Source organism: Coffea arabica, chromosome 7e, assembly GCF_036785885.1.
Source record: "Coffea arabica cultivar ET-39 chromosome 7e, Coffea Arabica ET-39 HiFi, whole genome shotgun sequence".
Taxonomy (NCBI): Eukaryota; Viridiplantae; Streptophyta; class Magnoliopsida; order Gentianales; family Rubiaceae; genus Coffea; species Coffea arabica.
The window spans coordinates 16318629-16375552 of record NC_092323.1 but is presented as its reverse complement, the minus strand read 5'-3'; the positions used below and the strand labels follow the sequence as shown (position 1 = coordinate 16375552).

The following is a 56924-nucleotide window of genomic DNA, read 5'->3' as shown; positions in this document are numbered from 1 at the left end:
CAGGGAAGGAACTGCTGGAGGTTGTTGGGATTTGACACCTCCGCTGATGCTGTCGAGTTGCTGGTCGGCATATATAATTTAGGGTTAATTTCACTTTGTACACTTCAATTGCCTCCAAGTCTTGGACAATGGTATCATGTGGTATACTGCTCTCCTTCATCTTTGGAAGATTGTTCTACATGACTTTTTATATTGATTTGTCGATTGATTTTTAATGAGACTTTTGTTTGCACGGCGTAGTACAAATTTTTCACCCAAGGGGAAAATCATAAATGAGATAATGTGGCCGGGGGAGGGGAGAAGTGCATTGGATAGTTCGGGGGGAGAAAGTATAAATAAGAGATCCCTCGGATTCAAACCCTCCACTTACACTAAAAAAATAACAATAATGAATGAGATGATGTGAAATCATTTTTGGAAGTAAAATCTGAAAATAACCAAGTTACTCTTATTTTCTTGTTATTTGTTTGCTTCTCAAAAATTCGAAAAATATTACCTATTGTCATTGCTTGTTGTCTCTAAAAACATGAAAGAAAGAAAGAAACACAAAAGATTTTCAGTTTTTTCTTGATATAACGTGGTTTGACGTCCTCATCATAAGTATGGTAAACAATTATTGATAGGGAACATTAAAATGATTTAGGACTTCACTAAATTCTTTTAAATCAAAAAGTGATCAATTAATTAAAGAGAACACCATAATCACTTTGGATTTTGTCGAGTTATTTCTGTTATCAAATAAGTGAAAGATATTTTAGACATTACCCAAAAAAAATATGATTATAATACCTACAGCTATATCATTTACTCATATCAAGAACACTATGTTAGATTTGATTCAAGGTTTATCCTCATAGCACAACCAACAATGATGCTAAGGAATCCCATCTTAGCTGCATTTGCTAACACTATATAATCTATCTACCTATCTCTCTATTATCTATCTATTATCTATTACCCTAATGATAGATTGCATTTTTGCCATTTAATTTATGATTGTTTACCCCTTGATTTCGGTCAAATATTGCATTAATTGATGAATTTTACTCATATTTGGTAATTGGTGTTGGTTGTAGAGATCCAGAACAATTGTAGTGATAGTTACAAAAGTGAAACATCCTTTAAGTTATGGTGAACTAAACAAAAAATTTTATTTTTCTATAAAATATCCAATTTCAAAGAGTACTTTTTTGTTTTTTTTTACTAGAAAATTTTATTAAGTGGAAAACATGGGTACACTATGTCACCCATAACCAACCACCCTTCTATGAAATGATGGGAAACCCAACTTATCCATTCGGACATCCCCCCTGACCGGTCGCGGGAGCTCAGCGAATCTGTGAAACAGCTGTCCTATCTCCGAGTTGGCACCAACATTTGCCAGGCGATCTACCGGCGAGTTCGCTTCCCTGAAATAGTGCGAGATCGTTTGTAAATGCTGTTTAAACACAAGCAACTCGTCCAGCTCCCTTTGCAACTCCCATGGACACGCACAAGCCCCTTGAACGATCCGAATCAGTATACGTGAATCTGCTTCCAAATGTAAATCCAAATACCCTCGGTCAATACAGTACTTGACCCCCAACAGGAGCGCTCGCAACTCAGCCTGCAGATTGGTCAGTGTACCAAAGTACTCTGAGTACCCAAATACAAAGTCCCCATGACAATCCCGCACCAGCCCACCCCCTCCACTCAAACCCGAGTTCTCTCGAGAACACCCATATGAATTCAACTTCCACCCACCCTGCGGTGACCCCCATTGCATAGGTTGAATGGTCAACCTCGCTTTCCGGCTAGCTACCTCGCCCAGGAACCCTTCCCACGAAGCTTTCGACCACCGCAATCCTGGGAACTGTGCTTGAAAGATCTCAATCAAACATTGGACGATCCGATTGATCAACTCCCTGATCCGCAGCCTCTGTCCTTCAAACACTCTCCTATTCCTTGCCGTCCACAATTCCCAGCAAATCACCGACGGGAGAATCCTATACAAGAACTTCAAAAACATATTATTCCCTCTCCTTAACCACCAAAACCACACCAGGTGACATATCGTGTGCACCCCCTCCATTTCCCCGGCACGAATCTCAAAGTGACGCCAAACTAATCTTGCCCCCTCCCCTAAGCAAAATACATGGTCCAGATCCTCCTCCTGCTGCTCCCGATAGCACCAACACTAAATAATCTTAGTATCTTGCAATCTTTAATCATATAAACTCTATAATCATAAAGTATATCATCAATGAGAAATACAAATAAGTTTCACCGAATCAAAATATTTCTCTTCAAAGTTAAGCTAGTTAAACTCGAACAATGGAATTTCAATATATTTAAATACTATTATAACTACAATAGCACTATAGATCATTTTACAATCCACTATTAGCGAAAAAAAAACTAGAAAACTCGTTAAATCTAACAAAAAATTCATAGAATAACTCAAAGGGGAACAATAAATTTTTCAAAAAGTAAAAAATTTTAACTAAAAAGACATAAAAGAGAACATTTAGGTTATCCAAATGTAATAAAAAAAAACTAAAATATTGATACTATTACAAAATAAAAATGCTCTGGGGACAAAGAATGCTTTATTACTTGTGCAATTGTGTTGGTTACTTATGACAAACTAAGTTCAGAAACATATATTTTTTTTTATCTCAATTACATTTATTCCTTCAAAACAAGTGATTTTCTAAAAACTTTAAGAAAAAATCTAAAAGCATCATATTCACGTTGAAAGCGTGCACGTGATCCATTACTAGTGAATAAGAGAACCCGGCAAAGCCAATTAAAATAGTGTCCACACTCAATGTTAGGTAGAATTTGATGTGGCAAACAATCAAAAGCAATCCATAGGCATGACTTATCGATAGCTCAAGGAATCCACAGAATCAAAGGAATCTGTAGAATTTGGGCTCAAGATGGGCACAAGCTGGAAACAAAACAAAAGAGTCAAAACAACTAGATGTTGCCTACAAGATCTATTTAAAACATTACACTGAAGGATTATTTATTTAAAAAACAACTTCTTGAAGCAAACTACTGGAAGTGAAATACAGAATGTCATGATACGCAGCAGAATGGAGATCAGATGCTGGTAGTAGTGTCGGTTTCAAAACTATAGAGCTTCTTTTTAGGTTTTTCGAAGATGCCATGTCCGTAAGGGCGACTGATCATCTCAACCAGAAGAGGGAATTGCAACAATGAGTAAAGAGCTATTGGAACAACAGAGAAAACTATGATTGGGTAGGAAATCCAAGCTACTTGTTTGATCAGCATCAGATAGAGAGCAGTACCAAATGATGCCATCATGGTGACTATCGAGACGAACAAGCATGTGATTCCAAATATTAGCTTTGTGGGCAAGGACTTGAGAAAATCTCCTTCAGCATAACGTGCAGTGAGAATCCCCAAGAACATTAGAATTGATGTTGAAGAAGTGAACATCGACAGTGCATTTGATGCCATAAAAATCAAAAATGCTTTCTGTTGAGTTTCTAGCATGACAGGGAGCCCTGTTTTATTATCATTGCCACCCGGAACTGTGAAAGCTGTTGTAAACATGACTGCAGCGATGAGAGTTCCCACAATCATACTTGAACCTGCCGTATTTTTCATCCATCTTTCTCCCTCCTTAGCCAACACCTTATGCTCTTCAGTAAAGAGTTCAGAAGGTGTTTTATTATAGGCATTACGTTCTTCCTTCATCCTTGGTTGCACAATACTCTCAACTTCCTGCAAACTAATTCACGTCAGGAACAATCTCTCACTAGGACAATACAAGTAAATAAAAAATCTTGCAGCTGTTATGTCTCTATTTCATGACACAGTGACATGAGTTGCAACACAGAGATAGTTTGGCTCTCTTTACGACACCTATAAATGCCGCTATTAGATGCCTGCCACAAGTACATTTGCAACATTGAAATTGTGCCGCATACATTTTTTGCAGCATCATAAAAGCCAAAATTCTTGTAGTTTCATGAGACATGAAAACAAAAACATATGCCTAAGAATTGACTTTGAATTAAATTGCTTACCTTAAACCATCGTATTTCCCTTTGCATTTGAAGAGCTGCTCCAGAAATCTTGTCAAGTCGAGACAATGGAGACAGCTTGGCTGCTAAATGTAGCAAATTGTTTCCGAAAAAATCATGCCTACGTGCTAGTATGCTCTTTCTTGTTCCCAGGGCATTTAAAAAGCTATAAATTTTATCTTGGCGAAGCACAATTGCATGTGAAAAAATTGTTCTGCCCTTTTCGTCTCTTTTATATAGGATTCCAGTCCTATATTTGAAAATTTTATCAACGAACTCAATGATTCCTTGCTCAATCGCATCGTATAAAATTTTCATGATATCCATCTCTTCAAGGTCTTTCATGCTCAATGTCTCGATTTCCTTAAATATGAGGGTCAGGAGTTCATTGGCATCTTTATGAATCACTTTCCTGTCATGACACAAACCGAGGCAACTTAATATGCTCCAACCGAGTCCATGCAAAACCTTCAGTACTGCAAGAAAACAGATACACATAGGATGAATTAAATTAATGAGATGGAAAAATGTGAGATCAAAGGGAATAAAACAGAAGTCTAGCAGTTTATTAGTTGCACAACAGCGTAAGGGCAACTAAAACATTGTTAAAACTCGACTAAAGAGCCTCTTCACAACTAAACAGACATGAAACTAGCATTATATGTCTTCAGAGATAGAAACTTGCATGCCTGCTTAGTGCATATGAAGGAAGTGCCAAATGAGTTAAACAGAAAAAAAAAAAAAAAAGAGTTAAAAAGGTGGCATTATCACTTGATACTGACACTGTAAAAGAACAGAACTAGACAGACAAACTTGTGGACAGACATATGATAGGAATAATGCCTATTGGAATGTGCAAAGAATGAAAAGCGCAGAGAAAGATGGTAAGGATAGGAGACAGTTAACAACTGTTTATAAAATTTACCAATTTCTTTCATTTTTTCTTCTTTCTCAAACCTTTTCTCAATTTCTTCTGTTTTCTTCTAAATCAAGGTGAAACTCATAAGAATCCTTAAGTTAAGAAGAGCTAAGAACTATAGCTTTGCCTACTTACCGAGGTAATTTTAGTGGCTGAGAACAATGGCTTTGCCTTAAAAAAGTGAAACCCATAAGAATCCTTAAGTTTAGCAGTCGTATTTATGCACACATGTGAACGAAAAATCCCTCGTTCTTATCCTTAAAAGGACATAATCTTTTATCTTTTTTTTTTTTAGTCTGTTTTCTTCTTTTATTTTAACAATCTTTTATTCTTACTGGAAAAGGCTCCAAAATGTTGGACTCAATCTTATTAAACTTGAACTTCCCTCTGGCTTCTCCCAAATCATAGATAGCCCAATTCAAACACACAAAGGGCTGTGAATGGGGCGGATTGGTCCCAGGTCCATCGGCCCAAAAATTTGGGATTAAGTACAGTTTGAAATTGACGGTGTATACACTATCAGAATATAATATAGAAAATTAATACTATTTTATGGATCTTGCTGTAGCGATGACAAGTTATTGGATCTTAAGAAAATAAAAAAAAACTAAAATATGATATTTATAAATAAAAAATAGCAATATAATAAAAAGTGCAATAGAGAGTAGGACAGAATATCCGTTGTGAAATATAACGCACTCCATTTTGTCATCTAGCTACAGCAAAAATTGAGAGAAAAAAGAAAAGCTAGGGAGAAGATTCCTAACCCAAAAATGTTTTGCAACAGAAGGAATTTTGGAAGACGAAATTTGATATTTGACATACCAAAGCTAGTAATCTGTAGGCCTCGATTTCCTGTCAAATTCGTTTCACCATCACTAGAATGATGAATCTCAATGCTGTGGTCTCCAATCATGCTTGCTTTTGTCGTCTGATCACCTTTAGCAGAATCTGTTAGACTCCTCCATGGAGAATGTCCCATTAAACCTGGGGCATAGCTACAGAGTATAAGTAGCATTCTCCAACACTAGTACACAATTACTATCTGCGGCAGGTTGGTATTCTTGTTATTGAAAAATTTTATACTGACATGAAAATAAAAATTCAAATTTCATACGGACATGATAATTAAAATTCATAGAAAGTAAGAAAAAAATGCACAATGGCTATTGTTCTTAGATTGTTTTCCTTATCACTGAATCAGAGAGCATAATATTGTTCTTCGTTATATACAAGTCAGTGATCATTATTAAAACATTTACCCTGAAATTTGATGTAAAAGTAAAGTAGAACTGGAAAAAGGACACTAACATGAATGGATCCATCTTTTCCAGAAAACAAGTTTGGTTCCACTAGGAAATGCAGATGGCTTGTGAGCCAGTAACTGGAGAGCATAGTAACCATTCTTATCTGGGGTAACACCAAGTTTTGGATATTGTTGAAGTAGCATTGAAGCAACATCTGTAGCAATCAAAAGGAGTTAGGTTAGGGGCACATATATTGAAGAAGGATCTGATGCAGATTGGTATATTGCCTCTTACATCCACAATCTTACCATACATTTCTGCTCTAATCAGGGAATTAATCAGCGTAGCTCCATCCTTACCCACCTCTGGACTAAATAACTCCTTTGGTGTCACAGAGTATAGATAATTAACCATATGCTTTTGACCATACAAAGCAGCCACGATGACAGGAATCTGCCCATCATCAAGTTTATTTTCCTTGCTAAGTAGACTACCATTTTTTTCCACGATTGCCCTTGCCAACTTTTTTTCACCACTGATTGCAGCAAAAGTAAGAGCTGTGCATCCATAGTCATTAATCATTTCCAAGTCTGCTTGTTCCATTCTCCTCAACAGTTCCTTTGCGATTTTCATTTGTCCAATTAGAATGGCAAATGGAAGTGGAGTTTCTCCATGTGATGTAATTATGGCCCTAACAGCGTCTGGATCTTGATCAAGCAGACTTTTTGTGCGATCAAAATCGCCTGTTGCAATTGCTATGTACAAGGGCCCATAGCGAACGTACTCTTTTGGTCCTGGAAACATTAGAATTTGTTTCGAATAATATCTCTAATATGGTCATCTATCATAATTAATGAGCTCGCAGAAGGCACAATTGAAATCTGAATGAGTATAAACTTTTCAAGAAGTCCAGAGAAACAGAAAAAGTAATATTGTCATTGGATATTAAGCAATGACTAAATGAATATTCCAGATGTGGAAGATATATTCTAATTACTCTTTTGGAAAATTAGGCCTCCCAACTCTGAAGTCTCCGCCATTGTTTGGCACAGCAGAGCTAGCACAGATGAATTGGAGTTTTATTTGAAGTAACGTACAGCAAAATTCCCTAGTGAAGAATTGCTTGCTAAATGAGCAAAAGAAAACTAATCAAATGGAATAAGTAAAAACATAAAGAAAACCTGCAATCGCTGAATGATAACTTTGCTCCTGATACCACGTGATTCAAAATACTGATCGAATGAACCATAGTGTCCTTCAAAATACTTATCGAATTGACTTCTAAAATTATATGTGAAACCGTAAACATTTCATAGCAACATGATCGAGAGTTACCTTCTTCTTCAACACGGCTGCTTTCATCTTCAGGATCACCTTCCGCCCATATTCTGTGGGGCTTCAGTCTTTCCACCAAATGCTTCCATGCAACTTCCGCAGAAGTGTGAGCTTCCTTAAGTTTAACATATGTGCCTGGTCCACACGAAAGTTGGATGGCATGTAAGGCCAATGCATTCTTCTTCTTCCATTCCTCATGTTCTTGGTTCTTTTCTTCTCCATATTCTCGTCTCTCATCGTTTATAGGATCTTTCTCCTCTCCAGAAACAACACCCCACAGGCCATGACCAACCAAATAATGTTCCAAGCATCTTTTCCATTCCTCATAGTTCTCCTCAGTGAGCTCCTCAGGAACAATTCCGATTGCTGCTCTCCCAATTCCATCATCTCCTGCTTAGATGCATAATCTTAATGGATGCCAATGTCCAAGATATAAAGGCGGATGCACAATTTCAATTAGACACTGTTACCGAAAGTTACAACCAACATAGATAACCAACAAGTTTATTCCTATTAGTCAAAAGGGTTAATTTCACTTTGTCCCCCCAAACTTTGGACGATTACCCACTTCAGTCTCTAAACTTCAAAATGAGACACTTAAGTCTCTAAACTTATAAATACCTTCCACTTAAGTCCCTAAACTTATAAAATGTGACACTTAAATCCCTAAACCCTTATAAAATGGGACACTTTGACCACCAACGGCATTCACGATTTGTTAATAATTTTCCTTAAGTGGGAGGTATTTATAAGTTTAGGGACTTAAATATCCCATTTTGAAGTTTAAGGACTGAAGTGGGTAATCGTCCAAAGTTTGAGGGAACAAAGTGGTATTAACCCTAGTCAAAAAGCAACTAGAATTGGTCCCTTTAGCTTAAACTGTGTCTCAAATTGGAGGACATTAGAGCACTTTTGGAGGCTGTGCTAGAAGGGCTCAAAAAGGGCATTTCCACAGAAAGAAAACACATAAAAAGTGATGTATACGAATTTGCTTTCGTAAGATGGTATGGTTATCTGTTGGAACAATAATCAGAAAACGCAAGACGCAGCTTTGAAAATGCAAAATTAGACCTACCCGAAAACCAAAAAAAATGCAAAATTAGGTCACTGTTCAGAAGCATACCAACCAAAGCTAGAGATCTTGAAACCAAGCGGTAAGATGAAATAACCAACCAGAACCAAATTTCCTTCTCAATTCGTCATGAAATAAATGAAGGCATTCGTCCTGAACTTCATTAACTGATTAAACAACCTCACAATCCCTTCAGATTTCTTCTTTATTTTGGCCATTTGGAATTATGGACTATGGAAAAGTCAAGAAATACTGCTAGACTAATATACTAAAGTCCCTGTTACTGTTTGCCACAATGGATTCCAAGAAAGAGCTGTGAGTTCGACTGATCGTCCTTTCAAGAATTAGCCTCAACTACTCATTTTGACTCTTCCGTGATTCTACATCTAATTAAGGAATGCATGGTGATATTTCACTGTAAATCAAACCGATGAGTGGCCATGCAGAGACATTGAAGGCCTCACAATGTATGGTGCAGGCCCCCAAAATGTAGTTACAGACCCACGTCCCACTCCTGGCGGTACGGTTTAGGCAAAGCTTCATATTCCTATAGTTACCAAAAGGTTCTGTTTGTTTGGCGGAAAAGTGAAGTAAAATGAGGTAAAGAAAAAGGAACTTTATCACTTGTTTGGTTAACAAAAGAGATTCCACGGACTCAACATTACAAGATTTTTTAAATGGGTGCCCATAATTTGTATTAAAAAAATTCTAATGGATGTCTCAGAATAACTATTAAAACACCTAAATTACAATTTAACGTAGTATATGAATACACACGCATCAAATCGTTCAGAAATAAATATTAGAGAACAGATCAGTTCTATTGTTAAGAGTGAAATTGGCCATTTTAACAATGGAAATTTTAAGTCATAAGTAGAAAAGTCACTCAATTCAGAAATATGACTTTGCACCTCTTTGGCTGCTTACAATTCCAATGGAAAGAAAAGAGGAAAAATAGGAAATAGGAAAAAAAAAAGAAAAAGAAAAACCAAATGGGGTAAATGGAAAACAGCATGACTTTTATGCTAATCATAAGTGAACAAAATATCACAACTGAGCACTTATGTAGAATAAAATGAGGGAACCAAAAAAACATGTATTTTTTTGGTCTAACCTGAAACTTTCGTCATCCTTTGACCGTGACTTTTTGTAATAGAGGAAGTGAAACAACAATGGTGCTCTAAGCATTAATTAGCAGTAGTATTTATAGAAGCATACAACAAGTGACTCTGATTAATGGGAATAGCTTTTATATGCACTTTATACAATTAGGGATTCTCATTAATGGGAATAGCATTTATATGCACTTTTGCACTTTTTCTTTCTTGTTATCTATCTTGTTTCTGATTAATGATATGATGTAACATAAGTTAAAGTGATTATTCGATACAACTGTGATATGCTATTCCCATGTGTTTCACGCAATCAATGCAAATTGATTGATTTTTAGCTAATAAAATTCGAACGAGCTAGTCTTACTTTTTCCATTGTTATGATAAGTATTAGTATAATTATTCACAGCTGATTTTTCTTCATTTTATTATTCATATTATTATTGTTATGATCATTATTAATATAATTATGACTACTATATTATATTAGTATTGATTTTATTTTTAACTTGGGTTTTAGTGAGACTCAATGGATACCCTCTTATTTTACCATGAAAAGGAGAAGAAGAAGAGTTAATTTCATGCATTTCCAATCTAATCTTTACATACATTGAGAACTTGTAAAGACTTATATATATTATGGTTCATGCAACCCCACTTCCGCAGACTACTATAATAAACCATTAGAAACCAGAAGACTACAGTTCACGAATATCAAAAGGCTGGTTTACAACTTATCACATATTGCTGATAACATGGAAGAAAAGTTTCACCCAAAAAAAAAAAAAGGGTTAGTGTTCAATTTTGTATTTATTAGGTAAATTGGTATTTATCCTAGACCATAGTCATTTCATCCACTCACATATTTACATTTTAGAAGCACTTATTATCTAATTCTCCTAAAAAACTAACCATTTTTCTTCTTTGCAGTATACAACTCTTCTTGAATTAAACGTAATCCGTTACATTTTAGATTACATAGTCAAAGATAAAAGTACTAATAAATCTTAATAAACTCCCTTGAGGTTTCTTACAATTTCACTTGGCTCCCCTCAAGTTTAAGAAATTGCACTTACCTCCCTTGGCATAATAAAATACCTATAATACCCTCCACTTGGTAGACAATTCTAAATTTAAGGCAATAGATTTACAAAATCCAAAAAAATTATCTTTTTATCCTCCACTTGGTAGACAATTCTAAATTTAAGGCAATAGATTTACAAAATCCAAAAAAATTATCTTTTTATCTCTTGTCTACTTTCGCTCCTTTCTTTTGTAGTTAATATACTGCTATACGCTTTTTTTTGTTATCTTCAGTTTTGTGGATATTAGCAAATTGAAATTATAAAATTAATAGAGAGAGTAGACTATATATCAAACTAAATAATGAAATTGATGATTGAAATAGGAAGAAGAACTAAAGGTGCGAAATTTGTCATATTTTGTTTGTTGTCATGAAAAACTTTTATAAAATGTCAACAATTACATAAGGATTTCTTTCATTGGATTGGAAATTTTTGGTTATGATTTTATTGTGGAGGTGGAATTTATTCTCAACTTTTGAAATATTAATATTTTTAAGACCATAAGAAGTTTGTAATGGTGGTTCTAGATCAGATTAGCTTGTATTGAAAAGATATTTAAGCATTCAGATAATAGGAGGTATGTGTCTGTATGAGGTTTTTTTTTTTTTTTGCTATATATGCAATTTGGAATCTTTTTGAATGGTTATTTGGATTTGAAACTTATACTTGGATGGTTGTTAAGGATTAAGCTTGTTGATTTGTACAAAATGTGGAAGAAAATGATTAACCATACTATATTTTGCTTTCTTAGTTTAAAGGGCAATTTAGGATTTTTGAAAGAAAATTTAACTTGTTGGACTTATATTGTTATATAAACAATAAAAGTAGGGGAGGTAAGTGTAATTTCTAAAAATTGAGGGAAGCTCTTTGTAATTATTAAAAACTTCAGGGGAAGTTTGTGAAATTGTCCGTTCCTTCAGAACAATTGATTTTCTAAAAATTTTAAGGCAAAAAAAAACATTAAAAGCATCACGTTCCCGTGCAAATAGACCTGACAATTATGCCCAAAACCCAACAACCCACCCAACTCATCCACTAATTTGAAAGGTTGGATTGGGTAAATTGGGTGTTGGGTCAATTTTGGGTTGGGTAATAAGAATCCACATATTTTTTGGGTGGTTTGGGTATTTGTGTTGAGCACCCAACACCCAACTTAAATTAAAAAAATAAATAAACAAATTTGATTTTTTGCTCAATGAAGGTCATTAGGAAGTTGTCAACCTGTAGAACTTAAATCTAGTTTCTTATTATTTGTTTGTTAGTTGCTAAATTTAGTATTTCGTAGCCAAGTAATTAATTAATTTCTACTCGTTTCCATGTTTTTACGAAGTACTACTGTCATTGCGGGGGAATTGATTCAAGATTTTTTGATCTACATGATAGAATACTGATTTGACCGTAGAATCCTGTATAACTCAATTCTTTTCAAAAAAAAAATGGGGAAAAAAAAAGAAACAAATTTTCAAAGTTTGAAAGCGGGTCCAATCTGCCATCGTTTTTATATGACATAATTCCAGAAACCTCTCATGAGGTGAAATTTCTAACCTTTTTAGAGTTTAAATAGTTAGTATGTGCGTATATTTGTGAAAATATATTAGGATGTATTTTAGTGTGTTTGTGTACGTAAAAATAGTGTGTTTGAAATGCATATTATTTACACTTTATTTACACACACTAATTTGCTTGCATCATCTATACATTTTTCAATCACATTTTTATCTCATATACATCACATCAAAAAAGTGTTACAATATTTTTTTCACAAAATTATTTCAAATAATTTACTATCCAAACAAACTAATTAATGTATTTCAAATGAGTTTAAGAAATGAGTGTGTGTTTGTATCGTGAGTGTTTTAGTGCGTGAAAATATGTCTATCTATGTAAAAATGTGTTTGAAATTTTTTTTTGTTGTATGTGAAAATGTATTTGAGAGAATTTATGTATTAAAATCTATTAAATTAATATATTGGATCATATTTGGGTCATGGGTTTGAGATGACCTAATATGACCCAATCTAAAATTAACCTAATTTTAAGTTGGACGGGTTGGATATAACCCATTTAAATGAAAATTCAATATTAACCCACCAACCTGCCCAATTGCCAAGTACACGTGCAAAACACGTAATCTATTACTAGTGAATAAGAGAACTCGGCAAAGACAATTAAAATATCAATACTAAATAATAGGCAGTATTTGATGTGGCAAACAATCAAAATCAATCCATAGGTATGATTTATTGATAGCTACAGGAATCCTTAGAATCGCGGGAATCTTGATAGAGTGCAGTTTAGTCGGTCTTCTCACGTGCTTTTCCTATTTATTTGGACTAAATACTGCACTAATCGGTGGATTTTACTGAGATTTTGTGTTCTATGCGAATTGCAGCATTTAGGGGCAAAAGGAGCCGGGAAATTAACTTTTGAAGCCTTCCTGTCAGTTAGACGTGGGCACGCCTAAGTATGATGTCCAAAGCCGGATTTGCGGGATTGTTGGCCACGTGCAAACTTCCAAATATTTGGAGATTCCTTCGCGGGTGACAATTCTGGAACAATGCTGACTTAGCCAATTTGCACGTGAAGAGTCATTTGGCAACAAGACTTCAATTGGATTTCAATTGATTTGGTTCCTTCTTTGACTAAACGTGCTGATCCACAAAAGCAGGAAGACTACTGGGTCTCTTTTGGAGACAGCCGCACGAGAACTCTATAAATACAATCCCTTCGCTGGCTTCAGGGGATCTCTCTCTTTCTCTCTCTCTCTCGGCAGAAACAAGTTTTAGTTTAGGCTTTTAGCATAGTTTTAGATTTTCTTTTCTTAGCTCTTTCGCATGGTTGTTCTCCATTAATGGAGGACTAACCTCTTAATTCTAGTCAAGGGGACAACTGAAGACTTGGTTCAACAATTACTGTGAGATCGAAATTATTTTAATCGCTTCCTCATTTATTGGTATTTATGTGTTTCCTGTTTTTAATTGTTTTAGTCCTTATGTATGATTGATTAGTGCGCAATAATTAATTATTCATATAGGCTATTTTGCTAAATAGAGGTAATTGAATCCGTAATTGTTCGTTATCTCTATCTTAGTAGCAACTGGCGTAATTGGATTTATGTCAGGGGAGCATACGATCTAGTTTAAACAAACCCTCGTAGCGTGTTTGTTAGTTAGGATTGGGCCTTTCTAATTATTAATGCAATCTAGAAATTAAATCCTACGGTCGTACCTAGGGTTGTTTTTGGGTTAGAGAAATAGTTAACGGTCGTACCTTAACTGTCGAGAAATTAAGGAAAGGTTGGTTGTTTATCACGTGCATGACAACTATAACTAATCTATTAATAAATGTGGAATTATCTGTGAATCAATGATCAGTGCCTGAACCATTTCTGAAGTGTACCCTTGGCTAGAGTTTTCCCTTAATTATTTCTCTTAATCAATTATTTTCTGCAGTTAATTTATTTAGTTAGCATTTAATCCAAAACCCCCTATACTTTGAACTCTAGAAGAAACGAATTATCCTCAGTCCTTGTGGATTCAACCCTACTCACCGCTATATACAAAATCTGTATTTTTTTCGAGTAGGTATTTTTTATTGTACAGGTTCGGCACCTGTCAAATCTGAAGAATTCCAGCACAAGTTGGAGACAAAAACAAATGGATGTTTCCAGCAAAATCTATTTAAAACATCACACTGAAGGATTATTTGGAAAACAACTTCAAAGCTAGTAGTAGTTCAGGTTTCAAAACTGTAGGGTTTCTCTTTAGGTTTGTCGAAGATGTCATGTCCGTAAGTGCGACTGATCATCTCAACCAGGAGAGGGAATTGCAGCAATGAGTAAAGGGCTATTGGAATCGCACAGAAAACAATGATTGGGCAGGAAATCCAAGCTACTTGTTCGATCAGCGTCAGATATATAGCAGTACCAAATGATGCCGTCATGGTGACCATCGAGACGAACAAAAATGTGATCCCAAATATTAACTTTGTAGGTAAGGACTTGAGAAATTCTTTTGCTGCATAACGTGCAGTGAGAATCCCCAAGAACATCAGAATCGATGTTGTAGAAGTGAACATTGACACTGCATTTGATGCCATAAGAAACAAGATGGCTTTTTGGTGAGTACCTATCATGACAGGGAGCCCTGTTTTATTATCATTACCACCTGGAACTGTGAAAGCCGTTGTAAACATGGCTGCAGCGATGAGAGTTCCCACAATCATACTTGATCCTGCAATATTTTTCATCCATTTCTCTCCCTCCTTAGCCAATGCCTTATGCTCGCCAGAGAAGAGGGCAGAAGGTGTTTTACCATTAGAATTCACTTCTTTCTTCATCCTTAGTGGTAGAATACTCTCAACTTCCTAAAAAATAACTTATGTCAGGTACACATCCTCACTAGGATAACACCATTAGAAAAAGCATTATTGCAATTTTTGAGTCTCTGTTTCATAAGACGGAAATTAAAAAAAAAAAATGAAATGACAACAAACATGATACACTAAGATAAAATAGGATATTGACTACAAATTAAATTGCAACCTGAAACCATCGTAGTTCCCTTTGCATTTGAAGAGCTGCTCCAGAAACCTTGTCAAGTTGAGACTGTGGAGGCAGCATGGCTGCTAGATGTAAGAAATTGTTTTGGAAAAAATCATGCCTACGTGCCAGCACGCTCTTTCTTGTTCCCAATGCGTATATAAGGCTATAAATTTTCTCTTGGCGAAGCACAATTGCATGTGAAAAAAGTGTTCTGCCCTTTCCGTCTCTTTTATGTATGATTCCAGTCCTATATTTGAAAATTTTATCAACGAACTCAATGATTCCATGCTCAATCGCATCATACAAAATTTTATCGATAACCATCTCTTCAAGGTCTTTCATGCTCAATTTCCGGATTTCCTTAAATATGAGGTTCAGGAGTTGAATGGCATCTTTATGAATCAATTTCCTGTCATGCCACAAACCGAGGCAACTTAATATGCTCCAACCGAGTCCATGCAAAACCTTCAGTACTGCAAGAAAACAGATACACATAAGATGAATTAAATTAATGAGATGGAAAAATGTGTGATCGAAGGGAATAAAACTGAAGTCTGGCAGTTTATTAGTTGCATCTAAAGCATTGTTACAGAAACTAAAACTAGTGCATATGAAGTGTCAAATGAGTTGTCCAGAAAAAAAGAAGAGTTAAAAAAGTGGCATTATCACTTGATACTGACACTGTAAAAGAACAGAACTAGACAGACAAACTTGTGGACAGACATATGATAGGAATAATGCCTATTGGAAAGCTCAGAGAAAGATGGTAAGGATAGGAGACAGTTAACAACTGTTTATAAAACTTTTCCAATTTCTTTCATTTTTTCTTCTTTCTCAAACCTTTTCTCAATTTCTTCTGTTTTCTTCTAAATCAAGGTAAAACTCATAAGAATCCGGATCAATCAAGTAAATGAGAGCCAAGAACTATAGCTTTGCCTACTTACCGAGGTAATTTTAGTGGCTGAGAACAATGGCTTTGCCTAAAAAAAGTGAAACCCAGAAGAATCCCTAAGTTTAGCAGTCGTATTAATTTATGCACACATGTGAATGAAAAATCCCTCGTTCTTATCCTTAAAAGGACATAATCTTTTATCTTTAATAATCTTCTATGTTTTTTTTTGTGTTAGTCTGTTTTCTTCTTTTTTTATTTTAACAATCTTTTATTCTTACTTGAAAAGGCTCCAAAATGTTGAACTCAATCCTATTAAACTTGAACTTTCCTCTGGCTTCTCCCAATCATGGATAACCCAATTCAAACACACAAAGGACTGTGAATGGGGTGGATCGGTCCGAGCTCAGGTCCATCGGCCCAAAAATTTGGGACTAAGTACCATTTAAAATTGATGGTGCATACACTATCAGAATATAATATAGAAGATTAATACTATTTTATGGATCGTGCTGCAGTGACGATAAGTTATTGGATCTTAAAAAAATTTAAAAAAACTAAAATATGATATTTATAAACAAAAAATAGCAATATAATAAAAATTGGAACAGAGAGTGAGACAGAATATCCGTTGCGAAATACAACACACTCCATTTTGTCATCTAGCTACAGCAAAAATTGAGAGAAAAAAGAAAAACTAGGGAGAAGATTCCTAACCCAAAAATGTTGTGCAGCAGAAGGAATTTTGGAAGACGAAATTTGATATTTGACATACCAAAGCTAGTAATCTGTAGGCCTCGATTTCCTGTCCAATTCGTTTCACCATCACTAGAATGATGAATCTCAATGCTGTGGTCTCCAATCATGCTTGCTTTTGTTGTCTGATCATCTTTAGCAGAATCTGTTGGACTTCCCAATGGAGAATGTTCCATTAGACCTGGGGAATAAATACAGAGTATAAGTAGCATTCTCCAACACTAGTGCACAATTAGTATATGCGGCAAGTTGGTATTCTTGTTATTGGAAGATTTTATGCTGACATAACAATCAAAATTCAAATTTTATACTGACATGATGATTAAAATTCGTAAAAAGTAAGACAAAAAAAAATGCACAATGGCTATTGTTCTTAGATTGTTTTCCTTATCACTGAATAAGAGTGCATAATATTGTTCTTCATTATATACAAGTCAGTGATCATTATTAAAACATTTACCCTGGAATTTGATGTAAAAGTAAAGTAGAACTGGAAAAAGGACACTGACATGAATGGATCCATCTTTTCCAGGAAACAAGTTTGGTTCCACTAGGAAATGCAGATGGCTCGTGAGCCAGTAACTGGAGAGCATAGTAACCATTATGATCTGGGGTGACACCAAGTTTTGGATATTGTTGAAGTAGCATTGAAGCAACATCTGTAGCAATCAGAAAGGGGTTAGGGGCACATATATTGAAGAAGGGTTTGATGCAGATTGGTATATTGCCTCTTACATCCACAATCTTACCATACATTTCTGCTCTAATCAGGGAATTAATCAGTGTAGCACCATTCTTACCCCCCTCTGGACTAAATAACTCCTTTGGTGTCACCGAGTATAGATAATTAACCATATGCTTGTGACCATACAAAGCAGCCACGATGACAAGAAGCGGCCCATCATAAAGTTGATTTTCCTTGCTAAGTAGACTATCATTTTTTTCCACGATTGCCCTTTCCAACTTTTTTTCACCACTGATTGCAGCAAGAGTAAGGGCTGTGCATCCATAGTCATTAACCATTTCCAAGTCAGCTGGTTGCATTCTACTCAAAAGCTCCTTTGCAATTTTCATGTGTCCATTTACAATAGCAAATTGAAGTGCAGTTTCTCCCTGTGTTGAAATTATGGCTCTAACAGAGTCTGGAGCTTGATCAAGGAGACTTTTCGTGAGACCAAAATCGCCTGTTGCAATTGCTATGTACAAGGGCCTATAGCGAAGGTACTCTTTGTTGAAAAAATAGCTATATCCATTGTAGAGTGAATGAGAAAATTTGTTCTCATAATGGCACTCTTGAAAGAATCCAGAATAATTATCTATCATTCATTCATGTATATAGGATTCATGTGTATTAATTATTGATACATGATTTTGGATAGGATACATGTACTTAATACATGATTTTGGAGTTATCTTATTGAGATACATGTATGTACATGAATGTGGTCCTTTGATAAACGTGAAGATAATTATCTGGAATTTAACACTTGTTGCCAATTTCTAACAGTCACCCTTAGCCAGCATCTATAAATATCTCTTTTTGTTTCAAAAGAAGGCGCGCTCTCTCTCTCTTTTTCCTTCTTGCATCTTCATCTTTTATAGTGTTCCATATTGTTCTAGTTCGAGTTCGCTGTGGTGAAGAAAGTTTGGTGCTGACATATTCACCTTTAATCCGTTGTATCCTGGGAGACAGACGCCTACTCAACCTCGAGCACTCTACCTGGAGGGGGCGAATCTGTTTTAAGAAAATTGTACTCACAAGCCTCGGATTGTTATTATTGTTATTTTCGATTATTACTTTCTTTCTAGGTTATATTTATTCTTCTCTTTTGTATCGGCCTATTTTATTATTTCACTAACAATCTTAAAATAGACTCGGTTCTCAATGGCTGACAATACAGGAAGAGAAACCAACACATCTACTTTTGATGCCTCTGCCTCTGGCACAATTGTGAAACAACCTGAAGGAAAGATTACTCCTATGGTTTCTACCAACCATAGTGAGAAACCTGAGAAGTTCCATGGCTCGAACTTCAAGACATGGCAACAAAAGATGTTGTTCTATTTGACAACATTGAATCTCTCGAGATTCTTAAGTGAGGATGCTCCAAAGCTGCCTGAAGGCTTAACTGATGCACAAGCTGTCAATGCTATTGATGCTTGGAAGCACTCCGATTTCCTTTGTCGAAATTATGTCATGAACTGCTTGCATGACTCGCTGTATAACGTGTATCAAATACATAAGACGGCGAAGGCATTGTGGGAATCCTTAGATCGAAAATATAAAACCGAAGATGCTGGGGCAAAGAAATTTGTCGTTGAAAAATTTCTAGACTATAAAATGGTGGATTCCAAAACTGTTATCAGTCAAGTGCAAGAAATTCAGATTATCTTGCATGAGATTCTAGCTGAAGGTATGATTTTGAGTGAAACCTTTCAAGTAGCTGCTGTTATTGAGAAGCTACCTCCTGGGTGGAAGGATTTCAAGAACTATCTCAAGTACAAGCGCAAAGAGATGAGTATAGAGGACCTTATTGTTAGACTTCGAATTGAAGAAGACAACAGGGGTTCTGATTGCAAGGCAACAACTTCTGTTGATGCTAAAGCAAATATTGTGGAGTATAAGTAAGGGCAAAACTCCAAAGGCAAAAAGCCAACTCGAAATCTTTGGGTAAAAGGGAAAATCTCTAAGCAGAAATTCCAAGGGAAGTGCTTCAACTGTGACAAAAAAGGTCACAAGTCCACTGAATGTAAGCTTCCAAAGAAGAAGAAGCATGAAGCAAACTTGCTTGATAGAATCGGGGGAGACATGGAAAACATGAACCTGACTGCTATGGTTTCTGAAGTAAATATGATAGGGTCAAATCCGAAAGAATGGTGGATTGACACTGGAGCTACAAGACATGTTTGCACAAACAAAGACTTGTTTACTACCTTCGAAAAAGTTGAAGGTGAAAAAATGTTCATGGGGAACTCTGCCTCATCTGCTATTGAAGGTCAAGGGAAGGTGTTGCTAAAGATGACTTCTAGCAAAACATTGACTTTGAACGATGTCCTGTATGTGCCAGAAATCCGCAAGAACCTTGTTTCTGGATCATTGCTGAACAAGCATGGCTTTCGCATGATTTTTGAATCGGATAAAGTTATATTATCCAAATCTGGGATGTATGTAGGGAAAGCATATACAACCGATGGGTTGTTCAAATTGAATGTAATGACCATTGTGAATAATAAGAATAAGTCTTCTGCTTATTTGATTGAGTCTTCCAATTTATGGCATGGTAGACTAGGTTATGTTAATTATGATACTTTGCGTAGACTAATTAACTTGGATCATATTCCTTCCTTTCACATCAATTCAAACCATAAATGCGAGATTTACGTAGAAGCAAAATTAACAATGTCATCTTTTCAAACAATTGAAAGAAACACCGAACCCCTTGAATTGATTCACACAGATGTCTGTGATTTGAAATTTGTTCAAACAAGAGGTGGTAATAAATATTTTATCACTTTCATTGATGATTGCACAAAATACTGTTATTTGTATTTACTCAAAAGTAAAGATGAAGCCATAGAAAAATTCATTCTATACAAGAATGAAGTTGAAAATCAACTTAACCGGAGAATTCAAAGGTTAAGAAGTGATAGAGGTGGTGAATATGAAACACCTATTGGTGATTATTGTGCAAAATATGGAATTGTTCATGAAGTAACTGCACCTTACTCACCACAATCGAATGGTGTTGCTGAACGGAAAAATCGCACACTAAAAAAAATGATGAATGCGATGTTACTAAGTTCAGGATTGCCACAAAATATGTGGGGTGAAGCTATTTTGTCAAGCAATTACCTTTTAAATAGGGTACCCCGAAAAAAACAAGATTAAACTCCTTATGAGTTATGGAAAGGTAGGAGACAATCTTACAAATTCTTGAAAGTGTGGGGGTGTCTTGCAAAAGTAGCTATTCCAGCACCAAAGAGAATAAAGATAGGTCCTAGAACTGTGGACTGTATCTTTATAGGCTATGCACATAATAGTGCTGCTTATCGATTTCTTGTGTATAATTCAGAAATTTCGGATATACACAAAAATACGATAATGGAATCAAGGAATGCTTCATTCTTTGAAGATGTGTTTCCTTGTAAATCGAATGGTGCATCAAGTTCATCAAAACGAACACATGAAGTTATGAATCAAGAAAAACATGATCATGACTTGATTCAACAAGATGAACCGAGACGTAGCAAAAGGGCTAGAGTGGAAAAATCGTTTGGAGATGATTTTACAACTTTTCTATTAGAAAAGGAACCACAAACCTATACAGAAGCTGTAAGTTCTTCTGAAGGATTTTTGTGGAAAGAAGCAATAAAAAGTGAGGTTGATTCTATCTTACAGAATCATACATGGGAGTTAGTGGATCTTGCTCCTGGTTGTAGACCTTTAGGGTCCAAATGGATCTTTAAAAGGAAAATGAAACCTGATGGCTCTGTCGATAAGTACAAAGCCAGACTTGTAATCAAAGGATACAAGCAACAAGAAGGTTTGGATTATTTTGATACTTATTCTCTTGTTACGAGAATAAATTCTATCAGAATAATTCTTGCTATCGCTGCATTAAGAAATTTGGAGATACATCAAATTGATGTAAAGACGGCTTTCTTAAATGGTGATTTAGATAAAGAAATCTACATGGAGTAACCTGAGGGTTTCATAACTCCGGAAAAAGGAAATAAAGTTTGCAAATTAGTCAAATCATTGTATGGACTAAAACAAGCGCCAAAGAAATGGCATGAAAAGTTCGACAATGCAATGATAACTAATGGATACAAAATAAATGAGTGTGACAAATGTGTCTACACTAAAGAAACAGAACATGGCTATGTCATTTTATGTCTTTATGTAGATGACATACTTATTGTTGGTAGTAATGACAAAATGGTTAAGTCTACCAAAGACATGTTGAATTCAAAATTTGACATGAAAGATATGGGGCTCGCTGATGTAATTTTAGGAGTTAAAATTACAAGAATATCAGACGGGTTGGTCTTGAGCCAAACTCATTATGTGGACAAGATTCTAGAAAAATTCAATAAGAATGATTTTGGAATTGCAAGAACTCCATTAGACAATAGTTTCCATCTATCTAAGAATAGAGGAGAGAGTATTTCTCAAGTAGAATACTCAAGAATCATTGGCAGTCTAATGTATTTAATAAGTTGTACTAGACCTGACATTGCATATGCAGTAAGCAAATTGAGCAGATTTACAAGCAATCCGAGTGCTAATCATTGGAAAGCAATTTTAAGGGTACTCAAATACCTACGGTACACTCGGAACTTTGGACTGCATTACACTAGATACCCTGCTGTTTTAGAAGGGTATGCTGATGCAAATTGGATATCTGATATAAAAGATTCAAAGTCCACAAGTGGGTATGTGTTCACACTTGCCGGTGGGGCAGTATCCTGGAAGTCTTCTAAACAAACTATTGTAGCTAGATCTACAATGGAATCTGAGTTCATTGCCTTGGACAAATATGGAGAAGAAGCTGAATGGCTCCACCATTTCCTTGAAGACATTCCAAAATGGGAAAAACCTGTGCCACCAATATGTATTCACTGTGATAATCAATCAGCAATTGGAAGAGCACAGAATAACATATATAATGGTAAGTCTAAACATATACGTCGTAGGCATAATACCATTAGACAACTACTCTCAACAGGAGAACATCTCTCCTGGGCATCTCGTCTAGGACAGAACAAGCACCTGTCAAACTCCCACATTTCTCATACATGGCTATTAGACCATTCCCGACATATAAATTTCCATCAAGATTCATTTTCAAGACTTGGGTATGAACTTGCAAGCCAACCCGCAGATCCATAGAGGCAAAGCAAGCTTTTAGAATGCAAGGGAATGTATAATAATCAAGGTTCGTGTTACTCGAATTCATGCTCTTAAACATGAAGAGAGCATCATGATAAAGATGGTTGTTGACGTAGCTTCTAATCATAACATTAAAAATCACGACATTTCTCTCAGGAATTCTATCGAATATCTGGCAGGTAATACTGGTTTGGCCACGAGAAGCATAGGCTCGCATCAACTTGTGCCAAAGGAAATGCAAGAGTTGAGGTTTAGATGTAAGATGATCCTGCAGTGGATTTTTTTCAAGGTTCTAATATCTAGCCATTTGTCTAAGACTTGACTGTAAGAAGCGGCCTCCGAAGGGACCGTGGCAGTGGGCAGGAGTAGTGCTTTTGACAGGCAGTTGAAAACTGGCGGAAAACATGAAGGGGAATTCCAATGGATTTCATGAATTAAAGCGTGCATCGGTGCATGGATGCAAATTACTTCCTCCTAGGAAGAAGTACGATTACGGCCATCTATTTGCAATTGCCAGGATGAATGTTGTGTTGTAAAAAGGGCAAATATTATTGAATGCAATTTGATGGTTGAAACTAGGAATAAAGGTAAAGCAAAGGAATAGTAAATTAATACTCCAGTAATTAACAGCAGATAAAGTCCTGTGTTGACGAAATAGAACACGGGTACTTGGAATAGGTACTTGGAGATCTCTCTCCTGTTCTTCTCTGGAATTATCATGGTTGTTGTTGAGAATTGGGAAGATGGAGGAGAAGGAGCACGACGATGATGGAGAGAGAGGCAGAGAGATAACAAAATGAACACTAGGCGGCCTCCGGTGACCCGATTGTGCAGCAGCTCCTCCTCCTGATTAGGGATTTTTGTTGCACCGATCTAGGGATTTTTACTATCTGCAACTCCACAAAATCTACACAAATCTTTTGGGTAGCTCAAATTAGGGATGAAAATGGTAGCCCAAAGTGATTTTTTGGATAATTTCAGCAAGATGGCAGTGAAGAGAAGAAGAAGATGATAGTGTCCAAAACTGGCAAGAAGAGGGAAAGAAATTTTTGTCTGAAATTTTTGCGAAGTGTTGTGAGTGTTTTTATCAAACAAAGCCAAAACTATGTTGTTTCTGCTTCTTTTGTTCACCCGCTGTACTTCTTCAATTTTCAGCTTCCCGCTTCCATTTTAGCTAAGACCAAAAAATAACACTTTCATCCTCTTTTGGTACGGCTAATTGATCAAATTATTGTTCGAAAAAAAAATTGCAACAATAAGGTTATTATTTTGAGCTTTTTTACTTCACAAGTTGTATCTGGAACTTTATTTGTTACACTAAAACTTTGAAAATTTAGTGTTTTTGGATAATTTAGTGTTTTTGGAATATTTAGTGTCTTATTATGTTTATGATTCAAAAAAAATTTTTAATGCAAATATTTTTGGTATTAATTTAATAATTTTATTAATTATGTACGAAATTGTGGTCTGACAAGACCTCACAATCTGTTTAGTTGATCAATTAACCAAAATAGTTTGCTAATACATGCATGAAACACTAAATGTATTTGGTACAAATACCGATTTATAAACCATAAATAATGTGACTATTGTAATTAATAATAAACTCCAACCATGCTATTGTCAAGATTTTACTTAATTTCATGTTGAATTTTATTGTTCTTTGCCATTACTTTTACACTATGCTAGTCAATAATTTTTCATGTGTTGTCAAGGCAATAGATAGGGAATCCATGATATTTTTTTACCTTAGCTAAGTTTGGTACAAGTTATTAACTAAGGTTGGAACAATTTTAAAAATATGTATATATATTTTATTACAATATCTTTCTCATTTTGTAAATGAAAAACATCAAGTAAAATGTAAAGGATAGGGTGCCATAATAGAATTAATGAAATCGGTTTATCACATACGAGACTAAATTGTAAAAGATAAGGTGTCATGATAGAGTTAATGGAATCAGTTTATTACATATGGGGCTAAAATGTAAAATTTAGGGTGTCATAATAAGATTAATAAAATTTATTTATTACATATAAGCCACATTGAAAAAATTAGGGTGGCATAGTAGAAATAATGAAAGTGAGTTAGGAAAAAACACTTTAAAAATATGTTTATGATTCTAAAAAAGATATATTAATGCAAATATTTTTGTATCAATTTAATAATTTTATCAATTATGCACGAATTGTGGTCTGACAAGACCAAACAATCTGTTTAGTTAATTAAATAACCAAAATGGTTTACTAATACATGCATGAAACACTAAATCTATTTGATACATATACTGATTCATAAACCATAAACAATTTGATTATTGTAAATTGTAATACATAACAAACTCTGGTCATCAAATTGTCAAGATTTTTACTTAATTTCATATTAAATTTTATTATTCTGTTCCATTATTTTCACACTATGTGAATCAGTAATTTCCCATATGTTGTCAAGAGAACTAAATAAAGAATTCATGATATTTTTTAACTTTATAACAAGGTATTAGCTATGTTTGGAATAATTGAAAAATAGGTAAACATTGTTTTTTACAATATATTCCTCATTTTGCTAATGATAAACACAACTTAAAGTGTAAAAGCATAGGGTGGCATAATAAAATTAATAAAAATTTTCTTTATCACATACGAGACTAAATTACAAAAGATAAGGTGTCATGGTAGAGTTATAATGAGATTAGTTTACCAAATACGGGGCTAAAATGTAAAAGTTCGAGTATCATAATATAATTAATTAAATTTACTTGCAGCGTATGGGCCATATAGAAAAAATTAAGGTGGTATATGGGGTTAAAATATAAAAGTTAGGGTGTCATGGTAGAATTAATAAAATTTGTTTACAACACATGGGTCATATTGAAAAAATTAAGATGGTATATGGGGTCAAAATGTAAAAGTTAGGGTGTCATAGTTGAATTAATAAAATTTATTTACAACACATGGGCCATATTCAAAAAATTAAGATGGTATATGGGGTTAAAATGTAAAAGTTAGGGTGTCATAGCAAAATTAATAAAATTTATTTACAACACATGGGCCATATTAAAAAAATTAAGGTGGTATATGGGGTCAAAATATAAAAGTTAGGGTGTCATGGTAGAATTAATAAAACTTATTTACAACATATGGGCCATATTGAAAATATTAGGGTGACATAGTAGAATTAGCGAAAGTGAGATGGGAATAAATGATTTGGACAGTGATGACTAGTTGTTGTCACTAATTTAGAACTGGCAACCATATTGTGACGATATTTTAAGTTGTCACTGTAGGACGAGTTTTAATGACAACATGTTTTCTAGTCATCACAACGGTGATCTCCTACCACACTGGATAGTTGCGCGCCATCCATATTGTGACGACTTATCTCGTGTTGTCACTGTTGACGGGTGAACCCACGATCAAGTATGACGATATTAAAAGTCATCACTAAAGTTTTCAATTGTGACAACTTTCTCTCTTGTCGCAGAGAATATTGTCACAAAAGGTCAAATTTCTTGTAGTGAAAATAATTAGAAAAACTCATTAAAGCTAACAAAAAATTCATAGAATGACTTAAAGGAGAATAATAAATTATTCAAAAAGTTAAAAATTTTAACTAAAAAGACAAAAAAGAGAACATTTAGGTTATCCAAATTTAATAGAAAAGCAAAAATATTGATACTATTACAAAATAAAAAAAAATGCTCTGGAGACAAAGAATGCTTTATTACTTGTGCAATTGTGTTGGTTACTTAAAAGAGAACTTTTTTTTTTTTTTGTCTCAATTACATTTATTCCTTCAAAACAAGTGATTTTCTAAAATTTTAAGAAAAAAATCTAAAAGTATCATATTCGCGTGCAAAGCGTGCACATGATCCATTACTAGTGAGTAAGACAACCCGGCAAAGCCAATTAAAATAGTGTCAACGCTAAATATTAGGCAGTAGTATTTGATGTGGCAAACAATCAAAAGCAAACCATAGGCATGATTTATTGATAGCTCAAGGAATCCACAGAATCAAAGGAATCTGTAGAATTCCAGCACAAGCTGGAAACAAAACAAAAGAGTCAAAACAACTAGATGTTGCCTACAAGATCTATTTAAAACATTACACTGAAGGATTATTTATTTAAAAACAACTTCTTGAAGCAAACTACTGGAAGTGAAATACAGATACGCAGCAGAATGGAGATCAGATTGTAGTAGTAGTGTCGGTTTCAAAACTATAGAGCTTCTTTTTAGGTTTTTCGAAGATGCCATGTCCGTAAGTGCGACTGATCATCTCAACCAGAAGAGGGAATTGCAACAATGAGTAAAGAGCTATTGGAATAACAGAGAAAACCATGATTGGGTAGGAAATCCAAGCTACTTGTGTGATCAGCATCAGATAGAGAGCAGTACCAAATGATGCCATCATGGTGACTATCGAGACGAACAAGCACGTGATTCCAAATATTAGCTTTGTGGGCAAGGACTTGAGAAAATCTCCTTCTGCATAACGTGCGGTGAGAATCCCCAAGAACATTAGAATTGATGTCGAAGAAGTGAACAGCGACAGTGCATTTGATGCCATAAAAATCAAAAATGCTTTTGATTGAGTTTCTAGCATGACAGGGAGCCCTGTTTTACTATCATTACCACCTGGAACTGTGAAAGCTGTTGTAAACATGACTGCAGCGATGAGAGTTCCCACAATCATACTTGATCCTGCCGTATTTTTCATCCATCTTTCTCCCTCCTTAGCCAGCACCTTATGCTCTTCAGTAAAGAGTTCAGAAGGTGTTTTATTATAGGCATTACGTTGTTCCTTCATCCTTGGTTGTACAATACTCTCAACTTCCTGCAAACTAATTCACGTCAGGACGAGTCTCTCACTAGGACAATACAAGTAAATAAAGAATCTTGCTGCTGTTATGTCTCTATTTCATGACGCAGTGACATGAGTTGCAACATAGAGATAGTTTGGCTGTTCTTACGACACCTATAAATGCCGCTATTAGATGCCTGCCACAAGTACATTTGCAGCATTAAAATTGTGCCACATACATTTTTTGTAGCATCATAAAAGCGACTGTCGTATTTGTTATGGGGCATGAGTTTAGGCAACATATCAGAATAATGCCACAAATCTACCGCAAAAACCTTTTTTTGTAGCTGAATGTTGATTTTTCGCGGCATTATTCTGATGACGCATAAAGCCAAAATTCTTGTAGTTTCATGAGACATGAAAACAAAAACATATGACTACGAATTGACTTTGAATTACATTGCTTACCTTAAACCATTGTATTTCCTTTTGCATTTGAAGAGCTGCTCCAGAAATCTTGTCAAGTTGAGACAATGGAGACAACTTGGCTGCTAAATGTAGCAAATTGTTGCCGAAGAAATCATGCCTACATGCTAGTATGCTCTTTCTTGTTTCCAAGGCATTTAAAAAGCTATAAATTTTCTCTTGGCGAAGCAGAATTGCATGTGAAAAAATTGTTCTGCCCTTTCCGTCTCTTTTATATATGATTGTGGTCTTATATTTGAAACTTTTTTCAACGAACTCAATGATTCCTTGCTCAATCGCATCGTATAAAATTTTCATGATATCTATCTCTTCAAGGTCTTTCCTGCTCAATTTCCAGATTTCCTTAAATATGAGCTTCAGGAGTTCAATGGCATCTTTATGAACCAATTTCCTGTCATGACACAAACCAAGGCAACTTAATATCCTCCAACCGAGTCCATGCAAAACCTTCAGCACTGCAAGAAAACAGATACACATAGCATGAATTAAATGAGATGGAAAGCCATTAGTATCATGAATTAAATGAGATGAAACAGAAGTCTAGCAGTTATTTAGTTGCACAACAGCGTAAGGGCATCTAAAACATTGTAAAACTCGACTAAAGAGCCTCTTCACAACTAAACAGACATGAAACTTGCACGCCTGCTTAGTGCATATGAAGCGCCAAATGAGTTGTACAGAAAAAAAAGAGCAGAACTTGTGAACAGATATATGATAGGAATAATGCCTATTGGAATGTACAAAGAATGAAAAGCTCAGAGAAAGATGGTAAGGATAGGAAAGAGTTAACAACTATTTATAAAATTTTCCCAATTTCTTTCATTTTTTCTTCTTTCTCAAACCTTTTCTCAATTTCTCTTGTTTTCTTCTAAATCAAGTTGAAACTCATAAGAATCCGGATCATCAAGTAAGGGAGAGCCAAGAACTACAGCTTTGCCTGCTTACCAAGGTAATTTTAGTGGCCGAGAAAAACGCAACGGATATTCTATCCCATACCCTGTGCCACTTTGTCGCATACTCTCTGTCCCACTTTTTATTATATTGTTATTTCTCCTACATAAATATCATATTTTAATTCTTTTTTGTTTTCTTAAGATTCAATAACTATTAATTAAGTAAAAAATAAATACAACAGCTGCAAAAAAGCAATATATAATACAAAATTAAAAAATACAGCAGAAAATTCATAAAAAATCTCAATTTTTATGCATTTTGATTTTTTGAATTTGCTAAATTTTGTGCATTACTCAATTAATAGTTATTGGATTTTAAGAAAACAAAAAAGAATTAAAATATGATATTTATGAAGGAGAAATAATAATATAATAAAAAATGGGACGGAAAGTGGCACAAGATGTGGGACAGAAGATCCGTTGCACAAGAAAAATAGCTTCGCCTAAAAAAAGTGAAACCCATAAGAATCCTTAAGTTTAGCAATCGTATTTATGCACACATGTGAATGAAAAATCCCTCGTTCTTATCCTTAAAAGGACTTAATCTTTCATCTTTAATAATCTTCTATCTTTTTTTTCCAAAAAAAAAAATCTTTTTTCTTCTTTTATTTTAATAATCTTTTATTCCTACTAGAAAAGGCTCCAAAATGTTGGACTTAATCCTATAAAACTTGAACTTTCCTCTGGCTTCTCCCAGTCATAGATAGCCCAATTCAAAGACGCAAAGGACTGTGAATGGGCCGGATCGGTCTGAGGTCAGCTCCATCGGTCCAAAACATTTGGGATTAAGCCTTAAGTTTTAACTGGTCTAATGATAGCTTGAATCTAAACATAAAGGCCGACTTAATCTTGGGGCTTCATTAGGCTCCGCCCAATTAAGCATCGCCTGAATAATTTTACATGTAAGTGTATATATTTTATAGGGTAAATCTTTTCCTTTTTAGATTTTTTGATAGTGTAAGTAAAAGAGTTAAAATATTAAATTTTTCACTGACAGTATTTACACTATCACATCATTGAATCCATATTTATATGATTCATGACACGTGTAAAAGTCGAATTTCAAATTCAAAGTTTATCAGAATTCAAAGTTATCACTCATTCAAAATTGATAGCGAATACACTATCAGAACATAATATAGAAGATTAATACTATTTTATGGGTCGTGCTGCAGTGAAGACAAGTTATTGGATTTTAAGAAAATAAAAAAGAACTACAATATGATATTTATAAAGAAGAAATAGCAGTATAATAAAAAATAGAATAGAGAGTAAGACAGAAGATCCGTTGCGAAATACAACACACTCCATTTTGTCATCTAGCTACAGCAAAAATTGAGAGAAAAAAGAAAAGCTAGGGAGAAGATTCCTAACCCAAAAATGTTTTGCAACAGAAGGAATTTTGGAAGACGAAATTTGATATTTGACATACCAAAGCTAGTAATCTGTAGGCCCCGATTTCCTGTCAAATTCGTTTCATCATCAGTAATCTCAATGCTGTGGTCTTCAATCATGCTTGCTTTTGTTGTCTGATCATCTTTAGCAGAATCTGCTGGACTCCCCCATGGAGAATGTTCCATTAGACCTGGGGCATAAATACAGAGTATAAGTAGCAGTCTCCAACACTAGTACACAATTACTATATGCGGCAAGTTGGTATTCTTGTTATTGGAAGATTTTATGCTGAGATAACAATCAAAATTCAAATTTCATACTGATATGGCAATTAAAATTCGTAGAAAGTAAGAAAAAAAATGCACAATGGCTATTATTCTTAGATTGTTTTCCTTCTCACTGAATTAGAGTGCATAATATTGTTCTTCATTATATACAAGTCAGTGATCATTATTAAAACATTTACCCTGGAATTTGATGTAAAAGTAAAGTAGAACTGGAAAAAGGACACTAACATGAATGGATCCATCTTTTCCAGGAAACAAGTTTGGTTCCACTAGGAAATGCGGATGGCTTGTGAGCCAGTAACTGGAGAGCATAGTCACCATTACGATCTGGGGTGACACCAAGTTTTGGATATCGTCGAAGTAGCATTAAAGCAACATCTGTAGCAATCAGAAAGGGGTTAGGGGCACATATATTGAAGAAGGGTTTGATGCAGATTGGTATATTGCCTCTTGCATCCACAATCTTACCATACATTTCTGCTGTTATCAGGGAATTAAGCAGTGTAGCACCATTCTTACCCTCCTCTGGGCGAAATAACTCTATTGGTGTCACCGAGTATAGATAATCAACCATATGCTTTTGACCATACAAAGCAGCCACTATGACAGGAAGCTGCCCATCGATAAGGTCACTCTCCTTGATAAGAAGCCCGTCATTTTTTTCCACGATTGTTTTTGCCAACCTTGTTACACCACGGATTGCTGCAAAAGTAAGAGCTGTGCATCCATTGTCATTAGCCATATTCAAGTCAGCTGGTTGCATTCTTCTCAACAGCTCCTTTGCAATTTTCATGTGTCCATTTAGAATGGCAAATTGAAGTGCAGTTCCTCTATGTGATGAAATTATGGCCCTAACAGCGCCTGGATCTCGATCAAGGAGACTTTTTGTGCCATCAAAATCGCCTGTTGCAATTGCTATGTACAAGGGCCTATAGCGAAGGTCTTTTGGTCCTGTAAACATTAGAATTTGTTTCGAATAATATCTCTAATATGGTCATCTATCATAATTAATGAGCTCGTAGAAGGCACAATAGAAATCTGAACGAGTATAAAAATTTCAAGAAGTCCAGAAAAAGAGCAATAATAGTGTCATTGGATATTAAGCAATGACTAAATGAAGATTCCAGATGTGGAAGATATATTCTAAGCTTTTGGAAAATTAGGCCTCCCAACTCTGAAGTCTCTGCCATTGTTTGGCACAGCAGAGCTAGATGAATTGGAGTTTTATTTGAAGCAACGTACAGAAAAATTCCCTAGTGAAGAATTGCTTGCTAAATGAGCAAAAGAAAACTAATCAAATGGAATAAGCAAAAAAATAAAGAAAACCTGCAATTGCTGAATCATAACTTTGCTCCGATACCACATGATTGAAAATACTTATCGAATGAACCATAGTGTTCTTAAAATTTGTCGAAGAGAGAAAACTTCTTCAATTCACTTCTAAAATTATATGTGAAACCTTAAACATTTCATAGCAACATGATCGAGAGTTACCTTCTTCTTCAACACGGCTGCTTTCATCTTCAGGATCACCTTTTGCAAATATTTTGTTGGGCTTTAGTTTTACCACCAAATGCTTCCATGCAACTTCCGCAGAAGTGTGAGCTTCCTTAAGTTTAACATATGTGCCTGTTCCACACGAAAGTTGGATGGCATGCAAGGCCAATGCATTCTTCTTCTTCCATTCCTCATGTTCTTGTTTCTTTTCTTCTCCATATTCTTGTCTCTCATCGTTTATAGGATCTTTCTCCCCTCCAGAAACAACACCCCAAAGGCCATGACCAACCAAATAATGCTCCAAGCATCTTTTCCATTCCTCATAGTTCTCCTCAGTGAGCTCCTCAGGAACAATTCCGATTGCTGCTCTACCAATTCTATCATCTCCTGCTTAGATACATAATCTTAAAGGATGCCAATGTCCAAGATATATCGGCGGGTGCACAATTTAATTAAAACACTTACCAGAACTTACAAAGAACATAGATAATAAACAAGTTTATTCCTATTAGTCAAAAAGCAACTAGAATTGGTCCCTTTAGCTTAAACTGTGTGTCAAATTGGAGGACATTAGAGCACTTTTGGAGGCTGTGCTAGAAGGGCTCAAAAAGGGCATTTCCACATAAAGAAAACACATAAAAAGTGAGGTATACGAATTTGCTTTCGTAAGATGTTATGGCTATCTGTTCGAACAATAATCAGAAAACGCTAGACGCAGCTTTGAAAATGCAAAATTAGACCTACCCCAAAACCAAAAAAAAAAAAAAAGAAATGCAAAATTAGGTCATTGTTCAGAAGCATACCAACCAAAGCTAGAGATCTTGAAACCAAGCGGTAAGATGAAATAACGAACCAGTAACAAATTTCCTTTCAATTCGTCAAGAAATAAATGAAGGCATTTGTCCTGAACTTCATTAACTGATTAAACAACCTCACAACCCCATCAGATTTCTTCCTTATTTTGGCCATTTGGAATTATGGACTACGGAAAAGTCAAGAAATACTGCAAGACTAATATACTAAAGTCCCAGTTACTGTTTGCAACAATGGATTCCCAGAAGAGCAGTGAGTTCAACTGATCGTCCTTTCAAGAATTAGCCTCAACTACTCATTTTGACTCTCCCGTGATTCTACATCTAATTAAGGAATGCATGGTGATATTTCACTGTAAATCAAACAGGACTGATTTTGAAGGTGGCCATGCAGAGACATTGACGGCCTCACAATGTACGGTGCAGGCCCCCAAAATGTAGTTACAGACCCACGTCCCACTCCTCGCGGCAGGGTTTAGGCAAAGCTTCATATTCCTATAGTTTTTTTTTTTGTTTCATATTCCTATAGTTACCAAAAGGTTCTGTTTGTTTGGCGGAAAAGTGAAGTAAAATGAGGTAAAGAAAAAGGAACTTTATCACATGTTTGGTTGACAAAAGAGATTCCACGAACTCAACATTACAAGATTTTTTAAATGGGTGCCTATAATTTGTATTAAAAAAATTCTAATGGATGCATCAGGATAACTATTAAAACACCTAAATTACAACTTAACATAGTATATGAATACACATGTACATCAAATCGTTCAGAAACAAATATTAGGGAATAGATTGGTTCTATTGTTAAGAGCGAAATTGGCCATTTTAACAATGGAAAATTTAAGTCATAAGTAGAAAAGTCACTCAATTCAGAAATATGACTTTGCACCTCTTTGGCTGCTTACAATTGATCCAATGGAATGAAAAGAGGAAAAATAGAAAATAGGAAAAAAAAAGAAAAAGAAAAACCAAATGGGGTAAATGGAAAACAGCATGACTTTTATGCTGATCATAAGTGAACAAAATATCACAACTGAGCACTTATATGTAGAATAAAATGAGGGAACCAAAAAAACATGTATTTCTTTGGTCTAACCTGAAACTTTCGTCATCCTTTGACCGTGACTTTTTGTAATTAATAGAGGAAGCGAAACCGTAATGGCGCCCTAAGCATTAATTAGCACCGGTATTTATAGAAGCACACATCAAGTGATTCTGATTAATGGGAATAGCATCTATATACAGTTTATACAACAAAGTGATTCTGATTAATTAATGGGAATAGCTTTTATATGCACTTTAATTAATTAGTGATTCTCATTAATGGGAATAGCATTTATGTACACTTTTGCACTTTTTCTTTCTTGTTATCTACTATCTTGTTTCTGATTAATGACATGATGTAACATAAATTAAAGTGATTATTCGATACAACTGTGATATGCTATTCCCATGTGTTTCACGCAATCAATGCAGATTGATTGATTTTTAGCTAATAAAATTCGAACGAGCTGCTAGTCTTACTTTTTTCATTGTAATTATGATAAGTATTAGTATGATTATTCACAGCTGATTTTTCTTCATTTTATTATTCATATTATTATTGTTATGATCATTATTAATATAATTATTACTACTATATTATATTAGTATTGATTTTATTTTTAACTTGGGTTTTAGTGAGACTCAATGGATACCCTCTTATTTTACCATGAAAATTAAAGGAGAAGAAGAAGAGTTAATTTCATGCATTTCCAACCTAATCTTTACATACATACATTGAGAACTTGTAAAGACTTATATATATTATGGTCCATGCAACCTCACTTCCGCAGACTCCTATAATAAACCATTAGAAACCAGAAGGCTACAGTTCACGAATATCAAAAGGCTGGTTTACAACTTATCACATATTACTGATAACATGGAAGAAAAGTTTCACCAAAAAAAAAAAAAAGAGTTAATGTTCAATTTTGTATTTATTAGGTAAATTGGCATTTATCCTTAAGACCATAGTCATTTCATCCACTCACATATTTACTTTTTAGAAGCACTTCTTATTTAATTCTCCTAAAAAACTAACAATTTTTCTTCTTTGAATGTCGCAAAAGTTTTTAACACATGCAGTATACAACTCTTCTCGAATTAAACGTAATCCATTACATTTTAGATTACATAGCCACATTAATCAAAGATAAAAGTACTAATAAATCTTAATAAACACACATGTTTGCTTGACCTCTGATGATATAAATTCGGCAAAGAATCCCTGAAAAAAAAAAAGCTTATCAGTTTTAGAATTAAAAGTCCAAAGTATTATTTGGACTCCATTTTTGTTGTCCTTGAATAGTCCATCAATTATTGGTCTTTTTGTCAAAAAAAAAAAAGAATATTCCATCGATTCCTTAAGAAAAAGAATACTGATAATGTCATATCCACAAATGCATGAAACAAACATCGAGCACCAATATATCTCTTTGGCTATGCTTTAGAACCAAATTCCAGACCAAATTAAATTGGTTAATTAGGAGCTAATCAACTCTCTCATGTCTATTTTATCCACAAAGCCATAGAGGTTGGCACAGCTGGTTTTCCCCATACTTTTCCAAATATGATTCGATATCACACTTAACAGTAGTAAATAAATTTTGATTTATATTAAGAGTAAACAGATAAAGGATCCTCTCTAATGACTTAGGAATTTACTAAGTTATTTGGAATCAAATAAGTGAAGGGTTATCGATTAATTAAAGGGAACTTTGTAATCACTTTGGACTTTGTCTAAGTAATTTTTTATCAAATAAAGGGTGGCAATTTTTTATACGATTTGAAAATATGATTCGAACCTAACACAAAATTAGTGGGTATGAATTTATTCTTCATGTGATCGAGTCAAAATCAGGTCCGACTCGATTAATCCGCAAAGCAAACAAGATTGACATATTTGACACGTCTAACCCATTTAACGTGTAAGTTTATAATTTAATAATAAATTGGAGGCATAAAGTAAATAAAAAGAAAACTAAACTAGGTTATAAATTAGTATTACGAGAACGGAATCATGAATATTATGCGAAAACAAGATATTTTATTTGTGAAAGCGTCGTAATTTTATTTTTGTTCATGATTTTTTTTTTTTTGTACAAAAAGGAAAACAAAAAAATTACTACAAGTCCCATATACAAAATTTAAGATTGGGCTGCAACTTTCCATATTTTTATGGAAACTCCATTATAGAAAAGTCCACCATACTACCAAGGTGAGAAGGCCAAAACAATGAATGTTAAACACATAGGTTATTGAGGTTAGGTTCGAATAACCTGTGAAATTAGCGAGTCATATTTGTGTTAACGTGTTGTTCATGATATTTGGGTCTCAACCCAACCAGCCAACCCGCAGCCCAACCTAATTGCCACCCCTAAAATAAGTGAAGGGTATCTTAGGCGTTACAAAGGAAAAACCACAATTATAATATGCACATTTATATCATTTACTCATATCAAGAACACTATATTAGATTTGATTTAAGATTCATCTTCACAGCACAACCAGCAAGGATACTGAGGAATTCCATCTTAGTTGCATTTGCTAACACTAAATAATGAGTAAGAGAACTCAGCAAATCCAATTAAAATATCAATACTACATATTAGGTAGTAATTGATGTGGCAAAAACAATCAAAAGCAATCCATAGGTATGATTTATTGATAGCTCAAGGAATCCATAGAATCAAAGGAATACGTAGAATTCCAGCGCAAACTGGGCACAAGCTGGAAACAAAACGAAAGAGCCAAAACAACTAGATGTTGCCTACAAGATCTATTTAAAGCATTACACTGAAGGATTATGTAAAAAGCAACTTCTTGAAGCAATCTACTGGAAGTGAAATACAGAATGTTATGATAAGCAGCAGAATGGAGATCAGATTGTAGTAGTAGTTCAGGTTTCAAAACTATCGAGTTTCTTTTTAGGTTTGTCGAAGATACCATGTCCGTAAGTGCGACCGATCATCTCAACCAGAAGGGGGAATTGCAACAATGAGTAAAGAGCTATTGGAATAACAGAGAAAGCTATGATTGGGTAGGAAATCCAAGCTACTTGTTCGATCAGCATCAGATATAGAGCAGTACCAAATGATGCCATCATGGTGACTATCGATACAAACAAGCATGTGATTCCAAATATTAGCTTTGTGGGCAAGGACTTGAGAAAATCTCCTTCTGCATAACGTGCAGTGAGAATCCCCAAGAACATTAGAATTGATGTTGAAGAAGTGAACATCGACAGTGCATTTGATGCCATAAAAATCAAAAATACTCTTGATTGAGTTTCTAGCATGACAGGGAGCCCTGTTTTACTATCATTACCACCTGGAACCGTGAAAGCTGTTGTAAACATGACTGCAGCAATGAGAGTTCCCACAATCATGCTTGATCCTGCTGTATTTTTCATCCATCTCTCTCCTTCCTTAGCCAACACCTTATGCTCTTCAGAAAAGAGGGCGGAAGGCGTTTTATTACTAGCATTCAATTCTTCCTTCATCCTTGGTTGTACAATACTCTCAACTTCCTACAAAACAATTGTTGTCAGGAACAAAGTCTTACTAGGAAAATACAATTAGGTAAAGAATTATTGTAGTTCTTATATCTCTATGTCTTGGCATAATGACAAAAAAGCTGCAACATAGAGAAAGTCTGACCGTCATTGCGACACCTATAGATGCCACAAGTACGTTCGCAACATTTAATTGTGCCACAAAACTGCCTCATTTTTTGCGGAGCTATAATAAAGACTGTCGTATTTCTTATGTGGCATGAGTTTAGGCAACATATCAGAAAAATGCTACAAATCTAACGCAAAACTTTTTTGCAGCAGTATGTTGATTTTCCACTGCATATTCTGATGAGACGTAAAGCCAAAATTCTTGGAGTTTCATAAGACATGAAAACGAAAACAAATGACACGAAAATGTGGTAGACTAAGGGTCTATTTGTTTCAATGTAGAATATTTTCCCTAAGAAAACATTTTCAATGAAAATCCTTTCCTGGAAAATATCCAATTTTCCCTTCATTTTCTGATATTTGGTGCAATTTTAAGAAAATGTTCCAAAAAAATTAAAATCCTCCAACGATAATATTATCCCCGGATTTCTCTTTTGCTAAGTGCTACTACTAATTATCATTACCTCTACCCACCTCGTCAGCCACCACAAACAATCCCCAATCCAAATCATTTCAAGTCCCAAAAAATAAATCAAAGAACAGAACTAGGAAGTCAAAATCTCTCAAACCCAGTTGCGCGTCATTGTAATTAACTCTTCTTCTAAAAATGCTCCTCCTGCCTCCATTGGCTTCATTTTTTTTCCTTCTCCAAAACTTCTCAATGCAAAGCCCATAAATGTGTTTGTGTGGCACAAGAGAAAAGGAATAGTAGGGAGGAACATAAACTAGAGGTGGAAAGTTGTGGGATTTGCAGAAGCAAGCGCAGGGACGTTGCTCTTGATTTGATCTCTGTTGTATGGTACTTATGGTTTTGTACAATAGCCAAGCGCCAAGGAGACTGATAAGTCGCGATAGTTGTTGGAAAATAACTTCCATATCTTAATTCTGGAAGTCATTTTACACCAAGTTATGTAAAAGATTTTCTACCAGAAAAATTTTCCTGACCTCTTTTGCAGACAAACACCAGAAATTGAAGAAAAATTTTCTGGAAAAGATTTTCAGTTCAAACAAACAGACCCTAAGATAAAATAGGATATTGACTTTGAATTAAATTGCTTACCTTAAACCATTGTAGTTCCCTTTGCATTTGAAGAGCTGCTCCCGAAACCTTGTCAAGTTGAGACGACGGAGACAGCTTGGCTGCTAAATGTAGGAAATTGTTTTGGAAAAAATCATGCCTACGTGCTAGAATGCTCTTTCTTGTTCCCAAGGCATATATAAGGCTATAAATTTTCTCTTGGCGAAGCACAATTGCATGTGAGAAAATTGTTCTGCCCTTTTTGTCTCTTTTATATATGATTCCAGTCCTAAATTTGAAAGTTTTTTCAACGAACTCGACGATTCCATGTTCAATCGCATCGTATAAAATTTTATCGATGTCCATCTCTTCAAGTTCTTTCATGCTCAATGTCTCAATTTCCTTAAATATACAGGTTAGGAGTTGAATGGCATCTTTATGAATCAATTTCCTGTCATGACACAGACCGAGGCATCTTAATATGCTCCAACCGAGTCCATGCAAAACCTTCAGTACTGCAGGAAAACAAATATACATAGAATGAATTAAATGAGATGGAAAGCCTGTAGTGTTATTCATGCTTCAGACGTGAGATCAAAGTGAATAAAATAGATCTGTAGCAGTGTATTAGTTGCACAACTGCATACGGACATCTAAAACGGAACTATACTCGACTAAAGAGCCTCTTCACAACTAAACGTACGTGAAACTAGTATTATTTGTCATTAGAGATAGAAACTTACATTCCTGCTTAGTGAATATGACGTGTCAAATGAGTTGTACAGAAAAAGGGAGTTAAAAAAGTGGGATTTAAACTACATTATCACTTGATACTGACAGTGAAAAAGAACACAATTAGAAGGACAAACTTGTGGACAGATGATAGGAAATAGGAATAGTACCTATTGGAATGTGCAAGGAATGAAGAGCTCAGACAGAGGAAGATGGTAAGGATAGGAAACAGTTAACAACTGGATACGGTGGTATAAGCTGCCAAAAATGGAAGAGGCATCCACTTTTTCATACAAGGGATAATTTCAGAAACCTCCCCTGAGGTTTCTGACGATTTCACTGAACTCCCTTGAGATTTTCAATATTACACTTGCATCCCTTGATGATAGCGATAACTATAATAACCTTTATAATTTTTCAAAGGACAAGCCATTGATAAAAAGGGAAAAAGATAACAAAAGAAAGGAAAATGGAAAAAGGAAAACAATTCGTCTTGACCAAGCCACATATTGTGGCAAAACTATTTCAGTTATGACCATTAAATTGTAACCTTATATCACTCAAATATGCTGATCAAGGAAAATGTCTCCTTTCTTATCGTCAGCTTGCCATCACTATCCCTACAACCTTTTTCAAAACTTCTCCTGAATTCCTGATCTTCTAAAATCTAATCTGAACCCTATAACTCTTTTTTATTCTGTTACCCTACTCATTACAACGTTGGTATCACTATCCATAAATTGAAATAGAATGGAAATCTAAAATTGTCATACCCATTAAAAGCCTTTATCTCACTTATCTTATTGTCATGCTACTGTTGTTGATGATGATGGAAGCAATCATCACCGCCAACAGCCCAATTGTTCGTATCATTGAGCACAAAAAAGCCACTGGATTACGGGAAAGTACAACTTGATTGCCTGTCCTAAACTACTACCCCAAACTTGCACTTTGTTGATGCTGCTTGGTTCCTCTTAATAGATAGCAAACTTGATCTCAATAAAATTGTGTCAATTCAGAGAAAAAAATGTGGGTTGATTTAGGATGACCAATCCAAATGTTGAGAGCAAAGGTTAAAAGAATTTTGGTAACTAAGGGATTGGCCGTTTGAGTGGGGAAAAGGTAAGAATTGTAAGTTTTATGATAAATAGTTTGATAGGCAATATATGGAAAAAACTTATAGAGAGGTAAAGATTGTGAAGGTAAGAACTACGACAGTGGATTTTGGCATCTAAGATAAAGAGTTTGTTCGAAAGAAGAAGTGATAAGAGTTTGAAAATTTGAATGGATGTAAAAAACCATGAAAATAGAAAACATCATGACATTGGTTAAGCAATAAAACGCATACTTTTAAAAAATTTTAATGATTATTCACATTTTGAAAATTAGATGAGGGCAATTTTGGGCATTCATATACTTTTTTGGTCTCACATCATCAAGGTGAAATCCAAACTTATGTTTTAAGGGAGCTATGTGTAATTTTTAAAACGTGAGGGGAGCTGTCTAAAATTATGAGAAACCTCAGGAAGGTTTCTGAAATTATCCCTTCATAAAAAAGCTGACTTAACTATGGCAAATTATCAGTGGGCGCCTCATGTTCTGACACATGGAGAACTAACATTGTCCTACATATCCATATTTGTGTAACTCTGTATATGGGGGAGAGGATCCTAAGCAGTTTTTCGGTATAATCACTTGAGGGAATTTATGGTAAAGATTCCGCCAGTTGAATTTTGAGCAGCACAGATGCAAATGCACAAGAATTGGTAAGACCAGAAGTTGAACATTATTTACGATCCCTATACATGTGTTTTGTTACTGTCTACATCTCTTGTTTTACTAAGTACACATTCAGTTTTATACATCTTCCCGAAGCAATATTCTTTACACTTGGGAGTCCAACTCACTCTGGAGGAGTAAAGATTGGCTTGACCGTACGTGAAGGACTTGATGTATACTTGCATAGTACCACAGCTTTTTTTTTTTTGGGGACTTTGGTGGCAGTGTATGGAACTATTGGGTGAGATGGGGAAAATTGGGGAGTAGAGGCTTTTAAGTGCAAAAGAAGGAAAATAGATTTTGGAAAATCACTATTTATACAACCTTCCCAATTTCTTTCATTTCGTCTTCTTTCTCAAACCTTTTCTCAATTTCTTTTGTTTCTTCTAAATCAAGGTGAAACTCATAAGAATCCGGATCAATCAAGGAGAGCTAGGAACTACAGCTTTGCCTGCTTACCACGGTAATTTTAGTGGCTAAGAACTATGAGTTTGCCTAAATAAGGTGAAACTCATAAGAATCCTTAAGTAAATAACCTTCTATCTTTTTTTATAATAATATTTTATCTTTTTTAAAATAATATTTTTTAAATAATCTTTTATCTTTACTAGAAAATGTTCCAAAATGTGAGACTTAGGGTGCATTTGATAAAATTAAAATATGAAACCCTAAATCTAAAGTCTGAATCCATTAAGTTATTAAATTGTTAAATACTAAATCAAATACATTTGAGTGTATATCATATTCAATGATAAGTGAATAGTTTATCACTTATTTTTTTAAGCAAGTTTTGTCTAAGAAATTTAATGCCACTTAATTAATTCAAATATTTAATTTGGTTATCAAACGCGTCTAAACATATTAAGATCTGGACAGTTGAACCGGTGATCCGCTAAACCCGGCAGTTTTTTATGAACTCGGTGGTTTTGAAAATTTTTCTAAAATTACCTTTTTACCCAATTTTTTAATTTGACCAACCACGCCAACATAGGCATTGTCGTCTTTTTGACAATAAAATGAGAAAAATTGAAAAGAAATTTGGGAATTAGGGTTTATTTCCTTGTTTGACACTTAGATTTATCATTTATATTTGTATATAATATCAATATGAATCCATGAATTAAGAAACATGTATGGGTATGGCTTGTGTATATGAACTTTGAAACATGAATAGGTTATGGTTTGTTAACATTTATGAATTTCTATATTTAGATTATAATTTATATGTTTATTTATTTATACTATATTTTTTTTATTATATAGTGTGACCCAACGGTTCAATCTGTGACCCACTGATTGAACTATTGACCCACCAACCCGGTCCTCCTGCCAGGTTGATGCCCGGGTTGATTTTAATAACTATGTTTTGAACCAAAATATAAGAGTCGATTTAATCGTAAGTTGAGCCACGGCTTCATTCGACTCTGCACAATTCAAGCTTGGCCCAAATAATTTTACATGTAAGTATATATATTTTAGAGAAAATGACCTGTTTCATCCCTCACATTTCATAAAAATATTCTTTTCGTCCCTCACATTTAAAACGAAGCAAATTGGTCCTTCACATTTAAAAACCCAAGCTTTTACATCCTAGAAATGAACTCTCAGTTGTGAATCAAACCATCTAATAACTCAATTACAAATTTTGGGGATAGAATTGATAGATCACTTGCAAAAGCATATTTCCAATAAATAAATTAAAACAATTAAAAATTCTTAATTAAAACCCATTTGTTTCTTCAAAAGAACGAAATAGTGCTAAGGCTCTCAAGCACTAAACCCTTAGTGCAACAAAACTGAGGAAGATGTCTAAGGGTATAGTGCCACTTAATTAATTTAGATATTTAATTTTTAATTATCAAACGCGTCTTAATATATTAAGATCTGAATCCATTAAATTTAAATAATGAATTGAACTATCAAACAGGACCTTAACCCTAGTAAACTTGAACTTTCCTCTGATTTCTCCCAATCATAGATAGTCCATCACACAAAGGACTGCAAATGAGTTGGACTCGTCTAAGCTCCGGTCGATCTACTCAAAAATTTTGGGATAAGCCTTAGATATTAGGTGGTGTGAGTATAGTTTGAACCTAAATATAAGAGTCGATTTAATTGCGAGTTGAGCCACGGCTTCATTCGGCTCTGCATAACTAAAGCTTGGCCCAGATAATTTTACATGTAAGTATATATATTTTGTATATTACAATGTAAAAATGTAATATCCTATATACCATTATGTTAATGTCAAATATATATATATATATTGATATAATTATGCTTTTATTATGAGTTTAGGCCAAATCCGAAGTAAACCAAAAGCCTCAACATATTTGTGATATGAGTGTGAGCTTAATATAGCAAAACACTAAGCCCAAAAGCCCAAAGATCTTATTTCTTTTGTAAGCCACGTTTGGACTTGTCAAAACTCACTCCCAAAAACCTCTTGGCGGCCCTAATCGCTTGTCATACTATTTGACCTACTAAAATACATCGCACTCCATTTTGTCATCAAGCTACAGCAAAATTTGAGGAGGAAAAACGGAAAAAATAAAAGCTAGAGAGGAGATTCCCACCCCAAAAGTCTTTAGCTATGGAAGGAATTTTGGAAAAAGAAATTTAATATTTGACATACCACAGCTAGTAATCCATAGGCCTTGATTCCCTGTCAAATTCTTCTCACCATCACTAGAATGATGAATCTCAATGCTGTGGTCTCCAATCATGCTTGCTTTTTTTGTATTTGCTATCTCATCTCCAGCAGAATCTGTTGGACTCCCCCATGGAGAATGTTCCATTAGACCTGGGGCATAAACAGATGGTATAAAGTAGCATTCTCCAACACTAGCACACATTTACCATATACAGCAAGTTGGTATTCTTGTCGTTGGAAGTTTTTATACTGACATGACAATCAAAATTCAAATTTCATACTGGAATGATAATTAAAATTCATAGAAAGTTAAAAAAGAAAAAAGAAATGCATAATGGCTATTGTTCTTAGATTGTTCTCCTTATCACTGAATTAGAGAGCAGAATATTTTTCTTCATTATATACAAGTCAGTGATCATTATCACAACATTTACCCTGGTATTTGATTAAAAGGTAAAGTTGAAATGGGAAAAGGACACTAACACGAATAGATCCATCTTTTCCAGAAAACAAGTTTGGTTCCACTGGGAAATGCAGATGGCTTGTGAGCCAGTAACTTGAGAGCATAGTCACCATTATGATCTGGGGTGACACCAAGTTTTGGATATTGTTGAAGTAGCATTGAAGCAACATCTGTAGCAATCAGAAAGGGGTTAGGGGCACATATATTGAAGAAGGATTTGATGCAGATTGGTATACTGCCTTTTACATCTATAATCTTACCATAAACTTCCGCCGTAATCAGGGAATTAAGCAGTGTAGCTCCGTTCTTGCCCACCTCTGGATGTAGTTGCCCCTTTGGTGTCACCGAGTATAGATAATTAACCATATGCTTTTGACCATACAAAGCAGCCACGATGACAGGAAGCTGCCCATCATCAAGTTCATTTTCCCTGCTAAGTAGACTATCATTTTTGTTCACGATTGCCCTTGCCAACTTTTTTTCACCACTGATTGCAGCAAGAGTAAGAGCTGTGCATCCATAGTCATTAACCATTTCCAAGTCTGCTTGTTCCATTCTCCTCAACAGTTCCTTTGCGATTTTCATGTGTCCATTTAGAATGGCAAAGTGAAGTGCAGTTTCTCCATGTGATGAAATTATGGCCCTAACAGCGTCTGGATCTTGATCAAGGAGACTTTTTGTGAGATGAAGATCGCCTTTTTCAATTGCTATGTACAAGGGCGCATAATGGAGGTACTCTTTTGGTCCTGTAAACATTAGAATTTGTTTCGAATAATATCTCTAATATGGTCATCTATCATAATTAATGAGCAATTGAAATCTGAATGAGTATAAACTGTTCAAGAAGTCCAGAGAAACAGAAAAAGAGCAATAATATTGTAATTGGATACTAAGCAAATCACTAATTACAAATTCTAGCTGTGGAAGATGTTTTGCAAGGCCTTTTTTTGGGTAAATTAGGCCTCACAACTCTCAAGTGTCCGCCATTATTTGGCACACAGAGCTTGCACAATTGAATTGGAGTTTCATTTGAAGTAAAGTACAGAAATTCCACAGCAAAGAATTGCCTGATAAAAGAGCAAAAGAAAAGAAATCAAATGGAATAAGAGTAAGAACAGATGGAAAACCTGCAATCGCTGAATGCTTCCCTCCTGCTACCACATGATTCAAGTTAGCTATCAAATGAACCATATTGTTCTTAAAATTTGACCAAGAGAGAGAACCTCTTCATTCCACATGTAAAATTACATGCGAAACCATAAATATTTCATAGCAACATCATCGAGAGTTACCTTCTTCTTCAACACAGCTGCTTTCATCTTCAGGATCACCTTCCGCCAATATTTTGTTGGGCTTCAGTTTTTCCACCAAATGCTTCCATGCAACTTCCGCAGAAGTGTGAGCTTCCTTAAGTTTAACATATGTGCCCGGTCCACACGAAAGTTGGATGGCATGTAAGGCCAATGCATTCTTCTTCCTCCATTCCTCATGTTCTTGTTTCTTTTCTTCTCCATATTCTTGTCTCTCATCGTTTATAGGATCTTGCTCCTCTCCAGAAACAACACCCCAAAGGCCATGACCGACCAAATAATGTTCCAAGCATCTTTTCCATTCCTCATAGTTCTCCTCAGTGAGCTCCTCAGGAACGATTCCTATTGCTGCTCTACCAATTATATCATCTCCTGCTTAGATACATTATCTTAAAGGATGCCAATGTCCAAGATATAAAGGCGGATGCACAATTTCAATTAGACACTATTACCGAATGATACAACCAAGATAGATAATCAACAAGTTTATTCACATTAGCCAAAAGACAACTAGCAAACACCTTAGTTCCTTTAGCTTATATAAAAAAGTGATCTGTTCTTATCAATTGAACCAACTGGTGTTGGCTCTGTACTAAGTCATGATATAGTGTTGGCAAAGTTCCATAGTCAGGAATTCAAGGCCTTAACAATTGTTTGCACCAATTACACAAGATAATTTACATAAATGATTTTTAGACGGTATCCAACTACTAGTTAAGATATCTAAATTACGCTTATTGGGTGCATGGTTCATGCTCCCGAATTGGAATTCGTATCATACAAAAATAATTAATATAGGTACAACCCTGTTTTTTTTTTTTTTTTTTTTTTTTGAAAAACCCTCCTATGTTATCATTACAATATGTATTGGTTGGGAAAATCTTTTTAAGTTTGGGTATCAAATAAGATATATTTTTTAACACTTTTTCCTGTCTTTTTTTCCCCCTTTCTGCAAATTCCCCCCGGTTTTGGGCGTCGACAGACAGCATTTCTTCCTTACCACCACCAATCAGCTTTCAAGCTCAAGAGAAATTCAAGCCTAATTACTACTTTAACCTCTTGAAATCATATTTATTTCCAAGATTTTCCTATCAAAGATAGATGTAAGTTGAAACTAGATACCCAAAATAGCAGAATGTTGATCATCTTCTTTGGTTCAAGAAGTTTATACTTGTTACTGTCAAAATCACCCCCAAACCTCATCACTAGAAGTCTGGTCAACTGCAGTGACTAGATCGAAATTTTTCTGTTTGTCATTTAAAAGTCAAATTTGGTAATCAACTAAAACTTTCCCAATATAGTCAGGGATGCAGAGTCACATACTCACATTTCTAGATTTCATTCCAACTCTTCAATCCCCATACCTTTTTGCCAAGCAACAATTATGAGAGTGATTCCAATTCTTGATTCCAAAACCTTCTTACCAAGCAGCCCCTTAGTTTATCATAGGATTTTTTCACACAGATTTATTGCACCATTATATTGAGACATCTTCTTAAATTAATTCCATTATTTCTGGAATGCAAATAGCTGTACTGGGAATTGTCATCTCCTTTTGATAATTTCTCTAAAATTTTGTTTTAACCACACAAAAATCTAAATTGGGAGATTCTTACCCATGAAGGATCATATATAATTGTCTATGACAACTGTTCAAAATAAAAAACGAGTCCCAAATTGAATTAGGTGATGTCCCTCAAAAAAAAAAAAAAAAAAGAATTAGGTGATGTAATTTTAAGGTGTCACTTACACCATATTATCTATCAAACACAATCTCTCCATGCATGAGACAGAAAATGGGATTTTCAATTGGGCATTTTGAATTGAATTTTATCAAACCCAAGCTCACTATTAAAAAAAAATCTAGTGATGATGTTCACACTCGTCGACTCACAAAAAAATTGGATGCTATTGGGCCTTCTCACCTCAAAAGCTAGCTCAAGGGGCTTTTCCTTGCACTTATAACATAGCACCCTATTCCTTTCACAATCGATGTGAGATAAACTCAACAGAATTTAATAAAATCCAAACTTCGCTTGCAATAAAATTCGATTTCATATCTAGGCCCAAAATTATGTTCGACCTAGCGTGTGAGACTCGACTCGAAATTTTTCGAGCTGAACTGACCAAGATCAAGTCTGCACAAACCCATATTGTCAGTCCTAACTGCAGAGCAAGTCTATACAGTGTGTGAGTAGTTCGCTGTAAATTTTACTCCCTAGATTGATATCAACCCAATGCTTTAAGAACTATCAAGCACAATTAGTTAGGAAAAACTACAATAAAAACAACTTGTACATAAAAAGTATGCAATTTAACCCTTCAACTTACCTAGATGTGTTAGGCATTATTATCACTCTATATGACTCGAGTAAAAAGTTCCAATTATTGTCTCCAATATCTGGAACAGGACTTTTTCGTTGCTTGAACATTAGAACTGGTTAGATGAAACCAGAGTGATGTACTGAATACTAGAACTGCTGTTGCATGCGCAGAAAAGGAACAACTGGAACATAGCATGACTTTTATGGTAATCATAAGTGAACATTCATAACCTAAATGAGCAAATATACAGACTAAAAAATGTGCATGTTTTTAGACTAACCTGAAACTTTCGTCATCCTTCGGGCTTGATCTTTTGTGATGGGGAAACAGAAACTATTCTAGGCACTCATTAGCTTTAGCACTAGCATTTATAGAGAGAATGATTCTCATTCTTATACACTTTTGCACTTTTTATTTCTTTTTATCTGTGCTCTTTCTGATCAATGATATGATGTACTGTAACATAAATTAAAGTAGTCATGCGACACAACTGTAAATACGCTGCTACTATTCCCATGTATCTGAGACATGAGGGATTCCTTGCGTAAATTGATGATTTAGCTAATCACAATTTTGGTGGTGGAACATGATACAATTTTCTAATTTGCTTCAATTTTTTGATTCGATCTTGAAAACCCTCTTTTATTGGGCTATCAAATCAGTGTGCCCCTCATGTTTCAACTTTCAGTTGCATCAGTGCACCTCCACTAACTTTCTTTTGTCCTCAGTTAACCTCGATTTGACGCCACATCCGTTTATAATATATCATTTTGGCCCACATTTGCAATCATTTTTGCTCTACGTTAGAAGGAAAGAGAATGGTTTGGTTATCAGACCAAATGACTGCTAATGGCAAAGATCGGGCCAACAAAGTCCAACTCGATCTAAGCCACGCATTTCATTGAAATGCGTGGCTTAGATCGAGTTGGACTTTGTTGGCCCGATCTACAATATTGGTCGATTGGTCTTGCAATAATAGAGACCCGGAATCCATGTTAGAATATTCCGAACCTCTTTTGCTTAAAAATTTATTTTTCACTGTAAATAGAGATCGCAGACGTAAAAGGACCTGATCCCACTTCAGGTCCCAACTCTTATTTGGGTTGTTGGATTATTCCCCATTTTTATTACAAGGGTCGAACTCTGGTGAATGCCCTAACTAGGGACTACACCACCAGATCAGCTATTTTGGAGGGACTATTTTACATGTGAATTACAGTTAGTGAAATCTACGTGACAATATTTCAATTGAGAGATCGAATTGGAACCAAAAACGTTCGCACGAGAATTTGAACCCTCACTGTAGTGCTGAAATCGGCATTGCCGAATGTTGAATACCAATCAATCCTCACTCACCACATTCACATTTCACTATTAAAGAATATGATACTACCTTTTTGGACACTTGTTTCTCACATTTCATTGGCTTTTAACACTATATAAAATTGATTTTTTTTCCACACTTAATAACTTGCCTAAATTCAAGCCCATCTTTCTAACCTCGTTTACAAATCAATTGTTTTAGGCTTCATGTCTTGTCCCTGTGTGCTTCTATTTGAGCCAATTATGCTTTCTTTTGTGGCATTGGGGGTGAAATGGCCACAAGAATGGTAGGGTTGAAAAAAAAATATAAAGGGCGTATATGACGAATGAGATATTTGAGTGCAACTTGTGAGGATAATTATTCTTAATAAGAGCAGACATGATATTTTGATTTGACCCAGGGCACAATTGAAGAAAATGGACAAAAATGGAGCCATAGCGGTGGTACTCTGATGGAATTGGACATTGGAGTTTTACCTTTCCTTTTTCATCCTAGAAAATATATAATAAAGCAAGCTTGCTTTTCAGGTTCAGAATTCTTTGAAAATAACATTATCCCAAAAAAGAATCATTTGAAAATAGAAGGCAGGCTTTGCAGTGCATCATGATTATTTATAACGAACTAAACGCTTCAATTGAGGTTTTTAACTACTTCACTTAGACTCCCTCTAATTTGAAAAATTATACTGACCTCGTTTTGATTGATAAGTTCGATAATAAAATCAACCCTGTTAGATAATGTGAGCTGATAAGTTGACATCCACGCTTGTAGCAGATTTTTCCTCCAGCCTTACCTTATAGGCCCCAAAAGAAACTGTTTAACATTTTAAAGGTTTAAAAAAGCTCCCATAACGTCTATAGCTTAGAAATGGAGCTCAGATATCACCGACGATTCACTTTTTCCAGCACTCCTTCACAAGCTGAAAGCTTTTGCAGACTTTTGGATTTAGCTTTTTCAGCTTTTCTCCAAAGAAAATACTCTGGATGGACCTTAAAATCGGAAATAGAATTGTAGTCCTTAGGGCTAAATGGTGCCATTTGGCTTATACAATTCCAAAGCCCCACAAGGCCTGAGGTTGTTTTGGTAAAATGGTTGGAAAAAACTTATATAAAACCTAATCAGAATGTAAACTTGAATATATGACCAGCGAATTTTTTTTCCTTGAAAAACAGTTCGAGTGAGTTCAAATCCGATCACGACCATGAATCAAAACATATCTCCAAAATCATAAGTTGTTTACGTGCAACAGCTGCTGCTGGTGATCGAGATAGAGAAGTATTGGAGATGGGCAAGTGGATCGAGATGGAGAAATGATGGGGCAAAACCACAAAGTGTGAAAAGGTTGGCAATTATTTAGATGTTACAAGATGGAGGCTGGCATCAGCCGATCATACCTTTTCGGTACTGATAAGACTAAGACCAATTAATGTGAGCGATTTGAATTCCCTTGCAAAAAAAAAAAAATGATTTATTTAGAAGATCACATCATATGATCACTATTAAATACAATATAGAGATCAATTGAATATAAGCTTTTAAGCTTGATGGCCACCTAAAACATGAGCTCAACTCGGGATCTTCTATTTAACAAGAAGTGATAAAGTCTGATAGAAATTGACACAGAAAGTGAGATAGAGGATGTCCGGAGTCCAAACACCGGCTTTAAAACTCATAAACCACACCATGAGAGTTTTCCATTGGAATTGCCAAAGATGCCCGATCCATATGTTCGATTAATCATCTCAACAAGGAGAGGGAATTGCAACAATGAGAAAAAAGCAACTGGAACAGTGGAGAGAGCAACAATGGGATAGAAAACCCAAGTTAGCTGTTTGTTCAACATCAGATATATAGCAGCACCAAAAGATACCATCATGGTGACTATGGAAAAGAATAGGCATGCGAGCCCGATTACTAGTTTTGTAGGTAAGGACTTGAGAAAGTCTTCTTCTGCATATCTTGCTGTAAGAATGCCTAAGAACATCAGTATTGAAGTGGAAGATGTGAACATGGATAGTGCATTTGAAATCATGAATATCAAGAAAGCCTTTGTTTGAGTTTCCAGCAAGATTGGGAGGCCTGATTGGCTATTACCGCCTGGAATAGTGAATGCTGTAGTAAACATGACTGCAGAGATTAGAGTGCCCACAATCATACTTGATCCTGCAGTATTTTTCATCCATCTCTCCCCCTCCCTGGCCAGCACCTTATGCTCGTCAGTGAATAATGCGGATGGGGTTTTCTTGTTATCATTCATGTCTTCCTTCAGCTTTGGTTGGACAATACTTTCAACTTCCTACAATGTAATCATGAGGTTACCAGACAAATTCCTACTATTTGCTATGCAGGTCTCAAAGTTGTTTTGAGGGTAAAAAACAATATGAGATGACTAATAAGAAAATTGATACAACCTTAAACCATTGTAGTTCCCTCTGCATTTGTAGAGCTGCTCCCGAGACCCGGTCGAGTTGGGATTGAGGGGACAATTTTGCTGCTAAGTGCAAATAATTGTTCCCAAATACATCATGTCGACGTGCCATTATACATCTTTGTGTTTCCAAACCATATATGAGACTGAAAATTTTCTCTTGGCGAAGCACAATTGCATGTGCAAAAATTGTTCTTCCCTTTTTGTCTTTTCTCCATATAATTTCTGGGGTAAATTTGAGAATTTCTACGACAAACTCAACAATTCCATGCTTGATAGCTTCATATAGAACTTTGTCTATCTCCATCTTTTCAAGTTGTGAATTGCTCATGTGTCTGATTTCCTTAAATATACAGCTCAGGAGTTTAACTGCTTCATCATGAACCAATTTCCTGTCATGTATATGCTTAATATCTGGGACTGGAAAATCAACAACAGATCAGTAAAAAAATTATCAGAAGTTTTATTGAAAGTACAGCACCAGTAGATGAGACCAACCAAGGCATCTTAAGAGGCTCCACACCATCCTATGCAAGAGACTGATTACTGCAAAGATTATCATTAGATCATACAGAACACAAGATGAAAACTCAAAATTCATGAAGATGCTTCAGACAAAAAAGGTTTCAAGAAATCAGGTAAGTACAACATAGAGTATTTAACACAAATTTTCTGTAATTTTATTCGTTTGGAATGCAGTATCTGGGATTTTTTTTTTTTTTGCATTCCAACCAAACTTCCTAATGTAATTGTCTTTTTCCTACCATGGGCTATAATCAAGAAAGTACTACCTACAATATTTTCGTACTAGAAATGCATGTTTGCCTGCATTAATCTGTTCAACATTGAACAAACAGCAAGAATATCTTAATTTCATTGCAGAAAAATTCATTTCTATTTTATATAGCATCATTGTAAAGTTGAATTTATAGGGTGTAAACAAGTTTGCCATTTGACATTGCTATCAAAAAGATTTCCTATTCCAGTGCAAATACATTTTAGCAGCTGGAAAGAGAGGCGGGCAGATTTCGGGTATATACCACAGTGACGAATGGAATGGCCTTCATGCAATCTCAGATCCCCATCACTCGAATCTGGAATGTCAATGTTGTGGAAATCCATCACACTTGACCTGTGACTTCCAATGCTGTCATCTTCATGAGAAGTTTGGGAACCTCTTGGACTCTCCCAAGGAGAATGCACCATTACACCTACCACAATATTATACACCCTCTTATGAGTAGCTCTTGAATGCCATAGATGATTGATACAGAATATTGCAGCACTACATGTGAGTTTAAGGATGATTGGTATATAAATTTGCAATTAGTAGAAGTATATACTCACAGGAGTAGATCCACTTTTTCCAGAGGACAAGTTTTGTTCCACTAGGAAATGCAGAAGGCTTGTGAGCCAATATTCTGAGGGTGTAGTCGCCATTATGATCTGGGGTGACACCAAGATGCGGATATCGTTTCAGCAACATTGAGGCAACATCTGCAGCAATCCAAAAACAAGATTAGAAATGCATCACAGAATATGAAAATTTGTGGTGTAAAGTCTATCCTTTCTCTTAAAAGCATATTGAAGGAGGAAAATGGTCAAAACCATGGCTAGAGTAGAATCAGGAATAACGAAAATTAAAATGTTTAGGTATTGGACAGGGGGCTGTGACGTGTCAAACTCTGAACTTCCTGCAACATGAGGCTGGCATCCGAATATTACATAATATTATAGGTCTCTTCGCATACAGTCTTACCAAAAATTTCAGCTGTAATCAAACAATTGAGCAATGTAGCACCCCTCTCACCCTGAAGTTCGTCCTTTGAGGTCACCTTGTATAGGTATCGAACCATACGCTTTTGACCATACAAAGCAGCGACAATGACAGGGAGCTGTCCATCATCATGGTCATTTTCCATGCTAACTAGCTTAGGATTTTTTTCTACTATTGCCTTTGCCAACTTTGTTGCACCACTTATTGCAGCTAGAGAAAGTGCTGTGGCACCATACTCATTTATCAATTCCAAGTCTTGTGGCTGCATTTTCTTCACCAACTCTTCTGCAATCTTGATATGACCAACCAGAATGGCAATGTGAAGAGCTGTGTCCCTATGTGAAGAAACTCTTGCCCTAACAGCATTTGGATCCTGCTCCAGGAAACTCTTTATAGAATGGCACTTTCCTTCTTCAATTGCTTTGTACAAGTACCCATAATTAAGGTACTCTCTTGCTCCTGGACATGTTAAGATTGAATTAATGTATAGATATATGACTTGCCTATTTGAACGAACTGTTCAAAAGAACTTTCTCTGATTAAGAACTAATCTGTCTCAAGAATGAGAATTTGATCAGATGATTAAACTTACAAAAGCAAAACAAATTTCATCAGCTTCATAATTGTAAATTACCTTCATCTTCCACATGGTTTTCCTCTTCATGATCATGCTCTTTGAACTTGTATGGGCGCTTGATTTTCTCAGCCAAATGATTCCATGCAACTCGTGCACAAATGTGAGCTTCTTTAAACTTTGCATATGTGGCTGGTCCACATGAAAGTTGAATGGCATGTAAAGCCAATGCATTCTTCTTCTTCCATTCCTCGTGTTCTTGTTTCTTATCTTTACTTGGTTCAGGCTCTTTTCCAGATACAACACCCCAAAGTCCATGCCCAACCAAATAATGTTTCAAGCAAACTTTCCAGTCCTCGTAGTTTTCCTCAGTCAGCATCTCGGGAACAATTCCAGTTGCAGCCTTGCTACCTTTTTCTCCTGCTTATACATGGATCAAAAAGAAGATGCTAATGTTCCAGGCATAAGAAGGATAAAACTATTCATTATTTATTATCATACGACAGTTTTGAAGACTATAAAGAGCACAAAGAATCAAAAGGTTTCTTTACTTTACTGCAAATGCCGAAATTGCTACAAGAACTTTTCAGAATGGTAACTATGTAACCTCAATAGTAATAAAGTTGAATTCCTAACTTGGACAGTATTAGTAATTTTACAATCTTGGCTTTTCATATTGATAGCCTCGCGCTCATTTTCATCAGTTGAAGAATCATTAAAATCCAAAAAGAAAATCATTTTTTCCAATTTTAGCTTCAAAAAATGCCCTGTTTTAGAGAAATGGAAATGTTGCATTTACTATTTCATTGAAATTTTTGACTTTGAAAAATCAAGTTATAGGTCTACTTATTTCTATTGGCCAACCAAATATCAAAATGTCAAGAACAAAGAGAACATTGTCAAGGTACTAAACTACAAATATTAAAGGTTAAAATCACCAAGGTTATACAAAAATTTCATTGTATAAGTAGATTTCAATGCATGACACATAACCTTTATTCAAATTTTAATACTCTTTCTTGATATAAGAATACTGTATCCAAACCCCGCTAATGTAAATAATACACCGTCACTATAGAAAATATTATCAAATATTAAATAACTTAAAAGACATTGTACTGCATGCTATGGCACGTTGAGGATTACCTTTGTTCCTCAAGCTTGCCATAACCAGAACTGACCTATCTGAGAATGAATTAGCACTTTCTTTCTCCCTGCTACTATAATATGGTCCCCCGGGGTAATACAGAAGCTAGGAAGTTAGAATTGTAGTACTTTCAAAATCTCATAAACTTGAGCTATTAATGCAATTCGATTGTGTAAAATGACTAGTGAAATCTGATTGAGATTTACCAAAGAGCAATCAAGATTTACTTCTGGGGAATCCATCTTCTACCTCTCAATATATAATAGACTCTATTCGGCATATACATTAAAAATATATATATATATATATATATTCACTAGTTGATAACGTGTGTCACGAACTCACGACTCACATTTTGGCAAGGGCTGCTTCAAATGGTAAATGAGTAACAGCATGTCTTTGACCACATCACCATGATTGCTACTCTAAAATGCGTCAAAGAGAAAATGGTGATGGTCGATCAGATTAATGGTCTGTACAAACACTTTTGCTCATTTTGTGCTTGCCACTAACTTAGTGGCAGAGGCTAATGGTTTGCTTGCCATTAGAGAACCCTCTTGGAGGTTGAGGACTTCTCTTTTCAGACTTGGAGAGACGAACGACGTATAAAAAAGTGAGGGTTCAACCTTAAATTGGAACAAGAAAAAGTGATGATAAACTTTTTAGAGTATATCAAATGAGTTGACTGCAGATTTTGGTAGATATTTCAGTGTTGAATGGGATTCCACTTCGTTGCTAGTACTGGGATGCCTTTTTTGTCTCCAGCAAAATGGCAGAATTCTCAAACTCGATCATATTAAGGGTTGTTAAGCGACGTACAAGTCTCAAAAATATTCAAGGGAAAGACTCGATTATTGTTGTATGGAAGCTAATTAACTTTTTCTAGTTGTTCATACATCAAGAACAAAGTAAAATCTTAATCTGATATGTTCTTAGTCCGATTCTGGAATCAGCTCCGAACAAAATCGTAAGAGGAACAACCAATCATAGTATCCTATTAGGATGTGACCTAAATAACCCCCCGTCAATTGAATCCAGAAATATCCTACACAAAAAGTGACACCCATAATAATGGAAGTGAGTTATAACCCTAGCATACTATCACTAGTAGAGAATACAGTGAATTAACGGCAAGTTTTATAATCTATAAGTTGCTCAATGACCAATTAAAACTTGGTAACTAATTAACTATTGGGTCTAATTGTTGTTACAGCTTACGCCAAATCATAATCAGTGATTTGTGCAAATGCGAAAAACATCTTAAACCTTGTCTAGTATTTGTACTATCTGTTGTCTTTGCTTCTTGGCTTCCAAAAAAGTTCAAAACTTATCATTCATTGCACGTAGAAATTTTCAGATTTAGAGACACCTTTCACAAGGTGCTAAAAAAAAAAAGAAGATTTTTTTCCTCTTCCCATCCTCCTGATTTCAAAGAAGAAGTAGAACCCACCAACTCCTCCTATATCATGCATAAAACTGAAAGCCAAAGGAGTTAATCGATGAAGATATGTGTTGGAAGGTGAATACAATAACATGTTTATAAGTTTA

The 56924-nt window shown here is 35.1% G+C and overlaps 7 protein-coding genes across 10 annotated transcripts; 2 read left to right on the top strand and 5 right to left on the bottom strand.

Annotated features, from left to right (window-relative positions):
• Positions 1 to 2812: 2812 nt before the first annotated feature.
• LOC140010940 (uncharacterized) lies at positions 2813 to 7935 on the bottom strand. Its single transcript, XM_072058616.1, has 6 exons — positions 7539 to 7935; positions 6512 to 6997; positions 6268 to 6417; positions 5782 to 5943; positions 4041 to 4513; positions 2813 to 3735 (listed from the first exon to the last, which is right to left on the bottom strand). Exons 2-6 carry the CDS (start codon positions 6834 to 6836, stop codon positions 3088 to 3090), a joined length of 1758 nt encoding a protein of 585 aa, XP_071914717.1. The 5' UTR covers positions 6837 to 6997; positions 7539 to 7935; the 3' UTR covers positions 2813 to 3087.
• Positions 7936 to 14542: 6607 nt separating this feature from the next.
• LOC140011255 (uncharacterized) lies at positions 14543 to 15692 on the bottom strand. Its single transcript, XM_072060030.1, has 2 exons — positions 15351 to 15692; positions 14543 to 15172 (listed from the first exon to the last, which is right to left on the bottom strand). Exons 1-2 carry the CDS (start codon positions 15690 to 15692, stop codon positions 14543 to 14545), a joined length of 972 nt encoding a protein of 323 aa, XP_071916131.1.
• Positions 15693 to 18880: 3188 nt separating this feature from the next.
• On the top strand, positions 18881 to 19624 carry LOC140011254 (uncharacterized). Its single transcript, XM_072060029.1, has one exon. The coding sequence runs from the start codon at positions 18881 to 18883 to the stop codon at positions 19622 to 19624; it is 744 nt and encodes a 247-aa protein (XP_071916130.1).
• Positions 19625 to 19804: 180 nt separating this feature from the next.
• On the top strand, positions 19805 to 21697 carry LOC140011253 (uncharacterized). The gene is made up of 2 exons (XM_072060027.1): positions 19805 to 20276; positions 21021 to 21697. Exons 1-2 carry the CDS (start codon positions 19805 to 19807, stop codon positions 21695 to 21697), a joined length of 1149 nt encoding a protein of 382 aa, XP_071916128.1.
• Positions 21698 to 26851: 5154 nt separating this feature from the next.
• LOC113702214 (uncharacterized) lies at positions 26852 to 34264 on the bottom strand. Its single transcript, XM_072058690.1, has 7 exons — positions 34220 to 34264; positions 32309 to 32698; positions 31283 to 31765; positions 31043 to 31192; positions 30565 to 30717; positions 28162 to 28634; positions 26852 to 27726 (listed from the first exon to the last, which is right to left on the bottom strand). Exons 1-7 carry the CDS (start codon positions 34233 to 34235, stop codon positions 27079 to 27081), a joined length of 2313 nt encoding a protein of 770 aa, XP_071914791.1. The 5' UTR covers positions 34236 to 34264; the 3' UTR covers positions 26852 to 27078.
• A 2537-nt stretch (positions 34265 to 36801) lies between these two features.
• On the bottom strand, positions 36802 to 48680 carry LOC113702213 (uncharacterized). 4 transcript variants are annotated; one of them, XM_072059838.1, is made up of 8 exons: positions 48407 to 48680; positions 45784 to 46149; positions 45619 to 45666; positions 44752 to 45237; positions 44512 to 44661; positions 44011 to 44178; positions 38907 to 39379; positions 36802 to 37693 (listed from the first exon to the last, which is right to left on the bottom strand). In XM_072059838.1, the coding sequence occupies exons 1-8, from the start codon at positions 48420 to 48422 to the stop codon at positions 37064 to 37066; spliced, it is 2337 nt and encodes a 778-aa protein (XP_071915939.1). In that variant the 5' UTR covers positions 48423 to 48680; the 3' UTR covers positions 36802 to 37063. The 4 variants fall into 4 exon arrangements, with proteins under 4 accessions (XP_071915939.1, XP_027079087.1, XP_071915938.1 ...); XM_027223286.2 differs by having other exon boundaries at positions 45784 to 46173; positions 48407 to 48679; XM_072059837.1 differs by having other exon boundaries at positions 45619 to 45642; positions 45784 to 46173; positions 48407 to 48678.
• A 2439-nt stretch (positions 48681 to 51119) lies between these two features.
• Positions 51120 to 55618, bottom strand: LOC113700632 (uncharacterized). Its single transcript, XM_072060026.1, has 8 exons — positions 55583 to 55618; positions 55376 to 55481; positions 54290 to 54649; positions 53638 to 54114; positions 53226 to 53375; positions 52919 to 53089; positions 51862 to 52298; positions 51120 to 51746 (listed from the first exon to the last, which is right to left on the bottom strand). Exons 1-8 carry the CDS (start codon positions 55616 to 55618, stop codon positions 51120 to 51122), a joined length of 2364 nt encoding a protein of 787 aa, XP_071916127.1.
• Between the last annotated feature and the right edge of the window lie 1306 nt (positions 55619 to 56924).

Bases quoted from the DNA above. Each gene is read 5' to 3' on its own strand.
- LOC140010940 (XM_072058616.1), bottom strand. From the start codon at position 6,836: ATGAAAATCGCAAAGGAACTGTTGAGGAGAATGGAACAAGCAGACTTG. The intron at 5,944-6,267 runs GTTAGTGTCCTT...GCTATGCCCCAG, and splicing joins GAAAAGATGGATCCATTCAT to GTTTAATGGGACATTCTCCA. The intron at 3,736-4,040 runs GTAAGCAATTTA...ATTAGTTTGCAG, and splicing joins GGGAAATACGATGGTTTAAG to GAAGTTGAGAGTATTGTGCA.
- LOC140011255 (XM_072060030.1), bottom strand. From the start codon at position 15,692: ATGAAAGACCTTGAAGAGATGGTTATCGATAAAATTTTGTATGATGCG. The intron at 15,173-15,350 runs GTTGCAATTTAA...GTTATTTTTTAG, and splicing joins GGGAACTACGATGGTTTCAG to GAAGTTGAGAGTATTCTACC.
- LOC140011254 (XM_072060029.1), top strand. From the start codon at position 18,881: ATGGCTGACAATACAGGAAGAGAAACCAACACATCTACTTTTGATGCC.
- LOC140011253 (XM_072060027.1), top strand. From the start codon at position 19,805: ATGGAAAACATGAACCTGACTGCTATGGTTTCTGAAGTAAATATGATA. The intron at 20,277-21,020 runs GTAGACTAGGTT...GTATCTTTATAG, and splicing joins GTCTTCCAATTTATGGCATG to GCTATGCACATAATAGTGCT.
- LOC113702214 (XM_072058690.1), bottom strand. The intron at 31,193-31,282 runs GTAAGATTGTGG...TGATTGCTACAG, and splicing joins GATAACAGCAGAAATGTATG to ATGTTGCTTTAATGCTACTT. The intron at 27,727-28,161 runs GTAAGCAATGTA...ATTAGTTTGCAG, and splicing joins AGGAAATACAATGGTTTAAG to GAAGTTGAGAGTATTGTACA.
- LOC113702213 (XM_027223286.2), bottom strand. The intron at 45,238-45,618 runs GTTTTCCATCTG...TAATGTTTACAG, and splicing joins GAAGCATTCAGCGATTGCAG to GACCAAAAGAGTACCTCCAT. The intron at 39,380-44,010 runs GTATGTCAAATA...GTTTTCCTGCAG, and splicing joins CCTATGGATTACTAGCTGTG to TACTGAAGGTTTTGCATGGA.
- LOC113700632 (XM_072060026.1), bottom strand. From the start codon at position 55,618: ATGGATTCCCCAGAAGTAAATCTTGATTGCTCTTTG. The intron at 53,376-53,637 runs GTAAGACTGTAT...GGATTGCTGCAG, and splicing joins GATTACAGCTGAAATTTTTG to ATGTTGCCTCAATGTTGCTG. The intron at 52,299-52,918 runs GTATATACCCGA...TTGATTTTCCAG, and splicing joins CCATTCCATTCGTCACTGTG to TCCCAGATATTAAGCATATA.